The 72,089-nt window shown below is 44.0% G+C and overlaps 1 protein-coding gene across 1 annotated transcript; it reads right to left on the reverse strand.

Annotated features, from left to right (window-relative positions):
* Positions 1-14,265: 14,265 nt before the first annotated feature.
* Positions 14,266-31,721, reverse strand: LOC147697264 (histone H2A, embryonic-like). The gene is made up of 2 exons (XM_086933322.1): positions 31,599-31,721; positions 14,266-14,770 (listed from the first exon to the last, which is right to left on the reverse strand). Exon 2 carries the CDS (start codon positions 14,761-14,763, stop codon positions 14,350-14,352), a length of 414 nt encoding a protein of 137 aa, XP_086789448.1. The 5' UTR covers positions 14,764-14,770; positions 31,599-31,721; the 3' UTR covers positions 14,266-14,349.
* Between the last annotated feature and the right edge of the window lie 40,368 nt (positions 31,722-72,089).

A 72,089-nucleotide genomic window follows, 5' to 3' on the forward strand; every position in this document is an offset into this window, starting at 1 on the left:
ATTTGTAAAAACAAAGGCCGCGGAGCCTGAGAGAGTTTAAATCCCTTCTGGCTCACACAGACCTTTTGTTCACAGCAACAGCTACGGCAGAGATCTTCAAACTGGGGGGCGGGCTTATCTCCAGGAAGGGGGGGGGGAATCGGAATCTTTGGCCAAGAGCAGCATCAGGTTTTGTTTTAAATGTTTAAAAAAAGTGTGGCAGTAAGCCACCTTGTAATGGGCCATCATGAACAACCTGTCTTTTATACCCTGACAGGGAGTATGCGTAAAAAGGGGCAAAAGAGCAATGTTTAAATTTGTTAAGACCCATTTAAACATTGCCAATTTGGCAAAATTATGAAACAAATGAGGGCACCCCCGCCCAACCCTTACACCCACACCAGGGGGGTGCAGCTTTGCGTTTGAGGATCACTGTTCTACAGGCTTCTTTCTACAAGCCAGTAGAAGCCAGGAGTACTCCGTTGTCTACAATGGAACTCGATGTTCTAATAAAAGACTGTTTAAAATAAAGTTCGATTCATACTGCATTTTCTTCCCCCTCCCTCGGAGGCTTAAATCCTGATGACACGCTGGCAGTGCAGCCAGCCAAATGAATTGGTCCTCTGCCCATCAATTTATAAGGTACATCAAGTCCATTTATACCTTACACAGCTCCAATATGGTCATAAATATTCTTAAATTATTAATCCTGCAATGAAGTGTAAAAAGAAGCTCAAAGAATCTGTGACAATTCACACCATCCTGGAAAAGTTGCCTCAAGCCGAAGAATGAGGATTACTACCCAAGCATCTTGGGAGTGGGACTTCTAGACTGAATAATAAAGCAACTGTTTAGCAGGAGCAAAACATGAGCGATTACTCATTTCAGAAAACACTTCACTGCATAGTCCACCTTAATGTTCTGATGAGTGGTCTAAAAATTAAATCTGCACTTTTTTCATAAAGACACTAAATTAAAGGAAAATTATGCGGATACAAGAACCAGTAATCATTTAGCACTACTTTGTTAGTGAGAAAAGCGTCCTCATTTCCATTTTGTGTGCAAGGGCATATTTGGATCTAAAATTGTAGAACGTTAACAGCAGCCATTCCTGTTCTGTAAAACGTTGCCTGGAATGGTCTGCCAAAGTGGATAAGAATATAATAGCCCTGAGGAGTCCGTAAATGTGAATGACAGTGCAATTAGGTACAGACAGAAACCTGCCTTCCTTTAACTCCTTAGGTACTGCAGAGGCGTGTGTCATTACCACGCATAGGTCTTTACATCGAAATTGTAAGTATGTACTGGGTAAGTGATACCTCTTTTATACATATTCTCCTATTGACCCCTAATCTCAAACACCCCTAAACCCAGAAACCCTTACCAGCCAAGAACCCACACAATACTACTACTTACCCCCAAACACACCCTTAACCCCAACATTACCAACCCATAAACACCCTTTCCACTCGAAAGCCACGCCTAAAGATCCACCCTATACCCACCTCTAAACCCTTAAAACTCCCATACCCTAATACATAAAAATATATGGGGTTTCACTTATCCGATATAAACTTGCAAACGCATGGTAAAGTCAGTTTCCCATTGCAGAGCTGTTCCAGTGCTTAGCTTGTGCACAATAGCTGGAAAAAGCTATTGGTGACAGTCCCACAGCTATCAGTAGCTCAGATGGAGCCCTCAGTTCAGAAAATATGACCGTCAGCTTAAGAGGGGGGGCTGGGGAGTCTTCCCCCAACCGTTTTGCTGCCTCCTTTAACAGACCTAGTTTTTGCTTGCCTTAGGACTCTGCACTTGCAGTGCTAACGGGTGTATGCTCGCACCTCTAAACATGGAGCTATCAGCTTACACCTAGTTGCTATAATTAGTTTACTTGTTAATCTTCCGTAAAGTGGTACTACGTGTACCCAAAACCGATAAATTACATTTTTCTAGTGGCCCTGCAGCACTGATTGCGACACAAACTGAAGTAGCCGTTTAAACATGGTGCAGGCCTGTCACAATGGAGCCTGTTTGTGCAGTTCTAAACTGCCATTTAGACCTGGCAAAATAAACTTCCTGAGTGGTCAAAATCTTTAATACATATAAGTCACCCCTCAGGCAGAGTGCAACGTATTTAAAAATGAGGATACATAAGTTAAAGTTGTACATGTCCGGATAGTGCAAAAACTCTTAAATTCGTTTTTCCCTACTGCAAGGCCCATCTCGAATATGCTAAGTGTAATTTCCAAATGGAAATAGAAAACCAGTTCACGTTTGGTGTCTCTGAAATCAAAATTTTATATCCTAACTCAAGGGAAAGTTGAATTTTAAACAGCAACTCTGAAAACACCACTTAAGAACATTGCATTTTATTGCCTTACCATTCAGTGTCTGTAGCCTGTCTCTGGGCACATAAATGGGTGAAGTTAAGGCTTGGTGTATTCCTCCTAACCAGTCAATAGGGAGCTTAGGTGTGCCTGTATGAAACATTGCCGGGATGGGAAGTAGGAATTGTGCATAGCCCCGCTTACACCCGACCTCCATACAAATGTACATGTTTAGTCACGTGGCTGCCCAGCAACCGGGTTTCATAGCAGTAATCCCAAAATCTAAGCTTGCTGCAAAAATGCCAGGGAGACAGAATGCCCCAAGAAACGTCATATATGGAAAAATGCCAGGTCTTCTGAAGAAGCAGTTCTGGAAATGCCAGGGTTTTTTTTGGGGGGGGGGGGGGACATTCCAGAGAACTGGGGCTTTGTCACAAAAGGAGCAGCCTCTTACTCTTAACACAAGGAAAAGTGGTCAGTCTAAGGTTGGCTGAGCACAGGGGGTCTGAGTTTAAGATCTTATGGACGGTACACAAGGTCATTGAAGTTCACATGCTTCTTCACAGGGAGTTTGTGAAGGAAGCTAGAAGCAGGGCAGAATTTCAGAAGGGAGAACAGTAGCCTAGCCACAGAATTTTGAATCTGCTGGGTCTTGCAATTAATGACTTGTAGTTATAGACCGCTGTAAACTAGCAGCGATCGGATATCATTCTGAATGAGGTCTGCTAAGTGCACAGATTAAAATACTTTGATTCTTCTTTAAGTCTTGCAGGAGCCCAAAACACATGCCTGCTAGCAAGATTGCATGCGTTTCAAAGGTTTAGGGTGCCAACCACCCAAACACCTAGATTTTTTTTACAGTGGTCTTTGGTTTGGATGGTGTGGGGGGCCGCTGGCAGCTCAAGAGAAGAGAGCCACCAATGGTCATCTCAAAAGTGGGCCTTTTCCAAAAAAACATTTGTTTTGCTTGTGTTCAAATGTAAACAGTTGGCATCCATCCACTCTACAACAACGATCATTCTCCTTAGGCAGGTCTGGCATGGGGCTGTTGGAAAAGGAGAGCACAAGCTGGATTTCTACCCCCTTAGGACACCAGCGCAAGCCTCAAACATATCACCTGGGCAAGAGGTTGGATGTAAATATTAAACATAGGGGTCAGAACAGCCCTTGGGCATGCCACAGTGTAGGACATTCAATCGGGCGCTGTATTGGGTGGGGAGGGAGTGATCTATAAAGAAAGCTAACGAGGACAGAGCAGATCCGCCTAAGTCCTGGAGCAGCATTTTATGGGACACTGTCAAACACTGCTTAAATTGCTAAAAGGCCCCTGTAGTAAATCTGGAGCCAGGGCAGGAACACCGGATACCTGGGTACTTCAAAAAGAAGCATCCAACTTTAAAGGTACAAATGGGTATGAATACTGGTCTCCAGACACCAACTCTTCAGTACTAGTGAATCCTCTGCCAGGAAGGACAGACTGCTGCCACTCTGACCTGCATCTCTTAATCCCAGCACACCTGTGACTCCATGGGATAGTATCTCTTCTGCATGCTACAGAAGCCAGCAGAACCAATGCATCTCTGCTCTCGTGTGCATGGACCCACATTGCGTTTTGAACCACTGCGGTTCTATGAATCCTTGGCATATGCCCTCTGATCTCCAGTCAGCAGCAGCCCGATGTCAGGCCCTACAGTACCTCAGAACTAACACCTTGCACAGTCAGTGGGTTATAACTGACTCCAGACTTTTCATAGTAACCCCACATCAATACAACAAGACCTCACACTGCAGCCTCATTGGACCTTGAATGGAAGCATCGCTTTGGCTTAGACAAAGATCTTCACAATGCTCTGCAAACCAGGATTTACAGTTCTGGTCCAGCAGGCTCAAATGGGTCCCTGTAGCTGTTCAGCACTCCATCGTGTTCGCCTTAATGTGACTTTCCTGGTACATCACAACTGGATATTCAGTTTGTGAATTATGCATTTTGACACCATTTTTACTAAAATCTTGAAAGTGGAATGGCTCTGGTTGTACTATTTGAATTTGGCGCTTTGGTTTTATTTATTACATTTGACTATTTTACTAACTTGGGAGTGGTGGTTTCACCATTTGAAGTCACCCCTGTTGTCCAAATACCTGAACTATTTCCTTACACAGGAGTATCTTCGCCTCCCACATTTTTGTGGTGATTCTGCTGGCTTTCTTCCTACTCTGAATGAGCATCGAGGCCTGCTAACCAGGCCACCATCTATACCAAGGATATGCGGATTTGGATATACCCAATTAGCAAGCACGACTTACTTCTAAGTCCCTAGACCATGGTATAGAGGTTATATAAGGCAGAATGACAGGACCGCGCCACCCTGCATGGACAAGTTTTTTTTTTTTTTTTAAACCTGCTACCACAGACTGAAAGAGCAGTTTTTACATTGCTAGTTTGACTTTACCATTAGAACTAATTGCAAAGTTCCCATATTATATGCAAGCCTCCCCTAAAGAATACTTGAGCCCTATGGCAGGTAGAGATATTAGTTAGGACATTTTGTCCTGTCCCAAGAGCAAGACTTCCAAATCTTTTTGCTGTGGAAAGGTTAGCAGCCCCATTGGCCAACACTGGGTTACCAGCTAGAACCCCATCCTGGCTAACCTACTGAACGAGGCTACCCAAGTGAGTCTAATAAGATCAAATTAACCAAGGAATTAAACTCACCGACGCCCAGATTAGGATTTAATGTCACTAATAAGAAAAGCAAAATTTAGTTAGTTGGCACTCTGCACTCTAGTAGCCTCACAAAGGACTGGCAAGCGAACAGCTGTCTGGCTGCTGGCAAGGGGAGGGCATGGGAATGAACTCCTGGTCCCGAAACAGACCAGTTGTCATAGACCAAGGAGTTACCTCCTCCCAGAGAATGGCTACTTGGGCCATTAGACCAAAATGCGAGCTTCAAAGGGGAATCTGCCTTTGAAGGACAATTGCAGCTCACCTTAAAAGAACATTTTGCCTAAGCTACACCTTGGGGGCAAGCAGAGTGTTTTACCTGCTGCCCGGAGATTCCCGCACTTGGTTCCAGTTTCCCTCCCTCCCGCCACCACAGACCACAGCCACCGTAGTGCGGAGGAGGGAACACTTCCAGACTACTGGTCCCAGATGCCCCAGCGGAAGCCGCAACACACACTCTTCGCGCCAGGAGGCGCACTAAAAAAGGGACGCAACCTCCACTTTGCAGGATCGCGCACGGGCGCCGGACGAACCTGGACAAAGGGCTGACAGTGTGACAGGACGTGACTGGGCCAGGGACCCTGATTTACATATGCTGTTGGACTTCTGTGACCCACATATAGTGAGACCGTAAATCATTAAATTTTGAGTTCGGTGGTTATCTTAAAAACTTAATGCCTATTACAGGCGGTTTGTTTTATCCTGTGTAATTTCGAAAGGCTTTAGTTTGGTTCTTTTAACTATTGTTGAGTATGTCTAAACAAAAGCTTCCTTGGTGTCCAACACGTTGGATAACTATCTAGTGAAGGTTGTGAGCAAAATTAATAGTGAGCAGCGGCAGTCACTAGGGATAAGTTGTTCCCCTACACCACCCACTGTGCAACCTTCACCAGTATCACTGGTGCAGGATGATAGCAGTGATATCAATAATTTTGACATCTGTCACTGATATGCCTGAGAAAAAGAGTAGTTTCTCCCCCCCAAAAACCCAGATAAGGATGAAGATATCACGGTGATACTGTTAAATTGGGGGACGAACAAATTTAAAAAACTAGTAAATATAATCGATTTGAAGATCCAGGGTATTATAAAACCCCTTGTGGCTCAAATTGATCAGGTTACTGCAGAGGTTAATAGACTGGGAGGACTCCTTAATAAGACAGTGGAGGAAGTGGACAGCTTATCAGCCCTAGCGTCAAGTGACTGATACCCAGGAGGTTCCCCCTGGGAGAGGGGTAGGTGGCAGTGAGAATGCTGTACAGAACCCTACCCCCACCCAGCCCCCAGCAGGTAACGATAGCCAGGCTGTAATAACAGTTGATCCCCCCCCCCCCCCCCCAACAACATTCACAGAACCACACCAAGAGCACCATTCATTTCAATTTGTTGAGGAAGCCTCTCCTTTAGTTTTAGTCCTGGCAAAACGGCCACCCTTTGGCCCCTGGACAGGTGGAAACAACAATCTCTTTGATTGACAAAGCGCTACATTGGCTGACGAAAAATATGAGGATATCTCCTTGGTGCAAACAGCAGCTAGCAGGGGAAATTATTATGGCTAGAAGGGTATCCTGGCTTGGGGACCACCCAAAAAAATTCAAGGGATACTGCATAGCCTTGAACTTATCAAGTCCAGAAGTATTGCCTAATGTATTGGCTAATCTATTTCCCCCACAACAAAGGGACTCAGCCTTGATCCCATTAACGCTCAAATTTTTCTACAATAGGAGATGGTGTTGCGAGCTTCAGCAGACCATGGCCAAAACTGTTTCCTATGTTAAATACACTGGGGAGGGGTGTTTTAACTAGGGACGGAGGTATTAGCTTGAAAAATCAGTTTGGGGTTTTAACTGACTTGAATGAATGTGATGACTTCAGAGTGCAAAAAGAACAGTCGCTATGAAAGAAGTAGAGTTTGGTAGAATGTACGATCCTAAGGATCAGGGTAATGCACATACCAACAAGGCCCCCACACTTCAAACAAACTCATTTGAAAGATCCCACCTTATAGGGTTGCCCTTAGAGTCCAGGGACCTTGGACAAGTAACTTGCTTAAACCCAACCGGGGAACGTGATTACCCTGGAATAGATAGGTTCTCAGATGCACTGCCATATGACCACTAGTACAGAACATCAACCAGTGATTGAGGGAGTGACCCTAGTAACTACAATCTCACAGGATCTATCCTGTATCTCACAAGGTGAGGTAGGGCTGGCTTTTTTCATGGAACCTCGCTGTAATTGGTAACAAAATAACATCCCCAGAATGGTGTAGGTTCATTAACCAGCATGACATCATCCTTTTCCAGGAATCCTGGTCGATGGTTCCAGTTTTTTGCCTGGGGTTCCTTAGCTTTCAAGCTCCTGCTACTAAGAAATCTAAAAATCGTCCAACAGGGGGTTTGATAATTTGGGTCCGCCAATCCTTATGTTGCAAGGTGCAACAAATTAGTTCCCCATCGAATGACATTTGGTTAGTCAAAATTATATGGGCAAATGGTCAAGGGGTGGCTATTTACAACATCTATGCAAGGGGGACAAACATCCAAGGTTATCACTGCTCTTGATCGCCAGCTTGAGGCCCTCCAAATAAAGCGGTCATTATTGTAGGTGGAGATTTTAATACAACCTTTGAACCTCTTGGTCAAGGGGATCAGTTTCTTGCTGCTGAGAAAAGTAAATGGGGTGTCCCTCAGCTTGAAATACCTGCCGTAAGAAGATAGTCATCCGCAGCCATACAGCTGAAGGCCTTATGCTTAGCGAGAGGGCTTAGAGCAGCAAATGGGCGAACCTTGTCTGACCGACAGGGAGAAAATCCATTTGATAATGGCAGGTACTCCAGTCGCATAGATTACTTCCTGGTGTATACAAGAGGATGGCACTGCCTGATAGACATGATTGTCTAATCTAGGATGGAAAGCAATCACAATCCACTTTGTATGGTATTTCAAGTTCATAAGGGGACTAGCGATCTGACCCAGAGGCGAGGGAAAGTTACTTTAGATATTGTTGCCTCTAATGATATGCGCCACATTAAATGGGGCAGATTCATTGAGAACCATGAAAAATTGGAGATTCTTAAAAACATGGTTGAAGTGGCTAACCTAAACCCTCACATTAGCAAGCATGATTTTCCCCAAATAATGCTTGAGGCACATACCGACTTTTTTTTACAAAACTCCAATTGATCTTTAGGAAGACTAAAACCAGACAAGGGAAACAAAAAGCAACCCAAGGTGGGGTGGTATAACAATGCTTGTAAATTAGCCCACCAAAACCAGAGCACAGAAATAAGATCTAGGAATCCTTCAGGAGTGAGAAAGACAAGGGAGACATATAGGCAAGTTCAGAAGGCAGCAAAAAAAGCAGTGGGATGAGGATCAGTGGCGTGATCTGAAATCAGCCTGCGAAGGACTCAAAACAATTTTGGGCCATTATCAAGTGGGATAGAGGAGGTGTAGCTGAACCCCCCAAAACAATGTTGCCAAACAACAATGGGTAGTTTTTTTTTAAAACTACAATATGCCCATAACCCAGTTGAAGAAGAGTGCCCCAACTATTTATCAAAGTCAGCTTTTCACAATCAAAGATGTAAGCATAGCGTTCGGTTGTCTGACTGGGGAGAGCTCCAGGAATGGACGGTATCCCAGCAGATGTGTTTTTAAGTGATAGATTGTCTTGGTGCCAATATTTTGAGCTTTTAGCAAACTCTGTGGCTAGGGGTGCGTCAATTCCATCTTCATGGAAAAGCGCTGAAATAATGCCGGTTTTTAAAAAAGGTGACAAATCTCTACCCAGCAATTATAGACCCATCAGTCTTATAGACTCAGCCCAAAAACTTAGGCCGTGAAGTGCAAAATAAATTGCAAATATGGATAGAAGAATACAATATTTTGTCCCCATATCAATCTGGTTTTTGTCCCTGCAATAGTTAAATTGACCAGGTCTTTTACTTTATAGCACTCTATTGGAGGAATGTGGCCTTAACCAATGAGACACTATGCGGTCTTTGTAGACCTCAAATCAGCTTTCGATTTAGTCCCCCGCTCCAAACTGGAGGGCTCTCGCTGAAGTAGGGATGTCTCTGGAACTATTGACTCTCCTTGTCCGCCTGCATGAGAACAACTATGCCAGAATCAGATGGGGGGGGGGGGGGGGGCACAGGGCGAGGTGACCGACTCATTCCCTGTCGAGCATGGTGTTCAGCAGGGGTGTGTTCTGGCCCCCACACTGTTTTCATTATACATCAACAGCATAGTGGACCTTCTTAGCCGTTTCCCCCACTTATGCTCCCGTTCTAGCTAGTGCCCGTGTACCCATCCTAATGTTTGCGTACGATACCTTGATAGTTTCCCGGACCCCAAGTGGACTCCAGAAGGCTGTGAATGCTTTTGGGGAGTTTTGTCAACTGCGTGGACTTGAGAAAAACACCTCAAAAACCAAGTTCATGTCCCTGAACCAGCGGAAAACCTTCAAAGGTAAAATTTACCTAAATGGAACTCCATTAGAGCAGGTAGAGGCATTTACGTACCTAGGAATATCTCTCCAGAGTAATATGGGCTGGAGAAGTCATACTGACATGGCGGTTTTAAAATTTCACAAGCTTGCGGGTGCCTTATTCACCAAGCATAAAGCTTTTACCAAGCCAATCTCACCGGCCTTAGAGATCTATAACATGAAGGTTATATGTGCCACTTTGTATGGTTCAGAACTTTGGGGATTTAATTATTTGAACCAACTAACAAAGGCGGAGAATACATTTCTACGCTGCTTAGTTTGGGTCTCCCAAAATACTCCCACTGTTCCACTTATATATGACCTTGGCAGGAAAAATATTGAGGATATAGCACGGTTACGGCCTCTATTATATTGGAGATGAATCTGGACAACCCCAGCACTAGCCCACTATGCCTATGCATTAAAGGATATTATTAGGGCAGATAGTTTTCATTCTATCCCATGGCTTAAAGAGATAAGGGGTTTGTTAACAAAGCTGGAACTTGGCCACCTTTGGGAAGACTGACATTTCAAGGTTTCCATCAAAAACAACTCAGAAAAAATGTATTGGGAAATGATCTGGATGTCATCTCATAGTACTAGTGTAAGTACCAATCTAACAGGCAGTTTCCTTGAATTTAAACCTCGCCCACTTTCGGAGGCTTATTGGGATATCATAAAGGGTCAGTTTGACCGTAAATTATATTTTCAGTTTACAATTGAGACTCTCCCTGTAAAAGCTTTCACCTATATATATATGTCAGTAACTCGGGATGATAAATGCCACAACTGGAAAGATTTGACAGAGAACATAGCCCATATATTGTTTGTAAGCCCCCTTTATATAAGCCCTCGTCGCAAGTTGCGCAAACCAACATGTACCAACTTGGGCACCCGGCGGTACATTGAGGCCATGAGGATACTAGAGTCAGACTGTTCACCTTGTATAGCGATTGCTGTAGCTAAATTTTTTAAGGTAGGCTTGGACCATATGCACTCACACTTTACAGTCTTTAGAAGCTAGCTAAAGTACTCCAAAACATCTAAAAATGTAAGAATGATCTTCATTTTTATGTATTATTTTAGCTGATCCAAACTATTTTCTTTTTTATTCTGAAAACGACAGCAATCTAGATCGAATCACTTTTTAACCATTGTATTTGCTATAATGTTTGTGATGGGATGTATGTTTTGCTTTTATGACATGCTGTCGAATAAAGCTTTGAAACTTGAACTTGTTTTGTTCTTACAGACAATTGAGAGATCCAGAGAAGGATATCCAATGGGTGTGTAGCCCACTGGTAGCCACACCTCCTGGGTGTGCTTCCGTGCTCCAGATGACTAAGCAAGGGTCATTCAATTTTGAAAGGGGCAATAAACAGGGCACTCTGGAATAGCAAGATACCATACATTGAAGGCATCACTACATAGGAGATCCAGTAGCCTATTGGCTAGTGACCATGTAGACCCCTTCAGGGCTATTTCTTGGGATAAATGTGGCACTCTGCCCCTCAGATCATGCTGTAAACAGCTGACCTTCTTCCTTTAACCTGCATAAAGAGACTGCACTGTCAAGGACTTCTCCCGATGCACCTTTGAGCTAGTGAGATTGGTATGGTGGCTACAGCTCTTGCATCAGGGAAGGGTGGAGTTGGTTTTATGCCTGCACCCACAACAGCAACTCCAAGGATCAGTCAGCTGATCCCCTGGATCCAGTTCCTGGTACACAAGAGCTGAAAGCACAAAATGAGAAGTTGGTAGCAATTGCAGACATTGCCACTACCAGGCACAGTAAAGGACAAATCCATGATTGCCAAAAGCTGCACCCGTGTGAACGTTTGTATGCGATGTGTAATTACTGCTTTATACCTGGTGTTACCCTGCAAGATAGATATTTTAAAGATGTACCAACAGCTGTTAACACCATCGGTGCTGTTCAGATTCCTCCCTTGCGCTGAAGTTTTTAAAAACCCATTGTTCATGACAAACTCAGCTCGTCATGTGTACGAGAGGTGTACCTCATGACGAACTGAGCATCGAAGGGGTTAAAGAGCAGTGTAAAAAAAAAAAAAAAAAAAAAGTTTGCCGGACTCGATTGCTTTCAAAGTCAGGACTTTATGTACTCAAGGGACACTAGACCCCACCTATGGATTTTGTCCCCAACCATGTTGCAAGGAGACTAGTTGCACAGGATTGGCTGGTCAGCTACTGCAACATACGACTGAGGGATCCTAGTCTATGGCAAAAGGTGTCCCTCCTCGCCTGTGGACTGAAGGACCACCAGAGACACCCCTGTAGACCAAACATCAGTTGCCGGTTTCCTCAGGGAGAAAATTACAAAAAACAATTTGATGGCCAGAATGTAGATCAATGTCTTACATTCACCCCAGTACAAGGATCTGGGCCTAAATCCATCGTTTTTTGCACTCCACACCACCCTGGGTCAGATAATGGCTTTATGCAAATCAGCTCTGACCCTGTGCCCCATGGGAACAGTCCAGTCCGAACTACAACAGCCATATCTTTCCCAGACCGGAATCAAGCATCCGAGGACCGGACCGGTTTCGAGGTAACACCTCTCATCAGCCCGGCTAGCGTGACTCCAGTGGTGTGGAGGCTCTGGGACCCACGTCTGAGCTACCCCAGTACACTCAGGGAGAAAATTACAAAAAACAGTTTGATGGACAGAATGTAGATCAATGTCTTACATTCACCCCAGTACAAGGATCTGGGCCTAAATCCATCGTTTTTTGCACTCCACACCACCCTAGGTCAGATAATGGCTTTATGCAAATCAGCTCTGACCCTGTGCCCCATGGGAACAGTCCAGTCCGAACTACAACAGCCATATCTTTCCCAGACCGGAATCAAGCATCCGAGGACCGGACCGGTTTCGAGGTAACACCTCTCATCAGCCCGGCTAGCGTGACTCCAGTGGTGTGGAGGCTCTGGGACCCACGTCTGAGCTACCCCAGTACACTCAGGGAGAAAATTACAAAAAACAATTTGATGGACAGAATGTAGATCAATGTCTTACATTCACCCCAGTACAAGGATCTGGGCCTAAATCCATCGTTTTTTGCACTCCACACCACCCTGGGTCAGATAATGGCTTTATGCAAATCAGCTCTGACCCTGTGCCCCATGGGAACAGTCCAGTCCGAACTACAGCATCAGGAACACTCAATTCATGCCTATGGCAGTCATCCTGTAAAGTTTGGAACTTAATTTAAAATGCTCTAATGTCAGACAACTGTCCAAAGTCCCCTCGCGGCCCCTAGATTTTGTCCTGGATTTGGTCACCCAACTCCCACCAGAGTAACTGCATAACTGTCAAACTTTTGAAAGCTTTGGTGACCAATGCTGGTTTGTGGTTGCATTTAAAAGTGGTAAAACCCAAAATCTTTATTCATGGAACCCTCTGGATTTTGAGGACCAAGGTATCTAAAAATTCATAACAATAAGATCCATTTTATAAATTTGTCTCTATTGGAGTGACTTATTCTGTTTGGTGCAGTTAAATGCTTTACAACAAGTTTTTGCCAAGCCGCACTGCAAGCAGTCACAGCTGCCCAGAGTTTAACTAACTAGTTTAACAGATTGAGACTGGACCCATGTGGTATTTGAGCGTACTTTATGAGAAGGCCCCACATCTATTTCATAATACACCCAAAGATCACATACTGCCACTAGTTTAAGCCAGACTGCTCCGTGCCAAGCTTCCAGGGGATGGAGCACAGGTTAATCTGGGGTTTGCTTGTGTTTTTAACCCTACGAGGATTGCAATTGATGCTTGACCAGGGCTCAGTCAACCAGTGACAATTTTACACCATCTATAAGGAGATGGAACTGCTTTATGCTCATCCAATGGGTTAAGAAAATATCTAAATCCCAATTATTACCTCCGAAAACCTCCCATAAAACAAAACTAGTCTACATCGCACCCCAATCGACTGTACAATAGTCGATGCTTTTACAGTGACCTTTGAAAGGCTCAAAATGAGCCTATTAGACTCCATGATACAAATGGCGGTTTAAAAAATTAACCATTCATTGGGAATGGAGTCTTGCACACCCACAGAGGAAATTTCCTGCTGACAGGAGTTGGAGATAACCTCCCCCTCATTCTATACCCTCTCAGTTGGTTGATAAAACAGAAATCTGCGCCAAGAACCCAACTCAGCCCGGTCACTTTGCATTACTTTCAGTAGGCACTGCAGCATTTACCAGTCACCCAGAGACCATACACCCCTGCCCCCCCGTCAAATTGCTGAATTGAAATAAAAGCGATGCAACACTGAAGACTAGATTGCAAGGTCAGGCTACAACCAGATGCTGGACCAATATACCAGCCGCTTTAACACAATGCCTACTGTTCTGCAAGAGCACTTCGCACACCTTATGAACAAGGCTCACCACTAACCACCTTCCTCCACTGCAGTCTTCTCTACAGCCAGCCATCCTGGAATTTGGAACAATGCTTCCTTTGGGTAGGTTTTCACTCTTTAGCTCCTAAAGACACCAAGTATTCAGGAATACAAGACCAAGTCAAGTGGTTAGAATGAAAACAGGAGATTGTGACGGCCTTGAACAAAACATACATGTGCCAAGGAATTCCAATACAAAGACTGTTTGGGGTGGACAGTTTTACACTAGCAACAAAGCAGGCAATGGTTCACTGTGACTTCAGCCACTAGGCAGACAAAATAGAGACACTGATAAAGTACCACTCTTAAACACCAGAAGGATAAAATTGTATTTATTTTAAAGTTTTAAAATTGAACTATACTAAAAGTGCATTACGCAAGTGGTCAAGACAGAAGGGCACTAAAACTCCTGTGACTGCACATCTTTTGGTTCTGCTGAAGATCCCTTGGCAGTCTTCTTGGGTAGAAGCGCGGCCTGTATGTTTGGTAGCACACCGCCTTCAGCAATGGTCACACCAGAAAACAGTTTGTTCAGTTCTTCGTCATTCCTGACAGCCAGCTGCAGATGTCGAGGAACAATTCTGGATTTTTTGTTGTCCCGGGCAGCATTTCCCGCCAGTTCCAGTACTTCTGCAGTGAGGTATTCCAGGACAGCAGCCAGGTACACTGGAGCCCCAGAACCGATCCGCTGTGCGTAGTTGCCTTTCTTCAGAAACCTGTGGATGCGGCCAACTGGAAACTGCAGACCAGCCCTGGATGACCTGGTCTTGGGACCAGCCTTCTGCTTCACAATTTTCTTGCCACGTCCAGACATACTTGACCTTTAAAGATATCAGATTAATTGCAGTTAGATCAAGTTAATAAAGCTAAACAAGCTACTTGCCTAACAATGCCTAGTAGGACCACTGAGCCAAATGCAAAAACTATTGCAGCAGAAGCAATGAGGAAAAAAGCCAAGTTAAAGATTTGAGAAGCAGCCCCAGCTTATATTCTGCGTTACCAGCTAAGAACCTTAAATCCAATAAGAATACTGCATAAAAGTGCACACATTTCTCTACTTTCAAAGATCAAGAGTAATACAAGCAACAACCAAAACTTTAATCAATATGTCCATTGAAATTGGATAACTTCAGCCTGCTGGACAACATTAATGTAAAATGCAGTGAACAAAACCGAAACTACGATTGGTCTGAACTTTGAGCAGATGGCAACATTTCCTACACAGGATAGAGGGCACACTATTGATCTCATTTTAGGACAAGATGAGGCTTTGATAGTGGGGGTGGGAGATCATGCCCTCATTTCACAAGTAGGGTCATAAGCCAGTGATCCAAACACCAATGTTCACAATTTGACTGCTCTGCATCTGGAAATATCGACCAAATCTATATTACGCCTCAAGAGACTGCAAAACTGGGCTGCCAGCTTATAACGGAGGCGAAATTTGAATTCTGCTTCAGAAACCAGGAAAGACTTACATTGACTATCTTTGAAACAGACTAAAAAAAAAACTGGGTTACATCTTTGTGCTTTACACAAAACTGGTCCTACGAGTATTTTGGATAAGTTAGTACTATACCCACCAAGAAAGGTTTAGGTCAAGAGAACATTGGCTTCTTAATGTTCCTAGATTCAAGCTGGAAGGGGAGGTAGGACTTTTTCGTATGCTGCTGTGCAAAATAGGAAACAGCCTACGCCCAATTCTCCGGTTAGAAACGAAACACTGGAGTTTTTGTAAGAATCTGGAAAATGTGACAGAGTCACCAGATGGAAATCAAATCAGTTTCGTGCATTAGTATGGCAGACAACTTACCAGGAGGGTATGCTGGCACTGAAGCAGGAGCCGCTTGTGCCAAGCCAGGGTTGGAGCTAGAAAACAAGAACTGAGGAGGCAGCTCTGGTGTGGAGGGACAGGTAGTTCCAGGCTTTAGGAACAGTTGTGTCCTGTGTCACTTGTCAGCATCAGACAAGGAGCCCATGCAATAAAAGTTCACTCAAGGTCCCAGTAACTAGGGTGGTCTCAGGGTACATCAAGGGGTGCTTCCAGGCAAGCTAGACCTGCTGCACCCTTTGTTGGCCTGTATGCCAACACATTGCTGACTCCAAGAGTCACATCTGGGAATCGATTTTGAAGTCCCTCCTGAAGACTATACACCTTTTACCTCTACACCCATTTTAGGGGCTACTTGCTTGCAAAGCCAGCCTATGTCGTTAGACCATGCTCCCTTCCATGTGGACTTAAAATTGATCTTTAGACCAGAAGTTTACAATAGAACAGTCAAACTTTAGTGGTTTAGAACATTGGGACGAACTCTGCCAGACAGAACGGTTTCTTAGAACAGCTTGGTTGGTGGCACAGACTAGTCAGTCTCTGCCCTTCACATGGAGCAAGACAGCTACTAGAATCCAGACAGAGCGAGTGAATGCCAGTCTACACGGACCTTAATTCCTTTGTAAGGAATTACTGCCAGCCCAGTCAATGGTGGTCTCATACTGCCACGTCTACTCAAGCTGCTCGCGCCTGGAGGCCTCGATTCTCAGTACCCGCATCCAGCAATAGGCCCATTATTGTGGGAAAGTGTACTGTAGGTCGAACAGAGAGCATGAGTGTTCAAGTTCAAAGTTCAAAAGACCTTTATTCGAATTCCTTAAAATTCATAAAAGTACCGAACATAATTCATCAACCAACATAAAATAATTAAACATACAGATAGTAATTAAAAATCAATATACATATGACGTGCCCTTTTATGCAGTGACAATACAATGTGTTTTAAAAACAATATGCTAATTTCCATAGTAATGTTAACAAAGCTGATTTATCATACTCATGGGTTTTCCATCGTTTTGCGTGCTCGTATAGCCAGTCTTAAAAAAGAACTGACACGAAAAGTCAGTTCATCACTATCCAAGGCAATTAACATGTTATATGAGTCTTGAAGGGTCAGTGGTCTGGATTTTTTAAAATACGGAGTTAAAAACCATTTGATATACACAGAATAAAATTTACAGAAAAATAAAAAGTGCAAATCATCCTGAGTGCTCACGCCATCACAGGGACATGAGGTAGAATCAACACTATGACAATGTCCTAGTGGAAATGACAACATAAATTTTACTGTTCCTGCCCTTAAACGAAACAACAATGATCTCTCCCAGCTAGTCATAGGCAGCGAGAGATAGGGCGGCAGAGTCGGTCCACACAAACCATTGCCTATATATTTCGTTACAGTTGATTTTTGTGATTCGCTTCTGAGTCTTTCATTGTTGTAAAGTGCATATAGTGCGTTCTTAACCTGAACTTTGTCCTGCAGTTCTATAGTTGTGGGATCATTAAACAAAGTTCCTCTGCCAACTTCATTCAAAGATTTTAAAACTTCAGACAACCATGGAATTCTCATTCCATGGTCGCTACTTAGACAGTCCTTTATAATATTCTGAGTAAGAGCAGCAGCTTCATTCTGCCAGATTCTGATCCAAAAGAGTGCCGGTCTTGCTCTAATAAAATCACTAATATATGGAGTGTTTAGTTCACTATGACAGATGAAGGTTGATGAGGAGATTGGTACACCCAACACTTTCCTGCAGAAGCGATTCTCCTCACTTTGGATGCATGGACTGTTTCTTGATCCCCATACCTCCGCTCCATACGTGGCAACAGGTGCGCACTGTAATTTAAAAATCTTTAAAATAGCCCTAGTGGCACCTATTTTCTTTGGGCGCGGGAGACTTAGAACAGAGTTGTTGGCTTTCGAGAACTTGCTCGTGGCGTGGGCCATATGCCCACTCCACGAGCCGTTCGCAGCGAAAACCAACCCTAAATATGGGAATTTAGGGACAGATATCAATTTATCTGTGCCTAACTGGATGGTATTAAGTTTCTTTTTGCCAGGGCCACAGGACATAATAAAAGATTTTTTAAAATTGACCTTTAAATCCAGATCCTCCATGAACTTAACAAAACTATGTACAAGCAGACAAAGGGCATTAGGAGTGCGGGCCATTAGCACCGCATCGTCTGCATATAAAAGTACTGGAAGTGGTTTCCCTGAAACAAGTGGGACATCTGTGGTAACTTTTTTCAGACAGGTGGATAAGCCATTAATATAAATGATGAACAACAGGGGTGCTAAAACGCACCCCTGTCTCACCCCCCTTCCTATCTTAATGGCTCCTGATACCTCTCCGCCCATCCCGATACGTACCCGTGCTTTCAGGTCCGTATGGAGATAGGCTAGGAAATTTACCGGAGTGTCATCAAGACCATTAGTTGAGAGAATGGACCAAAGCTTTGATCTATTAACAAGATCAAAGGCGGACGAGAGGTCCATAAATGCAAGGTAAGTGGGGGAGGAGCGGGCAACACTATATTTGTCAATCAATTTTAAGTTTAGGCATTGCTCCACTGTTCCTACCCCACTACGGAACCCCATCTGACATGGATCTAAAAAGTCAGTGTCATTCGCCCAGTCCAGTATTCTATGAAAGATTATACGACCCAATACTTTCAAAGTATTATCCAAAAGGGAGATAGGGCGATAGTTCGCTGGATCAGACCTATCTCCCTTTTTGTAAATAGGGACAATAATACTGGTGGCCCAAGTAGTTGGCATGGCTGTTTTTGGTAAACTGTTAAAAACATTAAGAAATATGGGTGTCCACAAATCAACATCATGTTTAATGATGTCAATAGGGAGACCATCTGGTCCGGGAGCTTTATTTCCCAGACTCTCTTTTATGGCTATTCTAACTTCATGCTCTAAAATTAATAGACCACCTGATTGGTCAGAAATAGATGGAGAATACTCCTCTTTAGGGGCTGCATAGATGTTAGAAAAATGGGTCTCCCATGCAGCACTTGTAATGTTACTACTGATTTGGGTGAGTTTCTTTCCCATTTCCCGTGTTTTTCTAACAGACGACCAGAATGGGCCGCTACCACCCAAGTTTGCGCTGATTACCAAAGCGTCCCATTGGTCGGAAAGTAAATTGGCCTTCCGTTCTGATATTGTAGCTTTGTACTGTTTCCTAGCTAACTGAACGGTTGTTTTACACCTAGGTTTCATGGAGAGAGCCTTTCTTAGTTCTCTATTTGCCAGGGAACATGCTGAATCGAACCATCTTGGCTCTTTACCTTCTATGGGTAGTGGAACAGACAAAAGGCTTTTGATGGCTGAACACAAGGATTCAAAATCAGCAATTAATTGATCATAATTATTACTTAAAACTTTACAAGAGTCAATCAAATGTGGAAATAGCAATTGTACATTTGTTAAAATAGCCTCACAATTCACTCCCCTCCATTTTAACCGCAGGCCATCAATTGATGGGGTAATGTCCCTTGCACCATTTAAATTTTCGAAAATCGGGCTTGGGGCAAGATCCAAAATTACAACCAATGGATTGTGATCGCTAAAGGGTGTTTGTAAAACAGAAGTTTCCACTATACAATCTATTAACAGTGGTGACATAAAAACATAATCAATAGTGGAACTACTGTTCCCACCAATATATGTAGGAGCGTGATGGGAGTCATAATTATGTCCTACACTCAAAGCATCATCTAAGTCAAATTCAGTGAGTAGTTTGGATAGTTCAAAACCCCTACGCTCTGCTGGGTCAAAATAAACGTGATTGACAGATCCAGCACTCCCTGCTAATTTTGCGTTAAAATCACCCCCTATTAATATACATGACTTTTTGTCTACTGCAAGGGAACATTCCAGATTTCTTAAAACATTAGATAATGCCAAAAGGTTCTTGTTTGGTACATAATAAAAATCATAGTTATAAAAATTTATTAAATAGATTGTGGTCTTTGACTTCAATTTATACTCAAGAATCTGGATGTTGGGGTTTGCCGGACCATCGTATTGCAGGTTTCCAATTGTACCACCTGCAAGAATCTTGATCCCGATGAAAAGACCACCCACCGCTCGGCCAAAACATGGTTTTGGAGATGTTAAACTAAAGCAGTGATAGCCCTCAATATACAAATTACCAACAGCCCATGTTTCCTGAAACATAACAATATCCGCATCATTAATTATCTTAATCCATGCAGGATCCAATAATTTGGATTCTAATCCTGCAACATTCCAACTTAGGATTGTTAGCCCATGAGTATTGCGACGGTTACTTGGCCTAACCCTAATACAGCTACTCCCTGTTTTTTCAGAAATGATATTAACAACTGCAGGTTGATTGTCGTCAACAGGCATTAGGTCCAGGATTTCTTCAGTATCACCCATAGCCTGAGCATGTACAACCGGAACCTCTGGTATATTAACTGTAGTTAGGCTATCGGTATCTTTTGTTGGCATTATATTCAGTCAATCCTGTTCATCTAGGTTGGAAAAATAGTCAAAACGATTATAGGTAGGGATGTTAAATGTTGACCTCGCTTCGTATGATGGTTGGAATAAATGAAGATCAGAGGCAGGATAGGATCTATCTCTATAATAGTTAGCTTGCTGCATGTTTGGGAATTGAAAATGGTGCGGAGGGTAACTAGGGGATACTAACATTAGCATCTGGTTTGGCATTTGGTTCCGCCAATTATTGTGGCCATTCAAATGACCAAAATCCTGATTTTGTAAGAAGAGCGGCGATTTGAATCTTGCACCAAAATTCAAATCTTGAAAGGTGGTGATGGGATTGCTCTCCATGACTTGGTTCTGGGGTATCAAATGTCTATAGAAATACCCTAAGGGAAGGAGTGTAGTATTGAATTCCCGAGTTGAGGGTGATGGGGCGCTTGCTAGTGTTTTCTCTGCCCACTGTGGGTTTTTAAAATTAATTTAATGTACTGTAGGTCGAACAGAGAGCATGAGTGCATTTATGTTTTGCCCTGCTGGCACATCCCTTACCTATTTTTGTTCTACGTTTGATACAAGAATTGAAAGTGGCAAGTTAGTTTGAGCATTTAGTGTAAAATACCTAATAAAATAAATAAACACAAGAATTACAGGCCCTTTAAAAGGTTCGCATTTTGGACTTCGTTCTGAATATATAATGGGACAAACTAATACAAGACCAGAAAGCAGAATAAATAAATTATAATTCGGGTTCCCGGTTTTATGGTATTTATTTTTTTGCCATTTCAGTCTGTATTTATCCATATTTATTTTTCGGGCATTTTTTCTGTATTTATCCACATTTATTTTTGCCACAAGCAAAAGACTGCGCTACAGCTAGTATTTTTCCACATTTATTTAAATTGACAATGCACACATGCGCTCAGTTGTTACTGGTCAACACTATACGCTGAAAAACCTGTAGTATATTTAGCACCAGCCTCATTAATTCATAGTCAGAAATTAACAGGTAGCTGTAGTTTTTCAATGTAGTGATGACAGAACAGGGGTGCATTTTTGCCACCGGAAGCACAGTAGGGCTGTGCTCATCTAAAGAAAGAAAAACACATAATTGACAGAGGAATAATTTTCAGTATTGAAATATGGTTGTTTTTTTGTAACCTGCTTCGTTTCATTGGTGGGCTGCTGTGTGATGGAAGAGCCCAGACGTAAACAGCATGCCTTTGCACAACGGGCATGACTACACACAGTTATAATCTATCAAAACTGCAAAGCGGACATCATCATCATGACTGTCGAGGCCATTTTCATGATATTTACTGCCATCAAGCCCAGGTACTTTCACCGACACCAGTTTGGATTCTGGGACTTGAAATTTTACTTTTCCAGCCATGTGAACTGGTGGGCCTGCAATCTTACCAGGTGGGCCTGTAATCTCAGCCTACTGAGGTGTTCGCTAAAATTCATGGACTAGTAGGAATCCTACTTTTTGGGTGGACAAACACCCGAACCATATCTCTTCTAGTGCCTTCAATCACATAAACCCTTCCTTTGTTTGGAAAAAACATGCAGATGGTTTGTGTGGATGATGTAGTAGTATCTGTTCAATTGGACGTGGCTGTAACCCACCAGGTCTCTTTGTACCAGAATGAAATAAAGGGGCAGAGAGTGTCTGGTGGGGTATGAAAGAGGCATAAAATTAAGTCAGAACTACACAGCTTTCGTATTCTGCACACCTGACATTCTACAGATGCGACTGTGGCTGCTGGACTAAAGTTTTGGAGCGGGCACCCTTTTTAAAAAAATAAATTAGGCACTGAAACCGCTTCACACATCAGCACTGAACTTGTGTTGAAGACTGAGACCTGCGCCTTGTGTGTGCATTGCCATTTCGTATCTAAAATTTACTGCCCCACCACTTTTAAAATCCACCAGCCAAGGACATACGATTGGTTGGTGACAGCGCGCATTGTGCTTAAATGACGCACTGGAAAAACCATTTGTAATTATTTAATGCACACGCACTGTTTAATGAAACATTTAATTTCGCTTCATGCCTGTTGGAATGCAACAAACATTTTAAGATATTATGAAAGCGTTTAAAACATGGTCCATGTTTTAAACGCTTTCATATCTTAAAATGTTTGTTGCATTCCAACAGGCAGGCTGCATGAAGCAAAATTAAATGTTTCATTAAACACAGAGTGCGTGTGCATTAAATAATTACAAATGATTTTACCAGTGCGTCATTTCAGCACATGATACAAGAGCCACAACAATGGTGTGAATAGAGGCTCCTAATCTGACGCTGGCAGGGGGCTCTAAAAGGGGTGAAGCCTCATTAACAAGTTCAATGGTCTTTCAAAGACCTGTGAAGTGCTCGGGTGCGGCTGGCAGCTCCGTGTCTGCCCGGGAAGGTGTCTCAGCCCGGGCTGACACCTACCTCTTAACCCTCCAAGCAGGGGGAGACACCAGATTGCAGCACAACAAAATGTACTAGTATTTTCACGTTTTTTTACATATAAATACAGATAAAGGAAAACTTGTTTTCCGTCTGTATTTATATGTAAAAATCCGTAAAAACGGAAAACCGGGAGCCCTAATTATAATGTGAGCCATTCACTCTGACAGAGGAAACTTGAGCTCGTATGGTTTGGCAAAGACTGATGTGGCACCTGCAGAAATGAAGGGCCATGTACCAGAATTGTCCACTGTCCTAGGGAGGGAATACCCCCACCGAGGGAATCCTACCAGCGCCTGCCTGACTCTAAGATGGCGGCCAACGGCGACTTTTGCATGGCAATCGCCGCTTCCACTGGCTCACCCCAACTTCTCTCCGGCCTCCTGCTAATCCTGCGGCCCTCTCGGATTTTCTGGCCTGCCTCCTGACCTGCTGCCAGTTTGGGGCCACTGCCAGTGCCGGAATGCCCTGCAACTCGGGCCAGATCTCCGCACCACTCACCCCTCCCCCCACATGGCACCAGTGTTCTGAATGTGCCGCTGCTCCCGGAGTCCACACTGCTTGCGGTTGAATCCACACACAACCCACCGGCTGCCGTGCAGCGCCTCACGGCCAATGCGTGACCGCACCAACAGCGTCAACATGGCCTTCACCACCTGGCACACTCACCCCCACCGAGATGGCTGACGCAAGCTCTCCAAGATGGTGACGCGCCTGCGGCTGTCCTCCAGCTTCATCTCCCACCTTCTCTCCTGGACTTCTTTACTTTTTGTTCTGTCCTGGCCGACACTTTGCTGCTGATTTCGGACAGTTTTCTCTGCACTCTGACCCTCCTTCCATTCCCTCGTCCTTTAACCCTTTCCCCCGTTGATGATCCTCAAATGGTTCTTCCCTTTTCTGCTTTGCCTTCTCTCCATACCCTTGCATCCCTCCCACCCTCCCTTTGTGCTGTGACTGCATCCACACTTATGGAACTCTGTTTTTTTTGCATACCCTAATCACTGGTATATGCAGTAGACCGTTGTTCTCTCTACCATTCCTATCTGATCCTTAGAGTATATCCAGTCATATCCCCTCCCTATGTATATAGAGATAACTCTAACCACTAGACTATGCAGGAGTCCTCTATGCTCTCTACCATTCCTATGTGACTCTTAGAGTATATCCATGTGTATCCCCTCCCTTTGTAGATAGAGATATCACCAGTATATGCCTAGAGTATTTCAATTTGTATCTCCTCCTTATGTGACTCTACCTCTTGTACATTTGCAAATTTTTTCTGTTTGTATCCTCTATGTAGCGCATGTAATCCTAAATATTAAGTTTTCAACTGGTTCTTATGTAAAGCAAAAATTTGCTATGTTCTCAAATGGTTCTTATGTAAAGCGCTCTGACACCTTCGGGTAAAGTTTGTGCTATATAAAATTGCACAAATAAATAAGTGACCATAGCTAGCTTGCAATTTAAAGGACCGCCAGGAAAAGGGAGGGGAGCCATCGTATTTTTTGCAATCACCGTTGCGATTCATCTGGGAGCTAGAAAGGACCAATAGAGCCCGAATAAGCCGAGCTTTTCCTGCAATATTTGGAAAGGTGTACAGCGGTGTAGGAGAGTAGGGTCTGCTATCCTATGGTCACCCCAAATTTTTGCTTTTTGCTTCACTGGTTTCTGACTTAATGTGGCTGTGGGCCTGCTAATCAGACCCACAACCTGCTGTTCTCTCTAAATTACTGCCAATGCACTTTAGGTGCATTACGAATTGGAACTGGTTCACCTTATTGGCCCCTGTAACGGTGTACCCTAGGTACCCAGGGCATAGGTGTTTCCAAGGCCTACCAGGGGCTGCAGCATGTATTGTGCCACCCCTGGCCTGGCCTCCATATTTGACACAACTGGCTGATCACTCAGCTGGGGTAAGTTGGTGTAATCACCTCTTGCTTAGATATAGTATCCCTATATCTACCCTTAAACTGGACACATATGTTCCTATCAGCCACTCCTATGGAGGGCCTCATCAATCCTGGAGGCAGAGTGCTTGGAAATATGTGAGATGCTGCTCTAGCATGAGCTGAGCCCGTCTGCAGCTGTCGGGAACCACTCCCTAAGCTGTTCCGGGATATTACCATACCATATACTCTTAAGTGCATTATAATCCTCGCGGTTAAATGCTATCTTTGGTTTGGCTTTATCAAACCATGTCGAGTAAGGTGTCATACGAATTGGAATACTATCCCCTCGACAGTTCTGTCGACGGGGATAGCATTCCACCCTTCTAGAGGGACACGACATGTGTGTAGCCTTAACACCGGTTAAAGTTAACCAGAGCCTCAGCATCATAAAATGGATGCTGCCACCACAGACACGAGTCTGGCCACCTGCTGCTGGGAGTCCTTCCAGCGAGGGAGGCTTGGACAAAGGGTTTCCTGCCTTGGGAGGTGCAAGCACCACCCCAGACAGGGTTTTGTGTATTGGGTAGGACAGGGCTAAATAGATGAAGACATGCCCGGGGCACACAAGGTGTTCCCGTGCATAAGCCAGTCCAAACCGGTCCTGGGACTTTCCAGACCCAGGCCTGGCGAGGAGCTGGACAAAGGAAAGGGGGTGTAACCACCCCCCTTCCTGGTTCCTCCCAGAGGAGGGACCTAGTAGGTGATCCACCCCTCAGATTGGGAATAAGAGTGGGAGCAGTGCCATTGCAGCGGAATTAGCGGGTCCCACTTCCTGGTTTGATCGCCTGATAGGCTGCTGGCCACGCCCCCTCCCGCTTCCCCATATCAATGTGCCACTATAGGACGCGCAGCGGACGAGAGCAGCGGGCGCGCCGTTTGCGCGCCGAAGGCGCGCCAAAGGCAAGCCCGTCCGCGCCCGTCAGCGACAGCTCAGCGCCGAGAGCCACAACCCCTGGCCATTTTCTTCCTGCTATCTTGTGGACACCTATTCAAGACCTAAGTAACCCCTACCAGATAAAAAAACGTTAGAGAAGAAAACATAATTAATTGCCTCCTCATTAATGCTAGATCACTGGTCAAGCACAGTTCTGAATGTGCCGACCTGATCCTAGAAAAGGAGGCTAAAAATCGTATTTATCACTGAGACCTGGACTGATGCGGTCTCAGGGCCAGACCTAGTTATGGCCACTCCAACGGGATACTGCTGTCGGGTACAGGACAGACCAGGTCAAAGGGGAGGTGGGATAGCCATCATCTACCACGCCTCGATCCAAGGCACATTTCAGTCACTGAACTGCCAGTTAACGGAGGTACTAGGATTTAAACTTTCTATCTCTAACCATAACACTTTCCAAGGTTGCCTCTTATACAGACCTCCTGGTCCTAAAGCCTCATTTCTCGTAGAAATAGGTACTTACTTGGAAGAAGCCCTCTGCACCAAATCATTCACTATTCTTGGTGACTTTAACTTTCACCTAGAGGAAAACTCAGACCCTCAGACGGCAATTCTGGTAGACTCCATGCTGACGGCAGGACTAACTCAGATGGTAAGGGGTTCCACACATATAAAGGGACATACGCTAGATGGGATTTTTACAAATAACCCTGACCTGAAGTTTAGCCATGCGGAGCCTTTAGCATGGACAGATCATTCAGCAGTCCTTTTTAAAATTCAACCGACTGAGTCAGTTAGAGCAAGGAAGGAAAGGAAACCTGCCAAGCTCTATATGCCATGGAGGGAATTGGATGGGAAAGCATTGGAGGAATGTCTGGCAGCCTCTACCTTTACCCCATCGGTTGATGTAAACAAAGCTACGGAGAGATACACCATCTGGATAAAAGATGCATGCACATCTCTAATTAAGCCCAAACTATCTCGTCCAACACGCACAATACCATCTGCCCCTTGGTTCACCTTGGAATTAAGAGATTACAAAGTATCTTGCAAAAATCTCGAACGCCAATGGCGTACTGAATATTCACAGGCAGATAAACAAAAACTCAAAATCAAGCCAAAAGATATACAAAGAAATGATCAAAAAAGCAAAAATTGAATATTTCTCTGCTAGAATTGAGGGAGCTAAAAACTCCTCCAAAGAACTTTTCCAGACGGTGACCACTCCAAATTCTGTCACTGTCCCTCCCAGTTTACTTGGCGAGGGTCTCGCAGAGCTCCACTTTTTAAATAAAGTGGAGCAAATCTTCGCAGCCCTTGAACCTCTTGTGGGGCTCACTCTTACCGAGGGAGCACATACGACTACGCCAACAAATCCACATAGTTTGGAATTCAGGGAATTCGGGCCAGTTACAACAGAAGTAGTAAAGAAACTACTACTGAGAACCAAATCTGGCTCCCCCCGGGATCCCTGCCCAGTCTCAGTGGCCCATCTGGCAGCCGCCCCTATATCTGTCTTGCTAGCAGATTTGTTCAATAAAATGTTCAAAGAGGGAGCATATCCACTATGTTGGAAACAAGTTTCAATAGCTCCTCTGCTGAAAAAATCTAATCTAGACATTTATGACCCTAGTAGCTATCGACCCATATCTAGACTCCCTCTACCGGCCAAGCTTATTGAAAGGATCATGAACGTTCAGCTCTGTGACTTCCTCCGTTCCTCTGGGGGCTTGGACCCTGCTAAACATGGGTTTAGGGAAGGTCACAGCACCGAGTCCGCCCTCATTAAATCCACTGAGGAAATCAGGAAGGTGATGGATGCTGGAGGACGGGCAGTCCTGGTGCTCCTGGACCTATCCGCAGCCTTTGATACGGTCCACCATGACATTCTATTGGACCGTCTTGAGGGCTGCGGAATCCAAGGAGTCGCATTGACCATGCTGAAATCCTTTCTAGCAGACAGGATACAAGTGGTGGCCATGGGAGATTTTGAATCGAGCCCTTTTACCCTTCCAGGAGGGGTTCCTCAGTGCTCCTCCCTGAGCCCTACCCTATTTAATGTTTATGTTACCTCCCTCGCCCCGGTGATTCGTTCTTTTGGCTTCGAATTAACATCGTATGCAGATGATACTCAAATTGTGGTATCTCTGCTCCCGGGGCGAGAGGAAGGAATTGCGGCCAGATTCCAGGATTGCATGATGGCAGTAAGTTCATGGATGGCTAAGAACTGCCTTAAATTGAATTCCTCTAAAACTGAGGTTCTTCTCTTTGGAAATGTGACCAATCTCTGGACCCCTGACTGGTGGCCTCACGAAATGGGAGCCCTACCCATTCCAGCCACTACAGTAAAAAACCTGGGGGTAATTATTGACTCCCAACTCTCCTTTAAAGCACAGGCTAATGCCTTATCATCCTCCATTCACTGGATAATAAAAACTATTAGGAAAATCCTTCCTTTCCTCTCCAGTGATAGCAGGAAAACGGTGGTGACAGCACTTGTGCTGTCTCGCCTTGACTACTGCAATAGTATGTATCTGGAGGCCCAGCAGGGAGTTCTGAACAAATTGCAAACGCTACAAAGTGCTGCTGCCCGACTGATTACTGGTCTACCTAAGTTTGCATCGGTAGCTCAGGAATTAAAAAATCTACACTGGCTTCCAATACGGAAACGTATCATGTTTAAGGCTCTTTGTATGGTATTCAAGGCAGTAAATGGAATAGGCCCATCCTTCCTTCAAGAACACCTCCAACTGTACAAACCAGGGCGACAACTAAGATCTGCTAATAAAAGCCTGGTCATGACTAACCGTATTAGGAAAGCCCGTTGGGGAGGCCGTAGCTTCTTCCACGGAGCATCTAACATCTGGTATGAATTGCCTCTCGCCCTAAAACAAAGCAATGATCTCCTGACCTTCAGGAAAAATATCAAAACATGGCTTTTTAACCTCCAGTAACTTTCTTTGCCTCTTGGAGATAATGTATCGTTTCAGCGCCAGGACACCGCCCGGTAACAGCGCGCTCAACAAATGGTAAAAATAAATAAAAATAAATTGCACAGCAGATCATCCTGAAATCAACTTTAAACAAGAAGAAGACTGGACTTCGACATTCTGCTGCACAGAAGACTGAAGAGAATCTCCCTTGTGGCCTAGGAGTGGCCACCCTGTGAACACAGGCACCAACCAACAACTCGGCGTCTGCTTTGCCGCCGCCTCCCGCCGGAGCCCGAGCCCAGAGCCTGACAAGACCCAGACCTCTCACAGCCCGATCCACAGTCCCTGCAAAGAAGGAACCCGTGGAGGCACCGAGTGACGTGGGACCGGACCTCTTGGAAGACACTCGAAAAGCTGACTGCGCAGCAACCGAGGCATCCTCGACGTTGTGCTTTGGGGACTGAGAACCCCCACCACCGAGCAGCCCTTGCACCGAAGAAGAGCCCTCCAGCATCTCCACGATCTGCGTGGGGCCCTTTTGCATTATGCCACTCGACGCACCATCCCGGCCACTAGCCACGTGGTCAGCGGCCATCTTGGCGACGAAACCGACTATTTACACAGCAGGTCTGGTTGCTCCAGACCTACCCAAGCTCCTGTGAAAAGGAGCACCCGCTCTGACCTTGCTGGTCCGAGTGTTAAGCATTTTTTGACTCCTGCGTGGCTTGCATTAGCCAAGGCCTGTTTGCTCTGATCAAGTTGCCGACACCGCCAACAGCGAGAAGCCTGCGTGGGACAGCTTGTGACCGTCTCCTGGACGTCCTCGACCCCCAGTGTCTACGTGGCTGCAGAGAGAAGCTACACCTCAACGCCTGTTTGCACCCGACATCGCCTGGTTCCAATCTGGTTCCACGGTAGTCATTGGCTAGTGACTTTGAACATTGTCCCCTCTGCTTTCAGGTCTTCACAACTTCAGATCCACCCTTGGATCCACCGGAACTCTTCACATCGAGCCGCCTGCAGCATCTTCAGCTCCAAGCACCATCGACCAGCGTGACGAAACCCGACACTACTTCGACCCTGTGCACCCGCTTCCTGTGGGTGAGGTAACTCAGCTCCGCCGGTGTTCCTACACTGGTACACATCTCAAGGGCCTGTGTCTTAAGTTTCAGCGTTCTAGGTCACTCGGAAGGTTCCAAACTAACTAACTTTGTACTTTTTACACACCATAGACTTTACATTGGAAAGTGCGTGCACTTTGAACACTGCACCCGAGTCCCGCTGGCCTTTCCCGACTTAGTCACTGCTAGTCTCGAATAGCTCCAGCGATTCCCAAGGCCCTAGGCCTGTTCCCTTTCTAATTGGTATCTCTTATACCACTTTCTTAGTATATGGTTTAGGTGGCCCCTAGGGCTCATCCATATTGTGCAACTTTTGCGTATTTTAAACTGCCTTGTGTTTAACGCTTGTGCTTCTGTGCTCATAAAGAGTCCAGGGGATACTTTTAGTTAATAAATCAATATATATTTTCAATATATATCTGTGTGGTGTCCTTTCATTTGGTATTCAAGGGGGTTGTGTATGGTAATACAGCTGGCTTCACATGCCTTTCAGAGTTTAGCCTAAGACTGCTTTGTCCACGTTACCACTAGTATAACTGGTCTATAAGGTTGACTTACAACCAATCATCATAAGGGTTGCTTGATATGGTACAAAGTGATCACTAGAATTAGTGAGCATTATATGCCAGGCCAACTTCTCACAAGTGGCATATCAGGGAGGCGTGAAACAAGCATGTGCACCACTTGGAATTGAAAGTAAGCCTTCAGTTATGGATAATAAACTGGTAATTGGAGTGGAAGGGGGTGAAAACATGTAAGCCAAGTACTGACGGACAGGCATTTTCGAAGGGGGGGGGGGGGGGGGGGAGTGATGGGTGAGGCAGATGAGGGACAGGAAACCGAACTGAAATGAGAACAAGCAAGGAAACTAATGAGGATATTAATGGGAAAACGTTTAAGAGCATCATTTACTACTGAGTAAAGTTCAAGATCTGGACAATGGGACGGCGGAGCAGAATTCAGTTAAGCATTGCTCCATTTCAACCACTGTAACAATTAACACCCACATCCATACAAGATACAGCTACACAAATCACGCCACACGCCGACTAAACAGCCCAATGCAACATTGTAAAACTCCTGTCTCATTCGCCCCTTGCTTAACTCAAACGACGGGTACCTCATGGTGGTCAATTTATGACTAGCTTTAACAGGAGATTCACAGGCAGTCTTCAGTTAGCCTCCAATTTGCTAGAGGAAAATTAGGTCGCCCTACACCAATAATACCTTCAAAAGCGCTTTGAGGAAGGAAAGACTAGAAAAACCAAATATTCGAAGGTAGAATATTTTACTCAAATATGCTGGCGAATAGAAGTACCTTTTCTGAAAAATACCTCAAAATGACGATCCTCTAACAATGGAGAGAGTTAAGCCCCTAAATGACCATCCTCTAACAATGGAAAGAGTTGGGTGGCAATAAAGAAACACACCAAGCTTAGAAAGGTACACATCCAGAAAAGTAAATAACCAAGCCTTATCAAAACATCGTGGTCCATTTGGTCTAAACTTGCATCAAGCACCCTGCCCTTCAAAGAAAGTAGGAAGAGATCTTTGCAATTCCCAGAATGCATAAGGAGTTCAGAATGTAAAACAAAGCCAACATTCGACAGCTTGATATTGCTCTGAAACAAAACGAGTTATTACCTGGGGGGGGGGGGGGGGGGGATTCCCTAGTTAGACCCTTAAACGTGCTTTAAAGTCGCGCCAGCTACCAGTGTATTAGAGATTTAACATTTAATTTATGGAAAAAAATATATATATCTCAAGTGGGCAAAGCCAGGCCCTGCCTGCACCTTATGGCTACGTACTTCACCCACCTATCCTACTAGCCACTAATCAAATGATTAACGACATTTTACTCACAGTTCAATCTTAAAATAAATTAACATATTAAAACGCGTTAAGCAGCTAAAAAATAAGGCTATCGAAATCATCAAAGTCCATCTACATGAAAAGGACCAGGGCGTCCTTACCTTTTACTTGCAGTTACACCAACGATTGCAACTTCAAATGCCTACTGCCTGCTTAACCCGGAGACGCTCCTTTTGAACCTTACCGAGACCGGCTCCCACCTGCTCTCAGGCCATTAATGCTAATTGCTGTCACCTGTGTCTTCCTCGCGCTCCCTCGCCCCTTTTCCTTCTCGCTCGCGCATATCCACGTACCAGGAAACGGAACTGGAATCGTGATTGCAAGGGAAGAGAAACAATGTGCTTGTAACATGTCACTCCTGCATGTTGCAGGCACGGCGCCAACATATTTCTTGGAGAAAACAGAGGCTTCTTGATTTCAAGTGTTAATAAACAATTCATCTGAATTTAGGAGGCAGGAGTGGACTGAAGAAAGACAGAGGAAGTGGAGTTTGAAACTTTTTTTATTATGACCTTCCTTAAATCAGCACAATGGCATTTCAATGGAGTTTGTTCCGGAGTTTATTTCCGATTTGAAATTTGTAATTACCTAAAATCTCAACATGCAGACTCAGAGTATCAATGAATGTGATTTAATGAAATTTAAGGAAACTCCAAGTCCCTGAAAAACATTTCCGTTTCTTGACATTCCATTTTACAGCACAATGCATTCTGGGGCTTGCAGTCTTTATTTTAATTATCTCTTTTGAAGTAGAGTTCGCCCTACATTACCCAGTGGGCGTTTGTTCATGTTTCACTAGCACCGAAGGCAACACCTTTTTGAAATTACCTGATTATGAGTGTGAGAAAGAGGGTTCTTGGTTGAGGGGGGCAGTGGTGAGCTTTTCTCAAGCAACAGCCACAATCTTTTTTAGGAGGAAACACAAAAAGTCACAAAATTAACCAGGGTTTAACCCTCTGGTAGCTTGGCACAAAGCAGTCAAGCTTAACTTACAGACAATGTGTAAAGAATTTCTGCACTACGTAAACAGTAATAAAGTGAAAACCCAACACAAGAAAGACCCCACACCAATTTTAAAAAATATAGTAACATTTAATACACTTTTTGACACCAAAACAAAAAAATCCAATTAATAAAACCGGAGATATGCAATTTTGAAGATCTAGCTGAAAATAGTGCCTAGAAGCACAAAGCACCATCTGTTGTTATCTGGTCACGCTGGACCAGAGCAAATGACACAAGTTCAGGCCAACTGCGATGGAATGGGGCCACCTACAGGGACCATGTTAGGAGGCTGAGAATTGCATCTTATGTCCTGGGTGTGGGGTGTTGGGGAGGTCCGCGTTGAGTTGCTTCACTTGGCATCGGCTGCGATGCAAGATCATGCGTCGAGTTGCATTGCTTTGTGTCAGTTCCGATAAGGAGTTGCAATGGCTGCATTGGATTGCACTGCGGTTCGTCTGTTCCGATGGGGATCACAGCTGGGCTGGCGGAATATCTTTATCCCCACTTAGAAGGGTCCAGGACTGGAGACGCACTGATCGGGGAGTTGGGACCAGAGTCCAGGTGCAGGGTAAAAGGGTGTTGGGGCACTTGGATTCACTCTTGTGGTCCTGGGTTCAAGGCGTAGGTGTAGTCCTTCTTCACCCAGACAGCAGGGCAGCAGAGCAGTTATTCTTGCAAGCAAAGGAGCAGGGCAGCAAAGCAGCAGGCCAGTCCTTCTTGCAGCAGGGAAGCAGAGCAGCCGGGCAGTTGTTCTTGCAGCAGGGAAGCAGAGCAGCCGGGCAGTCGTTCTTGCAGCAGGGAAGCAGAGCAGCCGGGCAGTCGTTCTTGCAGCAGGGCAGCAGAGCAGTCCTTCTTGTGAGTCTTCCACAGGTCCAGAAGTGATCCCCCCCCCCCCCCCCCACTGAGGTGTATTGAATTTCCTACCTCCCTGCCCTTGTCCCAGTCGGTCTGGGGCCACAATCAGCTAGTGTGAAGTACTCTATGAGTGTGAAGTGCAAGTGTGGTAGGTGACAGCTCACCCCCTCATCAAGCCAGGATGGCCAATCCTGCCAACACACAGACCCTATATTGTGATACAGTCTGGGAGGAATGCACAAAGGCCAACTGCCAACAACACTCAGTCATGTGACCCAGGAAAAGGGAAAAGGCTGCTAGCATCAAATGTCATGAAAATGCCAGTTTTCTAAAAGGATCAAAATCAAACACTGGGCACCCTATATTCCAATGGAACCTGGGCAATTAAGGCCGTATGTGCAAAACAAATTTCCAGTAGGAATACTTCAAAATACTTCCCCAGGGGCTAACAGACTCAATGGCCCTGCTAACACAATTAATATACTTTACTCTCGTAAAGCTATTGATTTAATCAATAGGTAATTGATTTATACATGTGTAAACAAATATACATATATACTCCAACACCGAAGTAGGCTAGTCTGTGGAACAATAGGAGCCCCTTTAGTGGAGCATTTTTAGGTCTCGCCTGTCAATGCGCTTGCGCATTGAGCTTGCGAGAATATAGGGGCTTAACGAGAGCTTAACGATCGGGCGATTCCATGCAGTGCCCGTGAAAAGCAAGCTCAATGCGCAAGCAAATTGACCTCAAAAGTGCGTGCACATGAAAGCCAGCCATCTGCCGCCAGCAGCTTCACTTGCGCTTCGCCCCCCTGCTGCATCAAAGGCTTTCGTCTTCTCTTTTTGAGAGCCTGCGCTGTGCCTCAGGCATTTCTCCTCCCCGTCACCATTTGTCTCTTCAAAGGCTCCGCTCCCCGCCCCCCCGCCTGCACCACTCTCCTACTCTCCTACTCCCACCTCCCACGGCCATCCTTTCCACCCTCTTATCACCGCAGCGCATGGCACTGCTTACATTTTACTTTGACGGCCGCCAGGCCGTCTCTTGCGTTTTTTTTCTTTCTCTGAAGTAAGAAAGTTGTGAACTGGATACTCTCAAGACAGCAGCACAGGCAGAACGTCCTTTGCCTTCGGGGCTTGAGAAACATTTGGCTTTCACCGTTATTACCTGTGGGTCACCTTAGCCGTCAGTATACTGAAAAGACAGACACTCCTCTAACCCAAGTACATACTCCACCCATTTTATTAGACTGAAAAGAGGCACGGTGTTAGTAACTTTTGAGTAACCTAGATACCATTTGAATTATGTACTTGCTCTCTGATTGGTTATTGGATTAAGTCTTGTAGTGTAGTTCCTATTTTCCCTATAGGCCCTGCGCATTGGAATAACATAAACAGCAGTGTAGACGTAGAAGTGTGGTCTTCCAGGTCTCTACTGACTATGTTAGACTTAATTGGGTTTGTACCAACTAGCTCAGAGGTCACTGGAAACTTTCTTGACTGAATAGGAAGTGATCAGCTTCCCTGGCTCAGACAAGAAGGGATTCAGTGTTCCAACAACCGCATAAACATGACAACTTTGCTCCTTAGAATAAGAGTCAATCTCTAGAGTCGTGTGAAACAATAGACAGCTATTTCACTCAGTCAGTTGTGCAAGAATTACTTTCACCAGGATGCAGAGAATAGAGAGACGGGCGTTTTCAATAAAAGGTATTATTCATTGAACAGTCTTTCTTCTCATGCAAGAGAAATGAGTTGCCACAATTGCAAGACTTGTTATTATAAAAAGTGCGTACAGTAAAAGGAGTATTGCGAAATAATACTGTAAAAGCATTGATATGGTTTCTTAGCCATACGATAGTTAAAAATGAGTAAAATATATACATTCATATATACATTTAGCTAACGTCCTCAACTGGTGCTTCTAATTACGCCTACCCCAGTGTACCTGACCTAAGCCTAATACTTGGGAGGGAGTAAGTGAGTAGCAATTTAAGTTAAGTTGGTTTTGCCAAGGGTTTGCTTCAAGAATTCTCTCTAAGGGTTTAGTCAACACTGTACCTCTGGAATAGAAGTTGGAGGTCTGGTATCTCCCCTCAGGACTCGATATTCCAGTTACCCGCAAGGGTAGGCTGGAAACGCCGGAGCTGGATTTTCTCGGCAGGAGAAAAGACAGCGTCTTTCTCAGCGCATCAAGGAGGAGGAGGGGCAGCGTCCGTGGGCTTCTCGCATCTGCTGGGCTCTGCAAGGGACAGCTGTTCTGCTCCTGTATTCACCGCCACCGCTGTGTTTGCTTAAGGCAACGTTGGTATTATTTATACCTGAAAGGTGCCGAGTTTGACGTAAGTTTTTGGACATAAGACGTCAATAAAGATGTCACTAAGAACTGGTCGTTCTTACAGTGCTCATTAGAGTTCTATTACTAATGAAAACAAAGCAAGCGGGGCTTTCCCAGGTTGCTGGGGGTTTTATCTGTTGAAAGAACTCGGTGTGTAATCTAGGAATCTAAGATAGTGGCTTCTGCTGTGTCATATACTGTAATGAGCTGCAGAGACGAGTTTCTGAAATATGGCTCTGATCGTTCATGCCATTATAGGGGTATGGATTGATTATAGCCGTATAGGGGCATAAGGTCACAATATTGATCGGGGTCCTAGATAGAACACAACAGTCTAATTCATCGCATTGTATTTAAAATTGTCTACTTTACCGTTTTATCTAGAATATTTTGCGGAATTAGCTGAATTCGGTAGAATAATATAACACCAACCTAATCATCCTCCCAGAAAGTAGTTTGAGGCCTCTTTAGGCGTAAAATGCGTTTTACAAACGCGACAGAGCAATGCAATGCATTATCTCACTTCTTTGGCAGCCATTGTGCATTTTCTGCTCTGATACAGAACTAAAGTTCACACAACATTTTTTGTGAAGGAAATTGTAATTGTATTTATATAGCGCTTTCTAACCTTGACGAGGCGTTGAAGCGCTTTTCGGCGAGTAGCACACTACGGAACCCAAGGTGCTGTGTCAACATCCGATCCTTTAATGCAAACTCTTGCGGTGCAGTGGGTCATTGTATAGTGACCTGCGCTAACCTTTGTATCCAGTATGTTTACTAGTTCACTGGAAGTGATGAAGCATTTACTTGATGTTAACTCAAGAATGGAAGTTTTAAAATGTGAACCGAACTCCAGACATCGTGACTCATTTCCTGCAGTGGCTATTTTTTTCCCTTTTCTCCTCACTTCCTTCTGTAAAATATGCTTGGCTGTTACACTCAGCCTTTTGTTTAAGCTGTTTACCGAAAGACCAATTTTACATATTCTTTTGAAAAATGTTCCCTGTACGCTAACATAAAATGTTTTGGAGCGTTGTTGGCTGTGCGTTCTATGTCACATCTCAGCTGTTGTGAAATGTGAAACAAAAGCTCCTTTTATGCTGTTTTTTTACCGTTTGCACTGGCGCATGTAATCACAGCTGACCAGGAGACTAAGTAAACAATGCCGGCTGCACGGCCGTCCAACTCCTATTTAAACGTAGCCGCTTATCCGCTGATATATTAACAACACTGGCGGCGTGCCATAGGGTGCAGCATGGCGCCCGCTTTTCCACACTGCTGACTGCTCCTCGTCACTGTCCTGCAAGCCCCCCCCCCCCACTTCCTAGGCGCTGCACTAATCTTTATGCATTAACAACAAGACGGTCGCCATGCTTAACATTTTAGCAGGCACCCACCTGACCAGCTGACTTTGCCAGTGCTTGCTACTCCGTTTCTACAGGTAATATCCCCCGCCTCTTTGCTCCATTTATTCCGACCAGTGCTGTCTGTGCTTGTTATAACACTCCGTTCCCATTAAGCCACAAAAATACTAATGCAGCATGTCTCCCTTTTATGCAGCCATTCATATAATAAAAAATAGAAATTACCTGTCACAATCTATAATTTCGGCAATTTAAACAAAGAATTGAATGGCAATTTTTTGTTGCGCTCTTTTTTTAATTAGTATTTATAAAACGTGTATTTATCTGTGGCCATATTTGGGTATATTAAGCATATGTAATTCTCACAGCAGTACTCATTGTGTTAACCTTAGCTGGACAACAGGCTTATTCATCCTTTTGAAATTTAAATAACTAATGTTGTCGACCACATAAGGATGAAAGGCTAGAGTTCAAGTAACCGGATTTGAACCTGTGACTGTAAGATGAAACACAGGCCCATATTGTCGAGGCATTACTCCACTAAGCCAGTACACTTTACGGTTGAGTGTTGAAAAAATATAACAATATGCTTTGTTGTCAAAAGTTCCATATTTGAGAATAATTCATACAAAGAACACAATGTGAAACTTTTATATTTTCATTACATAACACAATAGCAGATTACATTTTTATTTACTTTCATGTTTTGCCTTTTGTGCTCCTTATTACTTATTATTATTATCAAGTAGCAATCTTCCGTGCGGATGTTATTCTCATGAACAAAGGATCACGTGTGAACACAGCTGTGAGGCTGCTAGTGGAATCGGTTGTTTTTATTCTGACTTTACTCGAAACTATCCCCAGATGATTACTTTATTTTAAAAGTGCCTGCCGTTATAAGGAATACCATCAATGACCAGTAATTGTTTAAGGTAATATTCTCACATTTTGTTCCGTAAGTATGCAACGTTTAGAGTGATAGAGCTCTTCGGTTCGTTGATTGTGTGCATTCTTAGCTGTTTTCGCATCTTTACAATCATGGCACCCGCATTTGAAGCATCCTGCTTTGCTGTCTCTTCTTCTTCAGCGCATCTATGCGTAATTTAATGTAAAGTCTATATTGTTTATACCACATACAGTAGCATTTTTAACCCCCCTCTATGCCCTCCCCTCTCATAGCAAGAACAAAACCAATATACCCGCTGCATTAAGTTACAAGTAAAACTTAACCCTAACAACCCTAACACTTGGCTCTCTATGGTAAGTTTAAAATGAGCATCACGCTTTAGAACACATTGTTTCCACACTGCATAAATACTAATGCAGCATGCCTCACTTTTATAAAGCCATCCTTGTAATAAAGAGCAAATTTTAACCCTCCACCCAACCGGCTACCCTATTAAAAACAAGCCCAAAGTACATGCTGTATGTTTTTTAGGCCTTAAAACAAGTTACTTGGTTTTTTAGGTCCCACTCTGGAACAAACCATGCCCGAACCCCGGCCTGTCCTCCCATCGCCCGCCGAACTGCACCCCAACCCAAACAGCCTCAGAAGGATGAAAGGCCCCTGCTGCGACCACCCCCTTAATGGAATGTCTCTCCCCTCCTGTAGCCATCCCCTTTTCGCCTCCTCCCGATCCATTCGACCCCCCACCTCCCTCACCCATCCAAACTGCAAGCCCAACTCCGCTCCACTGAAACCTCAGGCCCTTTCCCCACTCTCCCCAATTAGCCCCCCACAATGCAGAAAGCTTGTTTTTAGTGGGTGGCAAAAATGCAGCTCGTCCCCTGCTGCTTTGACTGTTGTCACAGAGCTCTTCTCTCTTAGCACGGCGGCTCCTTAACTCAGTTCCTTGGCTGCTCCACCTTTACAGACACCCACCCTGCCTGCCAATGTACCTCTCGGCAAATGACACGCGCTGTCAAAGGCAGTAGGGTCTTTATTGTATGTATCGTTGACATTACAAATGCTATAGGTGTCACATTTGATAAAGTATTGCCATTGTAAATGACAAAGCTATTACTTTTGCATGTTTCAAGACCCACACATTAAAATAAATTTGTCAATTACAAAACCAATAGCTCCAACTTTTCTATTGCGAGACCTATTGCATTTCCAATGCTTGTTTACAACACGGCCATGCTACATAGGACATAACCTGGCAAGTAATGAGACTCCCAAACGAAATCCATGAGGTAGCAAGCACAGCATCAAACTACTCATATAGGAATGCAGATAGATTGAACATGTGAAATCTATGGGCATAGGCCTTAATATGATTGATAAATGGAGTTAACTTTCTATTACCATCCAAAACTAGATCCAATGTCATGTATTATTTTTTTGTATGTGTTTTGTTGTCGTTTTGGTCTTATTTTATTCAGATAAAAATTGGTTATTTTTCTAAGCCGGTGTAGTATTTTCACTGTGTTTCTGTGAATAGATGTACACATGCATTACACATTGCCTCTGAGATAAGCCTGACTGCTCATGCCAAGCTATCAAGGAGGTGAGCAGGGGTTATCTTAGCTGTGTGCCTACCTTACCCTGACTAGAGCAAGGGTCCCTACTTGGACAGGTTGCAAACTACTGCCAACTAGAGAACTCCATTTCTAACATTGGTGGTCGGCGATGAGTTTAAGACTGCGTTTGTACTTTATATACAGTGATTAGTGTACACTACTACAAGATTGCAGTACACTACGCAACTACATACTGTTTTAGATTTTTCTCTTCTTTTGAAACTCCTGAGTTTTGGGTCTACAAATCGTGTCTCAGTCTGGGGAGCCAGTGGTTGGAGCTGCAGAGTCAGTGTTTGAGATGGAGAGGTTGGGATCCTACTCGGTACCTCAACTGCAAGAAGCTCAAATGTCCTACATGGTGCCTCACTAAGAAGGAAGAGCTCCAAAAGTCACTGAGGGCCTGGGTGGAGAAGGGGAAGGCAGGTGATCACACAGAGGGGTGGGGGGTGAGTCTGTGGATGAGGAGGTGGAGCGCCTTGCTTAGGATTTTGTGAACAAGGATCCACCTGGTAGGAAGGCACCTTCCAGGGCAAGCAGCACTATTTCTTCCAGAGGTCTACCCCCAGAGGAGCTGGAAGACATGCAGCCACCAAGAGGCATCCGTTTGAGCTGGAAAGACTCAGGATGGAGCATGAAAGAGCTCCAAAAGGATACATTGGCAGTAGAGGGGGTAAGATGTGCTAGATCAGGAGGTGACCTTAAAGGAGTTGGACTTGAAGGCCAAGCCCAGCAAAGAGGGTGGCAGCGTATCATCGATGCAATCTGAAAAAGTGATGCACTGGCCAAAGCATGTAGGGAAAGAGTATACCAAGGGGGGTGACTTCCAGAGATGGTTTCAGGGCTATCAGGCTGCACTTCACATGAATGGGGTCCCTGTGAAGAATTGGGGGGCAGGAATGTCGAATCACTTCACAGTGGAGGGGAGGTATACACTGTTAGCCTTAGGGGGTGGACACGATCTCACCCACCCTGAGATGAAGGCGGTCCTCCTTACCCGGTACGGTCTTACCCTGAGAAGTACAGGGATCAGTTTAGACAGAGTAAGAAGCTTGATTCCCAGGACATGGCTTGAGTATGTGGATTTGTTTTGCAGAGCGCTGAATGGTTTGGTGAAGGCCAGTGAGGTAATAAATTACATGGGGCTGTACAAATTGATTGTATGGGAGCACTTGTCTGGTCTGTGTTTTTCCACTGCTGGGCCAGAACTTGATGGATAGCAAGCTGGCTGACCCCAGGAAGCTTGCTCAGTAGGTGGACCGCGGGGTGAGTATCAGGGTCTACAGGAAGGTGTATGGGGGACACTCTGCCAACGGTGGGCTGGGTCCCCAGAAGCAGAATGGAGGTGACAAGGGTAAACAGAAGGAGTTCTCTAAAGGGCCCCAATCTAGTTCCCAGGGTAAGGATTAAAGCTCCTCAGGAGATTCAAAACCATGGTTCTCTTCAGGTACAACTGCAGAGAGGGGATCCCAGAAATGTTTTGTTTGTGATCAGGAGGGTGACATGAGCAGGAATCCCAGGGATCCCAAGTGGGCACAGCCCCCCACTGGTGGGAAGACACTGGGGATGGTCAGTGTAGCACTTTGGGAATAGTTGGTCTCAGTTGGATATGGAGAATCAGCTGAGATGATCCTTGTCTCACTAGGGAACAGTGAGATAGTCCAGAGAACCCTCATGCCTGGTATCATTAAGAAATACAGGCAGTGGATGACCATCATTGGACAGAGGATAGAGGCTCTTAGAGCCACCGGAGCCAGTGTGACTACTGTCAGGTGTCACCTGGTGTCTGAAGAGCAAGTGGTCACTAAAGTGCTTCACCAAGTAGTTGCAGTAGACAACAGAAAGTGCTTTTGTAAAGAATGTAAAGAAGCTCAGGTTCCATTTAAGTGTGTGTGTGTGTGTGGGGGGTGGGGGGGTCTCAGGTCCTTTAAGGGTAGCTGTGATCCCATCCATGCCTGTGGATTGTTGGCTGGGAAATGACCTGAAACACACCGCCTGGAGAGAGGTGTAATACAGGGCCCAATTAGAGATGTTGGGATTGCCTGAATGGGCGTGCTTAACCACACGGACCATGGCAACCCAGGGTAATAAGAAGGAGCTGGAGCCTGAAACAGTGGCCCAGTTGTCTGCCAAGAAGAGGAGGGACAAGGGGCATGGGAAACCACTCCTGAAGTTCCCAGAGCCCAGGAGGTGGCATGGCTGTCTCTAACAATGGCCGCTTCCCTGCACCACACGCTCCTGTCCTATAGTTATATACCCGGCTGCATGGTGAGCGTGTGTGAATGGTGTCTGGGGACGTGTGAGCTCAGGCCTACAGATCCCATAAGGCACCTCTGCTGTGCTCCAGGTTCTCCATTAGAAGGGGAGGAGCTTAGAGTTTTTAAACCTATTGAATTGAGTGGGCCGGTGCTATTCAATCGACTTCGCCCCCGGACCTGCTACCCTTGACTGTTTTCATCCTGGTCTTTCCTAACCAACACGGGAGAAGTGCTGTTGGGTTTCGCAAGTACTTTCTCTCCCGCTTACCTTCATCTCTGCTTTCCATTCGGCAGAGTGGCTCTGTGTTTGGCCCGCGCCTCCAGGGAACCCGCTTCCCTTTTCTTCAGCAGTACAGGCCGGATCCCTGCAGTGGTTGGTAACAACCCTGAAGGAAAATACTGAAGACGGACTCCGGCAAGGATGCGTCCGCCACCCTGAGCCTTCTGCACAAGGTCAATACCTTTATTTAATTCTGCTTTCACTTAAACCCATGGAAAGCTGTGGTTGAGTGATCTTCAGTTGTTTTGTTTTCTTCTTTGGTTTTGTGTTTCTTCACGCACGAGATGTGTGAATCTACCCACGTACTTTGGAGTATGTTGACACACACAGAGAGCTGTGTTGTCATCCATTCCCTTCAACTGTAGTGGAGGAAGTAGTATTCTTTTTGTTTTTACTCTAGCACTAACGACCTCCAGTCTCTGTGGTGTAACAGGAAGCTTCGAGATCTAACCTTTGAAGCTGTTGGAAAAATAAGCAGAACTCACATCTTGTTTATCCATGAGTGTGTACTAGTAATGGCTCTCTCTATTCTGGGTGGAGTCAGAAGGATATACTAGAGGGTACTTGTGTCCAGAATGTCTGATCCCTCCAAGGCCAGAGGGACAGTATTGAAGTGAGTGGTGTATATCTGATGGCATACATGTACCATGCTCATTTTGTTACTATAGGGATGTTTGCATGTTAATACACACTCTTTCTTTTCTCTCACATAGGATCTTCTGCTGTTGTGTGTACCTGTACAGGAGGGGCGAGCAGGAGAAGTCTTCTCGTACATCCCACAAGAGTTTGTTATTTTATCCCTTATCTCTTTTCCCCTGTGGGCAGTCTTATAGGGGATTGGTTTATTTGTCCCTCTGGGAGCCTGTGCATGGGGGAAGTGGGTATCTAGCATCCCCTGCTAGTTTGTTCTGGAATGTTAGTGGCTTGTGGTATCTGCTAACCTGACAGAAGGAGGCTGAACCTGAGGGACATCCCCCGAAACGATAGGAGAAGTGGCTGAACAGAGTAACTTGCCTGAGTGGACCCGTTAGCAGCAAGAAGGGGATTACCACCAGGGAAGAGTTCTGTGCGGAGCAGAAGACATGCCCTACTCTCGTGGGTCTTAGGCAACAAGCTTAGGACCAGGCAGCTGGCAAAGATTCAAAGTCACACTTGATCTTCCAGGACAATAGTCTCCTTTATAGTGAGCCTAAGGTTGCTGAGCCTGGGGCAATCCATGTGCAGGTGGTATCCTTGCGCTTCAGAACCGTCCCACTCGGTGTGGCTCATGATGTGCTTATGGCAGGACATTTGGGGCAGACCAAGACCTTTGATAGGCTTGTCACCCCCTTTTACTGGACCCAAATACAAAGGCAATCAGATGCTTTTTATAGGTCTTGTCAGACTTGCCAGGTAAGTGACAAGAGTGGGGGGGAGATGTAAGGCACCCATCCAACTATTCACTGTCGTGAGCACCCCTTTCGAGTGGGTGGGCATTGACATTGTGGGACCTCTGGATCCCAAGAAAGCCATGGGCAGCAGACTCATCTTGGTGTTGGTGGACCATGCCACCCTGAAGCTATTCCTCTGAGGACAGCGACTGCACCAGTCGTGGCCCAGGCACGGTTGGGGATCTTTACCCACGTGGGTTTCCTCAATGAGGAGGTATCTGACCAGAGTAACAACTTCATGTCGCTGTGACAGGAGTGTGGAGTGAACTACAAATTCACCACCCCTTACCACCCTCAGAGTAATGAGTTGGTTGAGAGATTCAACCATACCCTGAAAGGCATGATTGGGGGGTTCTGTCAAAACACATGAGGCGCAAGTGAGACATCCTCTTGCCATGCCTTCTCTTCACCTACAGGGAGGTACTGCAGTATGGGTTGGCTTTAGGCTCTTTGAGATGTTGTATGGACACCCCGTGAGAGGACTTTTCAGTTTGGTGAAGGAGGGCTGGAAGGAAGCTCCTAGGAGAAGCCAACTCAGGATGTTTTCAGTTATATGCTGGCATTCCGAAGGGAGACAACCTGCTTCAGGAAACTCGCTCAGGTGGACCTGGAAGCAAGCCAGGAGGAATGAAACGTTTGTTCAACCAGAATACCACTCTGGTTAAGTTTCAGCCTTGTCAGAAAGTGTGGGTGATGAAGCCAGTAGAGCCCCATGCTCTACATGACAAGTGGCCTGGCCCATATGAGGTGAAGTGATGTCACCTTTCTATTGGACTTGCAGACTCCTAGGATCCCCTTAAGGATCCTACACATAAACTGTCTCAAACCCCACTTTGAGAGGTCTGAGTTGACTATGCTCTTGGCTACAGATGATGAGGTGGAAGAGGAAAGTGAACCTCTACCCGACCCCCTGTCTGCTAAGGAGCAGGACGGGTCAGTAGAAGGTGTGATCCTCTTCCCAACACTGACCCTGGGGTAGCAGAGTGACTGTTACCAGTTGTTGGGGTAGTTTGCAGCTCTGTTTTCACTCACCCCAGGAGCCACCCACTGGTACACTCCTGACATTGACACTGGGGACAGTCCACCTGTGAAGCACAAGATTTGCATTTTGACAGACAGAGTGAAGGCTAGTATCAAGGGGGAGATGTCCAAGATGTTAGCTTTAGGGGTGATTGAGCCCTCCGGCAGTCTTTGGTCCAGCCGAGTGGTCTTGATTCCCAAAGCTGCTGCGCCTGGTGCCACACCAGAACTGCGGTTCTGCATGGACTGCTGTGTGCTCAATGCTGTCACTAAGACTGATTCGCTACCCATCCGCTGAATGGTTTGAGGTCATTGATCAGCTGGGAGCTGCCAAGTTCTTCAGTACATTTGATCTAACGTCTTGGTAATGGCAGATTGCCTTGACCAACGGGGCACAGGAGAGGCAAGTGTTATCAACACTAGAAGGGTACTACCAGTTCTGGGTCATGGTTTTTGGGTTGAAGAACGCCCTGACAATTTTCAGAGGTTGGTTAACCAGGTCCTGGGTAGGCTTGAGAGCTTCAGTGCCTCTAGGAAGTGTAGATGGCCCTGCAGAAGGCAGGCCTCACTATCAAGGCCAGTATGTGCCAGCTATGGCAGCTTATCTGGATTTTCGACACATCGAACCGAGGGTGCATGTCCAGAGATCAGCGCATCACCTCCCCTCACAGTAAGGAAAAAAACACATCACCTCCCCTGACAGTAGGGAACTGACGCATCACCTCCCCTGGCAGTAAGGAACCAACGCATCACCTCCCCTAGCAGAAAGGAACCAACGCATCATCTCCCCTGGGAGTAAGGAACTGATACGTCGATTTGCTTTTCCGGTACCTCACATCCCTTGTGCCTGTTTTTATCTTTGATCTTGACGCATTCCAGGTACTTTGTGCTAAAAGTGACGCATCCATGTTTTCCTATGGACTGAATTATTTTGAACCTTTTGAAAGAGATATCTTGACTTGTGTATGTTGGATTTTTGTTATTTTGGTTTTCTTTAATTAAGATAAATATTGGTTATTTTCTAAACTGCTTTAGTGTTTTTACTATGTTAATGTGTGTAGATGTACAAATGCTTTAAACATTGCCTCTGAGATAAGCCTGACGGCTCATGCAGGAGCTACCGAAGGGATGAGCCGAGATTATCTTAGCTGTGTGACTGCCATACCCAGACCAGAGTGAGGGCCGCTACTTGGACAGGGTGCAAACTAGAGACCTCCATTTCTAACACTACCTACTTCCAATAAAAAGTTATCACTTATTAAATGTAATAAGGTAACTCAATGTTACCCTACGGAGAGGTAGGCCTTGCAATAGTGGGAAAAAAATTGAGAGGTTTTCACTACCATGACATGTAAAACTTAAAAGTACTGCCCAACTTTTTAAATACAATGCATGCTGGGCTATGGTCTGTTAATGGCCTTCCATAGGGGTGACGTATATGTATTAAAAATGGAAGGTTAAAGCCTGGCATAAGGTTTATTTTGCCAGGTCAAAATGGCAATTTAAACCTGCACACATTGAAGAAAAGTTGAAAATGACTCACTCTCCCCACCAGGGATCTATCCAGCAGTTTGCATAATAAAGCAGCAAAGGAAATTGACAGCCAATCTGTAAAATTAAAAGACATCTTTATTATAATTAATTATGAGGCTTCGTCGTCCAACCGTAGTTTTACAATTGAAAGAGGGAGCCTGCCTGAGCTTTCTCAGACAGGCCTTTTATACAAAAAGTTTGCCCCTAGGCTCACATTCTTGCTGTGAAACACATCATTGTAGGTCGCTCCCATGGTACCATAACAAAGCAGGCTATAATTATGAATTCCATTCTACTTGCCCAAACTGACCAACCCATCTTCCATCATGAACATATGTCAAACTTCACATATTTTCCTGTGCAGGCCGAAGAAGCTCACAATAGAACTGGTTTCCTCCCCATCATATAAACAGTCACCTCCCCATTGTAAAAGCCCAGAAGCAGAGAAACAGAGCCAGGTGTGGAAGATAGAAATGTAGGATAAGGGATGCTTGTGGGTCATAAACAGGCATGGCTACTGTATTCGGCCTTCTAATCTTGCTCAGGCCAATGTACACAACAAGTTGCTCAGATCTTTAATATAGATTGACTAGAGGGCATGGACTGGTTTGGTGAGGCCAACATCACGTAGGCAGATTCAGCCTGTTCAGGTCATGGAGAAGTCAGAGAAAGGTGGACGTGTCCTTTGGATCAAATTCAGACTTTAATCAATTGACTATATAAGGGCAAGACACAAGATGGATGCCGTGGGCTCAGGACAAGAACAGTGATTTAAGGGTGATAGCATCACTCGATCGTGACGAAAATACACAGGCATAATGTCCTGATCATTACCGGTCTATTGATACCAAATTTGTTGTGGTATGATGATATTTTCTGCACGAGTGTTTAGGCCTTGGTACACCATTATGGCAGGGTCCGGAATTTTCAGAACCACAGACGCCCCTTTTGCCCTTATATAGGCAATAACCTAAACCCATGTCAGTCTGAATCTAGGTCTATACTTATCAGATCATCAAAGGGGTTGCTGTAGCATTATCTTACTACTTAGCAACTCTCTCGGGACAAGTCTTCTTACACACGTAGTGGTACAAAGGCCATGTATGACAGGACCAAATAGTGAACACCTCTATCTGTAGTACGTGGTATAAGATCACCCACCCAACAATTAGTGATGTTCTAGTGTTGATGTAGAAGCTGTACAGAAGGGTCTATCAGTAAACTCTGGCCTAACCAATGTATGTTCAGGTAAAACATGAGAGTCATGTGAAGAAACAGTGAAGAAAGAAAGAGTATGTTGGGAAGTTGGTGCAGACGTCAATTGTGTAGAAGAAACAAACCAAAATATAGTAGCCAATAAAATACATAAAAGTAATAAAATAGATAGAGCTATACCACACTTAGAGAACAATATTCTATAATTTCGGTTTTTCATCTCTTGCTTTTTATCGTCATTCCTCAATACAATCTCCATTTTCTAATGTCGCTCACGCGATCTTGATAGAGTACTTCAGCTGTGATTATTAGCAGGTCATAGGGACACTGCAAGTCCTGCAGGCCTACTGCCACTACTCAGGTCACAAACTGAACCGTTGGTACTCCTACGTGACCCTGCAACTGGCAAATGGTAACCAATCAAAAATTTAACAAAAAACCATAATACAATTTCAGAAAAAGCAAGAGAAAAGGAAAAGCAAAAGTCAAATGCAAAGAAGTAATAGTAGGAAGAGACATAGGTTGGAAGGTGGGTACAGATGTCAATTCGGTAGCAACAAAAACAATCCCACCCATAAAAGACAATGTCATTTTAGAATAACACTAGAAAACACGTTGTTGAGAACATATAGACCACGGTAGGAAGTAGTGACCATTATTACGAATGAAATCATAATTTTCCACAATCCTAAGCAGAAGGCAAATCCTAGAATTATCTAATAGCATTCTATATAGCTTCCTGTGCATTTCAGTAATCTATTATATGTTCAAGTGAAACAGTGGCATTCCTGATCAATGCTCTCAGATGAAAAAGGGATACACTTCCACAGAGAGACTTCATTCTGCTTTTACTAAACAGAATAGTACGTTAAAAACAAATGCCAGCAAAGCAGCAAAAATTAGTTTCCAAACTCCAATTCTATGCAAGCTCACAGAAAATACCCAGAGTCCGCCAAACCCTCTCCTTGCAGGCTTCTATTGTCCATCAAATCCGTTTCCAGTGTCTTCTTCGCGTTGGGCCTCTTCAATTCAGGCTTTTTCATGAGAAGACAATACTGTTTAGTACGAGTGCCCTCCGGGCAAACACTCACAGCTCACTCGAAAGTCTCAATGTCTTAAAACAATGCACCAGTGTCTCTTCTTTGTGGCAGACACTACAAATGATGCGCTCTTCATTAATCAAGGGCACAAAGCATCTCGTGCAGATCCAAGCACCATTTAGCAACAAACCTAGCAAGGTCGGCAGCACTTTCAGACTCCAACACTCATCATTTAGTGTCAGAAGGCGCTCAAGCTGCTCTCTCATTGGCACCAGAAGGTAGTGCCTTTTTCCAAACGTTGATCCTTGGGTGCACTGCCGTTCCGCTGGTGCAAAGCAAAAGAGGTGTGGGTGAGGCCAAAACTCGGGCCAAGGGGATCAGGGGACCGCGCGCTGCCAGAGGTTCAAGCACATGACAGTTTGAACAAATTGCACAAAGTGGATGACAGTCCTGCCATCAAAAGCAGGGATCCTCCGCATCTTTGCACTGAACTTCTGAGGCAAAACAGAAAATCAGCTCCTTTATTCTTTTCTTTTCACAACGCCTTCTGATGAAACAAATGGCTTGCTTAGGAGGTACCACTGGAGACACGCTGATGATCGCTGACCAGCTTCGCGACTTCCTTGTTGCAGGATTAGTAGAGCAATATGTAGCGGTCACTGATGGGGAGTGGGCTTTAGTGTTGATCACAGGTCTGCAGGGAATCACTCTTCCTTTGACTCTGGAAGATCCAGCAGGACCCTAGTGATGTAGCAAGTGTAACACAATTGTTAGTTTCCTTCAAGTCAGATATAAAAACAGTTAAGCAAGTGGCCTGTAATCTGCAAAGGAGTGGCAATACACCATGGGAACCAAAATGGATGCCCTCACACAGTGGCATTGTCTAATGGGGTACATTATTTAATGGGGTAAATACATATTCTCCTTAATGATGAAGCCTAGGTGTTCCTAAACTCCTTATCTAGAGCATCTCAAATAGAGCAATGACATAATACACATTATCAAGGACATGAAGAAGTCCCTTCTTTAAACAATGTGCATCAAATGCGCTATGTAATACAAAGGCTAATGATCAACTGTGCAGACAAAAGGACAAGAACTAGAGAGTCCTGGTATCTGCATGATTAGAACACATCTTATTAAAAAAATTGAAACAGAAGAAACAGAAGAGAACTGAAAAATTAAAAATAGACATTAAAAATATGTCGTACTAAAAAAAGAATGTAAACTTGAGATATCTCCTATTGAGATGGAAAATCTCCTATTGAGATGGAAAACTTGTATTGGGTCAATTAACCAGGCTATCACTATCCTGACAGTCAGTCTGAAAAGACATTTGAAGTGGCCCTAAAGAAAATTCTCGAAAACTAGTCTGATCAATCAAAAGGGAATGTATGTGACATAAGGGGGTTCCTACTACATCACTGCAGTCTTGAAGTGTGAACATGAACAATACACCCATAATAATAAATGGGCTGACTGGTGAAAGGAAGACGGAGAAGGGAAAAAATGGAAGTAGGACACAACTAAAATCTTCAATAACTAAACATGATGCAACATTGGTCAGGGAAGAAGCAAAAAGAAAAATCTATAGGAAGGACAAGAGTTTGCTTGGGTGGCCTAAGGCATGTGACACAGCACCAAGAGCACGGGGATACATGAAAAGACCAATGTTACACCAATTTAACTCTACCGCTGACAATCTATACCCTACACGGTAATTCTAACTAATGTTCAGTTGTCTCTTCAGGGGAAAAAAATGAATCCATAGGCTTATTCAGGAATCAAAAAATGCGATAAAAAATGCGATATCAAAATTAGGCCACCTTTAGTCACGGATCTATAATTCCATCCTTAGGCCCAATCAAGGATACATAAATGCAGAGCTGCCTGTCCTTAAGGAAAAAGGGCAGTTAAGTGACTAACAACGGATAGCACACTTTAATCCAGTATATCATTTTAATTTTCTTAAAAAAAATCATTACAGCCAAATTAGGCATGCACTGGAAAAACAGCTGCCTTACTCGCTCACAGTATGAGGTCCATATCTGTGAAATTTATCTTAATACAAATTCATCCAATTTATTGTGAAACAATGCATATCGTCATATGTGTTCCTTCACAACACAGGGGAACTTGTACACAAAGTAGCACCATAGAACAGAACATACACAAAAAAACATTAAAAAATAAATACACATATCAAGCCATCTCAAGCCATAAGATATACTTGCTGTATATCAAGCACAAGGAAAAACAGCCCAGACAAACAAACAGCATATATGAATAAACGGTCATGCATAATACCATGGCACATGCCCTTCTTTTGACAGCAGGGCATCAGGTAATTGATACTCTGCTGTAAAATACAGTGTTGCTGTGTCAAATAACGCGTTTCAGTGGACCAAATGTATAAATGAAACATAAACACACACATTTTTTCTTAAAGAAATTACGCAAAAAAAACCAAAACATTTCTCTTCAACCAGCCAACTCACGTGTCTTGTGAATTAATCCATGAATTATCTGTAGGAAGAAGCAGAAAAGATACACAACACACACATTTCTCATAATATAACATCAATTTTAACCCTTTTTATCAGACTACAAAACATGGCACAACGTGACATACAAAAACTTTTCATTACTTACCTGTAACCTATTTTCCATGTACCTTGCAAAAACGCCCATTCTCACTCAGGCCTAAGGCCTTTAAGTTGCAGAATTTTGGGGAAGGGCTTCTACTTATTGCCTATCTAAAACTCAATGTAACACTTCGTTTTTCATTTTGTCAAATAAACTTAACTAAAAAAAATTAGTTCCTAGCATGGAGACACACATATACCAGTTCTACAGATCATGTAGCAGAATGTTTGATATTTGTTTTCTCAAAGAAATCACTTTTGCATTTGCCCTTTTTAAATCATGTTCCTTCATTTTACACAGTGCTTAATTTGTAAGACATGAAGTGCAGGTGCTACAATTTTGCATGAGGAATACCTTTCCTATTTGTTTATTATCTCAGATGTGCGCTTTTAACGCAGATGTAATGTGAATGCGGCAAATGAGAACAAGCCAGCCTGCAATGAAATGAAGGTTACAGATTTAAATCATATACAATCAACTACATCTCATATAAAGCGCTTGTGTGCAGCATTTTGAAAGCAACTGGGAGCTATGCAAACCACGTGTGGTGTTCCTTTTATTATTATTAGCGGGATGCAATGCTGTGTCAGCACATATCTAATTGAAAATGAATGTGTTGGTGACATAATTTACCAAACAACAAGCGTTTTGAGGAACATGCTGGAGCTATTATTTATTCTTTGGCTAAAATGCAATCATCATTTGCTGTACATGTGCCCTGCATCCTTTGCTCATTTTAGTTCCCAAAAACGAAAATCCCATCCCAGCTAATGTCATATTTGTAACGCTCTAAGAAGATACTTTTAAATTATAAACATGAGCAGGAATTAGCTTTATGGAGCAAGTCAGGCTATTTAAGTGACCTCAGGTCAGGACCGTGGCAGGGGCAGGGATTTAAACACAAAGAGGCAGCTGAAGTTAGCACCAGATGCACGTTTAACCATGTCATGCTGCATTCCACAGGCGAGGCCCTAATTAAAAGGTCACAAATGTCAACAAGACAGCCTTACAAGATAACATCTCAGCCGCTACTGCTGGAAACACGTTATACAGGTTCTGCCAGTCCCCTGCTCCTGGTAACTGAAGCTGACAAGGCCAGTAGGTTTAACCATTTCCACATAACCTGCAATATTTCACTATATTTAAAACAATTTCTATGACACATTGACTCGCTGAATCATAAGAAGGCACAACCTGCAAACATATATATTTTAAGATCTAAATGTATGTATTTACTAAAGAGACACTTTAAAAAGGGCCCTGAAACCATTTAAAACAGTCTATTTATCTGAAAATCGACTTTTGCATTCTGGATACTAAGAAATAAATATCTTACAATTTTTTTTCATAATGGGTATTACTAGAATGTCTAATACCAAATTTAGGAGTCATACATTTGAAAATAATTATTTATACCTTATAGAAATGAGCTTGTTTGCGCCTAGGGTAAGGGAAATTGCGCACAGAAGTTTTTTGTCATTTTCGTGGTACAACGTAACTTAAATCAAACATTTTAATGCTAGGGGGTCATAGTATGAGTGTTAAGCTTCACAAATATTAAAAAACGATTTTTGTAGCACTTGTTTTTAGTAATTATTTTTCATAAGTAATAATTTTTTCCTCCTAATGAAGCCTAATTATTGCTATTTGTGACTGTTCTACATGTAAAACGCTCACTACATCCCTAGCCTATTATTTAGATACATATTAACACACAAGCCTAGGCGCAGCTACCTAACTGGGAATGCGTGAGATTACTGCGCCACATTTAGAAAGGACTGTTTGCAAAATTCCACCACCCGTGTTTAACTAGAGAGGTGCTGGCTGAATGATTAGATATACTGCAGCTGAAAAGACTTGGCTGTGAACATCTAACACTGTGCGTCTAAAGAACAGGCAATTTCGTTTTTCCATTTTTTTTTCTTGGAGCCTTATTTACATCTATTGAACGTGACCCATACACATACATACATTGAGCTCATTCCAGACACAAAACAGAAGGGGGGTCAAACACTCAGGACACACAAAACAGCGCGCTCTAACCATATCTTGTACATAGCGCCGTTCTTGTACATAGCGCCGTCGCAATGTACAACAAAACCCACAAACAACATAGACATTTAAACACACATTTTAACCCATAGGTCAACACTTAGGACAGGGACAAGGAACAGCCTACAGACTGTGTTCAAAAATAACCTGCCAAAACTAGTTGTAAACCATATTTACAACAAAAACGTTTTAGTTCCTATTTTTTTTGTTTTTCTTAAATTCTTCAACAGAAGGCTGCAAAAGGGACAGCCTCACAGACCTTTTAGAGAGAGCTCATAAATTGGAGTTCCAACCGGAGGTATCAGACGCGAATCCTCCAACTGGGAATCCTTTGTTGCAACCTAGTCAATACTAATACAAAACAAAATACCGCGACCAGGCATCTGCGCTCACTAGTCGGGTTTCAAACTTCATGGGGCTATCTCCAACGATATACACGCAAATGTACGTGACCCACGGTTTTTGAATACTGCAGTGTTCAAATAAAACCAAGGAACCAATACTGAGGAAGATTATCCAACGATAATCTGAACCACAGCAACCAAAGGCCTACCAAATGAACCAAATGTACCGGTACCCAAACCAAAGCGTCACATTTCTGCGACCAATAAATAACTAAGGACTGCGTCACATTTCTGCGACCAATAAATAACCAAGGACTCAGAACCAAAAAAGGACTGGGAGCGACCCATTTTTATTCTTCAACTAAAACAGATGGAGAAAATATCTCTTCAACTGCCTATACAAATTGCAATTTGCATATACACATATATTTGTCCAGATTATAACTGTCAATTCCCCACTGCACTAACAGTCTGTTAAACAATACTGACAGCAAAAAAAGAATGGGTTCCTTAGTCAGGAGTGACATCTTTAGGAGAGTTTTAAGTCAGAAAAATCGAAAAACATACTGGGCCACAAAGACAGATAATCCCCCAGAAAACCCTGTGCCCAGAGTACCTCTTTTTGGTAGAATTCTGTCTTGTATTCCCCAGCAGTTCCTCCATCCTTTGACAAAATACTCCTGTAGATAACCACTCCATGATAAGGCCCCGAGTTGGGCAGCCAACTGAAGAAAAGTTGAAAATGACTCACTCTCCCCACCAGGGATCTATCCAGCAGTTTGCATAATAAAGCAGCAAAGGAAATTGACAGCCAATCTGTAAAATTAAAAGACATCTTTATTATAATTAATTATGAGGCTTCGTCGTCCAACCGTAGTTTTACAATTGAAAGAGGGAGCCTGCCTGAGCTTTCTCAGACAGGCCTTTTATACAAAAAGTTTGCCCCTAGGCTCACATTCTTGCTGTGAAACACATCATTGTAGGTCGCTCCCATGGTACCATAACAAAGCAGGCTATAATTATGAATTCCATTCTACTTGCCCAAACTGACCAACCCATCTTCCATCATGAACATATGTCAAACTTCACATATTTTCCTGTGCAGGCCGAAGAAGCTCACAATAGAACTGGTTTCCTCCCCATCATATAAACAGTCACCTCCCCATTGTAAAAGCCCAGAAGCAGAGAAACAGAGCCAGGTGTGGAAGATAGAAATGTAGGATAAGGGATGCTTGTGGGTCATAAACAGGCATGGCTACTGTATTCGGCCTTCTAATCTTGCTCAGGCCAATGTACACAACAAGTTGCTCAGATCTTTAATATAGATTGACTAGAGGGCATGGACTGGTTTGGTGAGGCCAACATCACGTAGGCAGATTCAGCCTGTTCAGGTCATGGAGAAGTCAGAGAAAGGTGGACGTGTCCTTTGGATCAAATTCAGACTTTAATCAATTGACTATATAAGGGCAAGACACAAGATGGATGCCGTGGGCTCAGGACAAGAACAGTGATTTAAGGGTGATAGCATCACTCGATCGTGACGAAAATACACAGGCATAATGTCCTGATCATTACCGGTCTATTGATACCAAATTCGTTGTGGTATGATGATATTTTCTGCACGAGTGTTTAGGCCTTGGTACACCATTATGGCAGGGTCCGGAATTTTCAGAACCACAACATAGGCTGCAATTGCAGGCCTGAGACATATTTAAAAGGCTACTTAACTGTATGGCACAATTAGTGCTGCAGGTCCACTAGTAGCATTTAATTTACAGCCCCTGGGTACATGTAGCACCACTTTACTAGAGTCTTTCAAGTACATTAAAAGTGCCAAGTGGGTGTAAGCCAATTTTACTATGTTTAAAGGAGAGAGCACAAGCACATTAGCACTGGTTATCAGTGGTAAAGTGCACAGTGTCCTAAAAACCAACAAAAACAAGTTCAGAAAACAGGAGAGTGAAGGCAAAATGTTTGGAGATGATCCTGTAGAGAGGGCCAGGTCCAACAATAGAGGAAGCAAGACTACTATAACATGTGATAGGTGCCTCAATCCTACTGTTTATTCAACATGGTCATGTGCTCATTGGCCAATGTTACCAATATACTCCATGCTCTCACAGAGTGCTCTTGTGCCGTTTTTGCACTTATCAAGACTGTGTAGTCTAAGAGTCGCGGTCAGGGTGCTCTTCACAGTTGTCCAAATTGAACTAAGGAATTTGAAAACAATTATTTGTAAAATTAAAGTCCAAGGTTGGAGCATTGAGTCTAGGTGACATGGAGTCATCTGGCAACCTTACAGCTTGCTAAAAGATAACAATACAACAAGCATTCACATTATATTAACAAATAAAACACCAATCAGGCTTCAGTGTGGAAATGGATAGGAACACCAGCCAAATACCCCACCCTGTCTTGTCCAGTTGCAGGAAGAGTTGAAAGAAAGTTTGCAGCATCTAAAGAGCAGATTTGGTGGCTTAGTGTTTTAATGCATTTACTTCAGGAATGCGTGTTTGACTTCATGGTTACAAGTTCAAATCCATGCAGGTCCATATAGCCTTTTAATGCTTCTCAGATAAATATAAAGAGTGCCATTGAGTAGTAATAAACAACTGTTATTCAGCACCAAGATACTCTCCTGGTGAATGTGGGATTTACAACGCTGTGCCCTCTGAATATTGAATCAATAATTTTGATGATTGAGAATATCAAAAATAAAATATTGACAAGTCTAGATGTTTTACATCTCACTCCACATATATACCTGTGCAGCCCATATATCTTCAAGATACGTAGATGTGGAGGTAGGAATAGTAAATCTGTACTTCCCTATATGCACTTACCTTTTGATATTTTGTCCCTTGATATACTGTCCTTGATATTAATATTAATAAATGTGTTCTGAGCACACCTTTTTACTCTGTGTTAAACAAATTGCTCTGGATATTTTAATCTGTGTGCTGCACCTAATAGAGTATACCCAATACTCTGTCTTCTAAACTACGCAAAAGTGGCTGGTCAACAAGCGTTGACACAGACTTAGTTGCGCACAACTTAAATATATGTTTATCGATCTAACAATGTTTATTTCTTTCACAAATCCAATTTATTCATGTTGCTTCACAATGAATATCATCATCAACATTGTAGTGTTATTTTTCAATTAACATTTTTCATTGCATTTCTCAACGGTTCATGATTCAATATATAAACAAAAAGCAAACAATCAATACAAAGTTGGTTAGGCTGGTATTCGCCCAATGCATTTCGGGACATTAAAAAGGTCCCTTCGTCAGGGGCACCACTGTAAAATAAACATAATATACAGGCACATCAGCCAATTTGGTTAAAACGTTTCAATATATGAGAAAAATCGTAAATTATCATTACCATGCAAAAAACAAGAACAGAACCTTCACCATCATCACCCGTGTTGTGTGTATACAGCAAAACAACGGCAAACATTTACTTACACCAAAAGATTGAGAGCCTCTCTCTCAATGAGTTTCTATTTGACTAACGTCAGTCAACAACTAAAACCGTTTTCTGCAAACAAAATTTCAAAGAGTTCCTTAGCTCAACACATTCTTTAATTTCATCTTAATTCCCAATTGCGTAAGACACATTACTTCATACCTATTGTCTTTCTCCCAAGTGTGAACTTTGATAGATTTCCGCTCCATACCTCGTGTCTATCTCCTTAACTCAGGATGATCTCAACCTATCAGGTATTAACAAATGGGCAATCACTATTTCGTAACCTTAATCTACCGAAGAACAGCTAAACAATTCATATATGCATACCTTGTTCCACGTCAAGAAGTTCTTATGGCATTACTATTCCCGGCGTCCACTCAACTCACAATGGTCACCAAACCTGTAGATTTATTAAAAAGCCGCCACTCTACTTCTCGCGATTTATCTAAAGAAACACCAGAGAGCGAACATTTACTCGCCGCCTAAGCTCTCACCTTGTAGGAATCTCAATATCTCCAATCGCCAAACTTATCCTCTCTCCGCGCCTCGATACGAACAATCCTCCGGCTTACAAAAATCAAATCGGACGCTTCCGACTTTAGCAGTTCAACCAGCGTATCCTATTGGCTAAGCGCCCGTCGCATCTGCCAATCCCACGAACTCATGCTAGTCCCTGACGAAAACGGAATATTTTTCAACCAGCATTTCCTATAGGTTAAGCGCCCGTAGCATCTGCCAATCACACTAACTCTTCTTGTTCCCTGCCGAAAACAACATTCGGTCAACAAACATATCTTTATCCTACTTTTTATGTAAACATTGTCACCATACTTTATTTAAACGAACAACAAGTGTATATGAAACCCAATTCGAACAATAAACAACAAAATACCATGAGGATAATAAACTTAAAAGCTAAATAAATGATAATAACTGATAATAACAACAGTGGAGGAAATTAAAGAAAAGAAAAGTGATGAGTGCTACAAGTGTCAAAAACATACCTCAACATTTTTTTCATAAAATTGAAACATGTATAAACACAGCTGAATACAATGCGAACTTCGCTAGAATTTTATATCTAAAGATGACTACTTAATTCAATACGGTCATTCAGACCCCCTGGGATCAGAGTCCCAAGCATTTTTATTCAAAATGTCTCTCTCTGTAACAATTTTTATTCAAGTCTGTGCCTTCCCTACATTGTACTACCTCAATAATTTGGAATCTCAACTGAGCTATTGTGTGTTGTTTTTCTTGCCAATGCATTGATAAGGGGGATGTCAATGACTTATTGCGTATCCTACTTTTGTGTTCAGAAATGCGGATTTTTAGTTTACGCTCAGTCTTTCCTATATATAGTAACCCACAGGGGCACTTAATCGAATAAATGACCTGATTTGTGTTACAGTCACCATCATATTTTAGTTTCACTGATTTCCCCGACTGTGGATGTGAGATTACATTGCCTATAATCGCATTATTGCAGTGTACACAATTAGTGCATCTGCGCATTCCCTTTAAGTTTTTTTGCTTTTTTTCTGTTACTCAGTAACTCTTTGATGTTTTGCGAACGAGTATAGGCAAACAAAGGTTTGTCGATGAAAATATTGTGAACGTCTGTTTCCTGTTGCAAGAGTTCCCATCTTTTCTTTATGATATTTTTAATTTTCTGGGAGTTACTCGAGTATTTTGACACAAATACATTCCGTTTTTTTTCAATCTGTTGCTTCTTCATCAATAATGTATCCCGATTCTCCTTAAGTGCCTTGATCTGTGCTTCTTCCAGTAATGTTACTGGGTAACCTCTCCTTTTGTAGTTCTCCTTGTATTCATTTATGTAATCAATGCACTTCTCTGGTTTGGTCACTATTCTCCTGAGTCTTAAGAATTGTGAGTAAGGTAAATTTCTTAACAGATTTGGGGGATGAAAACTTAAAAAGTGTAACATGCTGTTTTTATCCGTAGGTTTTCGATGAAGTGTAGTAACTATTTGATCTCCTTCAATTTCTACATTCACATCCAAATATGCTATTTCAGATCTACTGGTGGTAAATGTCACTTGAATCCTCGTGTTCCCTTTGTTCAGATTCAGTATGTTATTCTCCAATTGTGTATCTAAACTAGACCAAATTAGAAAAATATCGTCTATGGTCTGGAGCGGAAATCTATCAAAGTTCACACTTGGGAGAAAGACAATAGGTATGAAGTAATGTGTCTTACGCAATTGGGAATTAAGATGAAATTAAAGAATGTGTTGAGCTAAGGAACTCTTTGAAATTTTGTTTGCAGAAAACGGTTTTAGTTGTTGACTGACATTAGTCAAATAGAAACTCATTGAGAGAGAGGCTCTCAATCTTTTGGTGTAAGTAAATTTTTGCCGTTGTTTTGCTGTATACACACAACACGGGTGATGATGGTGAAGGTTCTGTTCTTGTTTTTTGCATGGTAATGATAATTTACGATTTTTCTCATATATTGAAACGTTTTAATAAAATTGACTGATGTGCCTGTATATTATGTTTATTTTACAGTGGTGCCCCTGATGAAGGGACCTTTTTAATGTCCCGAAATGCATTGGGCAAATACCAGCCTAACCAACTTTGTATTGATTGTTTGCTTTTTGTTTATATATTGAATCATGAACTGTTGAGAAATGCAATGAAAAATGTTAATTGAAAAATAACACTACAATGTTGATGATGATATTCATTGTGAAGCAACATGAATAAATTGGATTTGTGAAAGAAATAAACATTGTTAGATCGATAAACATATATTTAAGTTGTGCGCAACTAAGTCTGTGTCAACGCTTCTTGATATTAATATGCCACAATATTGTTGGTGTCTATATTCAATAGTGGCCTCACAGCACTTTGTCATCCCAGCAGTATTGAATCTTCAAACTCGAAATGTTCTACTAGTTCTTCAGTCGCCAAACATGGTTCCTTAGTCAAAGCAGGTATGAAGATGTACACATAATATGTTAAAAGCTTAGGGCTCATACACTGACATACACATAGCCCCAAACTTCAATGTTTACCCATATCCATGTTTTTTCTCAAGGTCCTTTCATTCCATTAAAAGCATACTGCTGGGTAGTGACTACACACCTTTTCACCTACATCTCTTGGCTTCATCAGGTTTGTATTGAGTGCTTCTCCTCTATTCCTCATGGAACATGCGCTCAAAGAAAAGTAAAGTCCAGATGGTGTTCTAATAGCGATGGCAATCTCTTTCCAGTACATCTCTTTCTCTTAGAGAAAGGGTAGATCCTCCTCCAAGGAACAGCTTGAAAGGGATTCAGTAAGCGTTCATTTACATTACCTAGCTCTGATCCCAGCAATAACCCATGATAAAAGAGACTTGTTGACGTCACTGATTGAGGATAAGAAGAAGCAGAGACATAAGCCTTCAAGGTAGAGGGAAGAGTGAATTCTCCTCTTGTACCTGAGGAAGGTGAGGTAAAAAGGAGCCTTACCCTAATGACAGTTATGCATGATTTTAAAGACCACAGAAGCAACGCCTTAGTGCAGAATCCAATGTCCTAACTATAGTGATGTTAATTGCTGCTTATGAAATCAAGCACTACAATTGTAGCTTGTTGTGGTCCTAATATTCAATGTTCATCTATGCATTTGAAAAGATCAATTGACAAACAAGGAATTCAGTGGAAGCAAGGATCTTAGCTACCATGTGTTTCAGGATTGTCGAGATTGCCAACAGCAATGAAACTTGTTAAGTGAAATCCTAGTCTTTATCGTTTTACTACTCTGATTGCTACTAGAATTCTTTGTACAACTTACAGTTTATTCTTGAGACCAAAAGATAGACCTGCCAGAGGATGAGTGTTAATAATTGGAAGCATTCAGTACTTCGGGTCGCATCAGCCAGGTTGGGTTTGAATCCTCTTCCATCACTGGACTTGTTGGGTTACTCTGAGCTTGGCCATGTTCCTGACCTTCCAGCCATCCTTTTAGCTGAGTGAGCAGACGTAGAGCTTGATAAGCATATTACCAACATGCCCACAGGAAGGTGAATAGGGTCCAAGGGCCATCTACCCTAGGTATGTCAACTAGATAATAATATTGTGAGGTCTGGTCTACCATTGTCAAATTGAATTGTCAAGGAGATCTGGGAGGTTGGTACCAATGGCAAATTGGTGAAATCAGCCCTGAAGAAGCTATTATATCACAAAACATGTATTGGCTGGATGTCTACTTTTTTTAGTCATGCAATATTTGTGAAAACAATTGTAAGATTACTATAAGAAAGTGTATTTGTATATTGGACAATTGAATAACATTTTTGGTATCTGAAGCAGCAAGATCGATGGACTTCTTTGATCTATTTTCACTCAGAAAACTTTGAATTATATACCCTGACCATTCTATTCTCCTGAAAACTAGAGTCGTATTATATTCATAACTATTCAAATTATATATTTTCTACAGTTGGAGTTAATAAAAGAAAATCTACACCCACTGTAACAATACTTTGTAAACAGGTATGATATTTCAGCCTGACATGGTGGCATTTAATGGTTTGAATTTTAAGTAAACCCTTCTTATCTAACCCTATCACAGGGGAAGGGCAGAAATACTGTTTAGCCCATTCTGGAATGAGAGCAAAACCCAATGCCTGGGCACATCGTCCCACTACTTTTATGCCACTGGCCCCACAAAAATAAATCTCTGGTGTCTAGTGGGCTTCTTATCCAACTAGGGGCATGGGAGATTGAAGTCATACTGTCCTATATGGGCAGAAAGACTTACTGCCCCTTTTGCTGTGGAGTCATGGCCTTAAGCCAGGGAGAGGCATTCCCACTCCATTTATTTTGCACCATGCAGAAATCCTTGTTGTCCAGCAGATTTCTACACCCTGTAGGACAGATTGTGGGCAAATCACACAATCTGCTACTAATAGGGGGGCATACAAACGGTATTGTCTCGGGAGGGAGGGGAACTGGCCCTTCACTGGTGTTTAGTGAAGGACAAGGGTTGCTCTAGGGATATGCAGTGCTGGAAAAAAGAGATTGTCGCCTTTCCAAAACAGACTACCCTGCAGAGATCTGTGCTCGGAGGGAGAAGAGTTATGCCCCTCTTGCCAATCAAAAGTGAAAGTAGACTGCACCATTAGAGGAGCCTACTTTCACTTTGTTTTGCGGTTCTGTCCATGACTTGTGCGAGCTCATGTTACCGCATTCCTAAAAAAAAAATCAAAGTCAGGTCACAAGGGAGGCTTCTCCTTCGCATTCCTGCTTTCATTTTTCTAAGGAAATGCTTCTCTTGATTTCACCAGAAGCCTTTTTTTTGTGTTACCACTGACTCCTTCCAGATGACTACACTCTAAAGGTGGTACAGCCATTAAGAGCATGTTGATTACAGTACTGAAACTGGTAAGCCGATTACCACAGTAATAAATTTTTATGAGACTCAGTAGCCACTGGCACGGATGGAGGTGGTGAGGCGGGCGGGGGTAAAGACAAAAAAAAGAAAACATACCTCCTTCGTCGTCCCCTGTCGTCATTGTCCCCCTGTTCCAGCCAAAAGAGGAAGCAGCCAGGATCCCCTGACCAATCACAACATTGCAATGCAGCCCTGTGATTGGTAAGCACCCAGGCTCCCCTGACCAATTACAATGCTGCAATACAGCATTGTGATCGGTCTGAGCAATGTGGTTTGGCGCTCAGATGGGGAATGTTATTGTGAATGTTAATTGTGATTTGTATTGAACTGTATTGTATATAAACTTATATAGCTCTGTCACCCTGCGGGTATCCTGGTGCTGCACCTTGCCCTGTTAACACTAGGCAGAACAGATATCCTATACGCAGTTTCCAAGAGCTCAGATTACTCAACACTTGGGAAAAGCCATGTCTTTAGACTCTTACTACATGGGAGTAACAATTTGGTCTGTCTAATATGCAGAGGGAGAGTGTTCCACATTCATGAAGCAACTTTCCCGAAAGCTCTTCTGCCTGTCCTGGATTTCTTGAACCTGATGGAGGTTACCAAGCAGGAGTTGGAGGAGCGGAGATTTCGCCCAGGCTTATACCAGGTGAATTTTTCCTGCATGGCTATTGGGCCTAGACCATGAACTGCTTTAAACACAGTACAGAGAGATTTGAATAGAATTCTCTCCGTAACGGGCAGCCAGTGGAGATCCTTTAATGCTGCCCTTGAGGAAGACCTACGCTGCCTATTTAAGGACAGTTTAGCTGCTATGGACTGGATCCTCTGCAATTGAAGTAGCACTGATTGCGGTGCTCCCAAAAATAGCGAGTTGCAGTAGTCCAGTCTACTTAGAATAATACTCCTCACTACTAAGTGTCTAGTAACACTTGGTAAAAGTGGGAGAATCGGACGCAGAGCTCTTGTTAGAACCGACTGTCTCTAGTTGGCAGAGGTATACACTTCTGACAAATAGGGACACACCTTTTCTAGTCAGGGCAAGGGGATCACACCCTTCGATAACCCTTGCTCACCCCCTTGGTAGCTTGGCAGAGCAGACAGGCTTATCTCAGAGGCTGTGTGTTAAGCATTTTATGACCACATACAGTAATAAAGTGAATACACTACAAATGGACACGACACAGTAGTATTATAAAAATAAGTATTTTTATATAAGGCTTAGCACAAGACCAAATAACGACAGAAATGTACACAATCTTAATAGATACTCTGGGAAGGGAAAAATAGTTCAAGGTAGTTTCTTCTTTAGCACAAAGTCTTTAGTAGTAAGCAAATCTTCTTCTTGGCAGTACAGTTCTTAGCAACAGGGTAACCCACATGGGGGCTACACGACGTCGAGGCAAAGTTAATCCAAAGGTTCGGCGTCGACCGCGACGAGCGCTACGTCGAGCCTGGAGTCACGCGGACCCCCAACAATACAGTACCTTAGGAAAAATGAAGCACAAGATGATCAGCGGCGTCGAGCAATCCGGCGTCGCGTCTTCGGTGTCGATCAATCAATCAATCAATCAGTGACATTTATAAAGCGCGCTACATACCCGTAGGGTCTCAAGGCGCTGGGGGGGGGCCTTAGCAGGCGTTGTTGTCGATGGTGCGCGCAGAGTGAGCAGCGCTCATGGCGTCGAGAGGGCACGAGGGCGATGCGATCAGCAGCGGTGCAGACACGAGGTCCCTTGGAGCTGGAGCCGTACTCCCACTCACTGGCGTTGCTGCTGGCGTCGTTCGGGCCCGGCGGCCGGTCGTCGAGGAAGCGGGACACTGGGGCCGTTACCCACTACGTCGAGCTGGATTCGGCGACGTCCGTCGGCGTCGAGATTGCTGGCTCTTTCAGAGGTGCTGGATTCACAGGTTCCAGCCAATAGCACTTTAAGCAGATGAAGTCCTTTAGCCCTGTGACTTCAGCAGGAGACTGGCACTCTTCCAGTCCTTGGAGATTTTCTTATCAAGCGTGAGAGTACACACACAGTTCCTCTCTCCTGGTTCCTTGGCAAAAATAAAGAAGCACTGCAGGATTCCCCCCAGCAAACAGCACACTGGCAGAAGGGGTAGGCAAGTCCTCAGATCAGCAGGCCTCTTGTCCTTGGTTACAGGGTTCCTTGTCAGAAGTGATCTAAATTCTTGGTTCAGGGGTCCTTCTCTTATACCCCTTTTCGGCTTTGATCCCTTTGTCCATGCAGGGGAATTTCCCAACATCCTGGGTCTGTCGTTGGTGGAGCCAGGCAGAAGCACCTGGCCTATTCACTGAGCAGGGCTGGGTCCTCAGACGCCCAGCAGGAGGTGGAGCCAGCATTGACACTGGCAGGAGCAGAGCTATCGGCCTCCTGGCAGGAGGTGGGGCTAGGATCGTCCATGGCAGGCACAGAGCCATCAGCCGCTTGGCAGGAGGTGGAGCCAGCATTGTACCAGGCAGGGCAGGCTATCAACAACTACTCTCCCCCTACTCTCAACGCAAATGTCCCACTCATCCCACACTGACTCATCCAGACCTCTTGGAGCCACCCAGCTCCTGTCACACACACGCAAGACCAGCAGAAACCAGAAATGGTTAGACACGAAAATAGACACTTTCTAAAAGTGCTATTTTCGAACCCAGAGTCCAAAAACCATCCACACCAACGGATGCGTAATTAAACCCCGAGTTCAGGGATACCAAACTCGACATTGCACCATGCTCCCCGAGCCAGCTAGGATCATAGCATTAATAATCCCGGCGGCCCATTCTACCCAACGCGAGCAGGCTACCTCGCAATAGTGAAGAACGAAGATGGCGGTAATTCACTATTAGGACACATCAACTTGGTCAGGCGTGTCCTACCTTATACTTACAATGCACCCTGCCCGCGGGCCTACTGTAGGGTTGACTAACATGAAGTCAAGGGAAGGTTTGAGGGGCTGGCAAGTAGGTATACTTGCGCAGCCTGTGTGACAGCACTAGGTTGCACGTGGGTCTCGCAATGACCGACCCGTAGACATTCTTTTACGAGGCCGCTCCTGTGGGTGGCACAACATGTGCTGCAAGCCCACGAGCGGCATTTGTATTTACAAGCCCCGGAACTCCTGGTGCACTAGACTAGGGACTGACAGTAAACCAAATAAGCCAAACATGGATACAATAGATACATCAATTTAACATAGGGAGCACTTGCGCTATGGCACTGATCAACAGTGGCACGGCGCCCAAAGCATATACCAGCAAAACATCGTAAAACAGTGGAGGCAAACAGAAAAAATGGAGGAGAGACTCAAGCCAATGATGTCAGGTCTAACAGCTCTTAACAGAAAGAAGCAAATGCTAACTATCTTATTAGCTTGTGACTCCATTTGGAGATTGTCGTCAATTAAGACTCCCAAATTACAAACCATTTTCACTGGAACCAATGGTACATCCGTTGGGGAAAAACTAAACTCAGATGGCAGAGGCCGCAGTACTTTAGCCGTGGAGCAGTGTATAACCTCCATTTTCCCACAATTAAATTGTAGGGAGTTTGTCCTGAGCCTGTAGGAAGTCTGTCGCATGCACTCCTGGAACGTTTCTAACACTGCCTGATTTCCTTCCATAGAGAACACCAGTTGTGTGTCATCTGCATAGTTGACCAATGACCATATCTATTCCAAAAGATTTAATAATGCGAATCAGGGGCTGCAAATAGATGTTGAAAAGAATGGGGCTTATTGCTGAGCCCTGTGGCACCCCATGGCACACAATAGTCTTGGAGGATGTAAACGGCAGGATAGTCACTGCCTGTTGTCTGCCCATCAAATATGATTGCAGCCACTTCAGCACCCGCCCTCTTACTCCTATGTTCTCTAATCTCTCAAGCAGTGTCTTGTGGTTCACTGTGTCGAATGCGGTTGACATGTCTAGCAATACCAGTGCAGATGAATTACCATTGTCGGCACGCGTTCTCAAGTTGTCCACTACAGTAACCAGAGCCTTCTCTGTTCCGTGTCCTGGTCGAAATCCGAATTGGTCCTTATCAAGTAGGTGGTTTTCTTCTAAAAATAAGGACAAGGATTTACTGACAGCCCTCTCCAGGATTTTCACTGGGTAAGGTAAAAGATATATTGATCTAAAGCTCAAAGGGCTTGTAGGGTCCATAGATGGCTTCTTAAGCAGTGGAGTATCCAGTGTCTGTTTCCAGGCTTCAGGAACAGTTCCACTTTCCAATGACTGACAGAAAATCTGTTGCAGCCACGGGAATCATTCCAAATGAAACTCTTTCCATATCCCATGTGGGAGAGGGTCTAGAGGGGAGCCTGAGGACACACCATAGGCAACACTATTGAATGTGTCCTCAGTCAGAGTTTGGAAACACTCTAAGGCAGTCAACTGACGTCCAGACAGTATCTCTGTTTGTTGCTACACAATGGGTGTCTCAGAAAGCCCCTTTTTCTCCTCCCAACCACTGTTAACTACAGTCAGACCCCAACGATTTTATTAATTTTATCCACAAAATGGGCGGAAATATCATCACAAAGTTTCTGTATTGCAGTTACCTTATTGCCCATACAAGCAGGATTGGCTAGATCCTTTATAATACCAAATTGAGTTTTTGTACTTTTAGGTGCTTTCCCAATAATATTTGAATAATAATATTTGCATAATATTCCGCTTTGGACTTGGAGATGGCTTCCTTATACGAGGCCTATAGCAGTTTCAATTCTCTTTTATCTGCTTGTGCATACAACCTCCTCCATTTCCTCTCTGCTTGTTTACGATTTTTACACATTAGTCTTAGCTCCTCAATATACCAAGGGACCGAGGGTTTCTTTCTAATCTTTATGGGGATGACCTGGTCTAAAGTGCTATTAAATGGCTCCAGTAGCTTTGATAGTTTTCCTCCACCGAGTTGGTAGGAGCAAAGAGATTCTGTGCTGGGAAGGTCGGGTATGTTCTATTTCTTGGTAGTTTGGTCCATTCTCTACCCTTCCGATAGGTTGATTCAATTCAATTCATGAAGCTTTATTCGGCACATATAAAATGACCATAAAAGCACAAGAATAAAAAACATGATGATAACAAATACATCAATATCTAAAAAGGTTTACAAACAATATTACACACATGATTCATTAAAAACACATGCTTTTCCTGGCATTGACACAGTAATTTAAAAACGTGGCTGTGTAAAAACAGATATCGGCCGATACCAGATTAAAAATTTAAATCATTGCCTGGTTAACTGTACGTACACCATATTTTATGAACATTGGTTTCAGGAATGCAGTATGTAAATTTGACTACTGTTTACAAAACAGTAAAAAGTGCAAAGTGCTCTGCGTAGAAACGCCATCACACATGCATGGCCCCGACGGGTGTTTCTTGAGGGTCGGGAGAGCCACCAAATGGTGTGCCATACCGAATCTAAGTCTAGTAAGTACAAACTTATGAGATGGCCTAGTCACCATGGTTAAATACAAAGGAAAACCTTCTACCATGCTATATCTGGTGTAGAGCACGACAGTGGTCAAGGTACCGTAGGCTGATGCCCGCTTCCTTGCCCTAGAAGCCAAGAAATTACTTTTCAGCTCAGCTTTGGGTATCCTAGATGCTGCACTTGGATCAAGCAAAATATTCAGATTAAATATCTCGGAAAAACAGCCAACAACATATTTTACCCAAGGTATCTTAAGGTGTTTATCCAATGACAAGCAATCCTCGATTATAGACCTATTAAAAGAATTTTCCGCCTTAAGCCAAATTGAACGCCAGATCATAAGTGGCCTTAGGGATAACAGATCAATTAAACAGTTTATATGTAATTCTCGATGGATTAACTCAGGTTCCTAGTATCACAGATTGGTGTGTCCATGATGTGGATACTGTAGACAGCTTACCTGTGAAGCACAAGTCTTACAGGGTAACTGACAGGGTGAGGGCTTGCATCAAAGAGGAGGTCTCAAAGATGCTTGCGCTAGGGGCGATTGAGTCCTCCAGCAGTCCTTGGGTGAGCCCAGGGGTCTTGGTCCCGAAGGCTGCAGCGCCGGGTGCCACACCAGAACACCGGTTCTGTGTGCACTACAGAGTGCTCAATTCAGTCACGAAGACTGACGCGCACCCCATCCCCAGAGCTGATGAGCTCATTGATCGACTAGGGGCTGCACGGTACCTCAGCACGTTTGATTTAACGTCTGGGTACTAGCAGATCGACCTGACTGATGGGGCAAAGGAGAGGTCAGCATTCTCCACACCAGATGGGCATTTCCAGTTCCATGTTATGCCCTTTGGGATGAAGAATGCCCCTGCCACCTTTCAGAGGTTGGTCAACCAGGTGTTGGTTGGACTGTAGGAATTCAGTACCGCCTACCTGGATGACATCGCAGTGTTCAGTGCCAGTTGGGAGGAACATCTGGGCCACCTCTGGGAAGGGTTCTGTGGTGTACTTGAACACCAAGTTGGGAGCGGCCAGGTGGCACCCCTACAACCCAAGATTAGAACCATTCTGGCTTGGGAACTGCCCAAAACCCATATAGAGGTGAAAGGCTCCTTAGGTCTCACAGTGTACTACAGGAGGTTTGTCAAGGGGTATGGCAACATTGTTGCACCCTTGACAGAGCTGACTTCCCGGAAGCTGCCCAAGAAAGTGATTTGGACTTCCACCTGTCAGAAACTTTTGAGGCCCTGAAAACTGCCATGTGCACGGCACACGTGCTCCTGCCACCCAACTTCTCCAAAGGGTTTATCGTTAAAACAGAGGCTTCAGAGCATGGTGTGGGGGCTGTTCTGTCATAGATGAATGAGGAGGGCATAGATCAACCTTTAGCCTTTATCAGTAGAAGGTTACTTCCACGGGAAAAGAGGCGGAGTGCTATTGAGCGTGAGGCATTTGCTGTGGTCTGGGCTCTGAAGAAGCTGAGACCATACCTGTTTGGGAATCACTTCCGGGTTCACACAGACCAGAGGCCCCTCAGATGGTTGATACAGGCAGTTGAGGGGTGAGAATCCAAAGCTGTTGAGGTGGGCCATTTCCCTACAGGGTATGGACTTTACGATGGAACACCGCCCTGGTACAGAACACAACAACGCTGATGGTCTGTCCAGGATTTTCCGCCTTAGTGAAGAGAACTCCCAGGAGTTAGGGTAGTTCTACTCACTTTTCAGCTGGAGGGGAAACACGTTAGGCCTGGCACCATTGGCGTGGGTCTCCCTTCCATATTTGCTGTTGCCTCATGTATTTCTGCTGGTGTTAGATGCTTTGGGCACTGTGCCACTGCTGTCCAGTGCCACGGTGCGAGTGCTCCCTGTTATATATTGATGTATGGATTAGTGATTCCATGATAGGATATTTGGTTTACTTGTCAGACCCTAGTACAGTGCACTGAGTGTGCCCAAGGCGTGTAATCCAAATGCCGCTGGTGGGCTGCAGCACTGGTTGTGCCACCCACAGAAGCAGCCTTGTAAAATATGTCTGAGGTCTGCCATTGCAGAGCCTGCGTGCAGTCTGGTACATGCTGACTGGGCAAGTGCACCCACTTGCCAGTCCCTAAACCTTCCCTTTTCTTCATATCAGTCACCCATATGGTAGACCCAAGGGCAGAGTGCATTGTAAGTATAAGGTAGGACAAGCCCTGGGGTGTGTGGCATGTCCTAATAGTGAATTACAGCCCTTTTCGTTTTTCACTATTGCAAGGCTACCTGTTCTCCATAGGCCAGAATGTGCTGTTACATTATTACATGTTTAAAACCCTAACAGACTCAGAGAACATGGTAGAAATTCAAGTTTAGTATGCCTGAACTCAGAATAATAAAATACATCTTTTAGTGAAGTTGATTTTCATATTCTGTGTTTGCAAATTCTACTTTTAGAAAGTAGGTATTTGCTTGCCTAACCTTTCAAGATGCCTCTGCTAGGTTGTGTATTCCTTTGTCTGGTTTTATGAGTGAAAGGGCTGGGGGACTCCAAGAGACAGGATGAGTCACCCAGTGGTGAATAGAGAGATCTGCATTTAGATGGGAGGCAGGAGTTGCACCTGAACCTTGAATAGAGCTGTGCCTGCCTTCCAAAATGCTGGCTCCACCCCATGGGGAGCGGCTGATGTCTCTACCCTGCGCACTGAAAGAAGAGAAGGAGTCATTTAAACAAAGTGCTTCAGGGCTGTACTTGCCTTCCACAATACTGGTTCCACCTCCTGTGAGGCGTCTGATGTGCCTGCCCTGCACTGTGAAAGGAAAGGAGAAGTCTGGTAAACAGAGTGCTTCAGAACTGGTTTGGACTGGGCCAAGGCCCCTCTCCCATCGGAGAACAAAGGATTTTGGGGTATAAATATTGGGACCCCGATCCCATGAAATTAGATCACTTTTGAACTACAAGAAGAAACCTTTACGGAGGAGAGGAACCTGAAGAAACTGAGGAGGGACTATTCCCAAGCTGGAGTGCTGCTTGGGGGATTGGTCGGCAGTGGTTGCCTTACTGCCAAAGGAAGGAAAAAAATAACTTTGTGTACTTTGATTTACACTTGTGAAGGATCTCCAAGGGCTTGAAAAGAGTTTGCCTCCTGCTGAAGTCTCAGGGACAACAGACTTCAACCCCCAGCTCCCCAGAGTTATTTGGAAGTGCCTGCTGCTGGTTTGGGCCTTCTGAGGAACTGCGTGTCGCAAGGAGCTGGAAGCACGACTCAACGAGAAGAAGTGTGTTGCCGTCGTTGGGCCTGCAGTTGTAACTCCGAAGGAGGGTGTCGCCGCTGGAACGGTCGCACTACACCGCATCAGAGAGAAGCGTGCCGCAACAAAGAGGAAGCGTGTCGCCGTCGCTGCTGCTGCCGTCGCAACTCCGAAAGAGGGTGTTGCCGCTGGAGCTGTTGCACTGCACCGCATCAGGAGAAGAATATCGCAACGAGGTCGGAGCGTGTCGCCATCGCTGTGCCTGCCGTCGCAACTCTGAAGCAGGGTGTCGCCGCTGGAACTGTCGCACTGCACCGCATCGAAGAAGAGCACCTCGCATCCCCGAGAAGCGCGCCGCCGGAGTTGCTGCCGTCGCATCTAGGATGTCGCCGCTGTAGTTGTCGCACCGAATGGAAGCTTCACACATTGTGGGAGAAGAGCGTCGCCGCTGGAGCTGTTGCCGTCGCATCATCAGGGTGTCACCGCTGCAGTCCACGCATCGAACCGAGAACTTCTCTCATCCCCGAGAAGCGTGCCGCATCTGGAAGATCTTCACGTCTTTATTTCTTTGCACCTGAACTTTGCCGCATTCCCATTGCTGCGACATTGCTTGTCATGGAAGCGCAACGCAACCTGAGGTAGATTGTCGCAAAGTGTTGCATCTAGGAACTGAACTGAACTAAGCTTAAATCTACCATCTTAAAGTAATAGTATTGTGTATTTTTGTCGTTCATGGTCTTGTGGTAACTCTATATAAAGTCTAATTATTTTTGATAAAAACCTGTATGGTGTCTATTTGTAGTGTTGTCACTGGGTTACTGTATGCAGTCACAAATGCTTAACACACAAAGCCTCTGAGATAAAGCCTGACTGCTCGTGCCAAGCTACCAAGGGGATGAGCAGGGTTTATTTTAGGAATGTAATCCCCCTTATCCTGATTAGAGGCGAGGGTCCCTATTTGTCACAAGTACCTACCTGTGCCAACTAGAGACCCCCAAATCTAAAAGTGGGGGATTAGGATGGGAATAGTTTACATATACATATATATTTATTGCACAATGACAATCATCTCTGTGTAGTTATAGTCGGGTCAGAGGAAGAGTATTTCTCTTTTCACCAATAATTTGGGCACAGTTTGATGA

The sequence above is a fragment of the Lissotriton vulgaris genome, chromosome 8, assembly GCF_964263255.1.
Source record: "Lissotriton vulgaris chromosome 8, aLisVul1.2, whole genome shotgun sequence".
In the NCBI taxonomy this organism is placed as follows: Eukaryota; Metazoa; Chordata; class Amphibia; order Caudata; family Salamandridae; genus Lissotriton; species Lissotriton vulgaris.

Bases quoted from the DNA above. Each gene is read 5' to 3' on its own strand.
- LOC147697264 (XM_086933322.1), bottom strand. From the start codon at position 14,763: ATGTCTGGACGTGGCAAGAAAATTGTGAAGCAGAAGGCTGGTCCCAAG.